The sequence below is a fragment of the Heterodontus francisci genome, unplaced genomic scaffold (assembly GCF_036365525.1).
Source record: "Heterodontus francisci isolate sHetFra1 unplaced genomic scaffold, sHetFra1.hap1 HAP1_SCAFFOLD_69, whole genome shotgun sequence".
Lineage (NCBI taxonomy): Eukaryota > Metazoa > Chordata > Chondrichthyes > Heterodontiformes > Heterodontidae > Heterodontus > Heterodontus francisci.
In genome coordinates this window covers 8,649,982-8,722,070 of record NW_027140851.1, presented here as the reverse complement: position 1 = coordinate 8,722,070, position 72,089 = coordinate 8,649,982, and positions in this window count along the sequence as shown.

Below are 72,089 nucleotides of genomic sequence, written 5' to 3'. Positions count from 1 at the left end.
AAAGAACAATGGGGCAGGTCTGTGATCAGCTGGAGGGCAGAATTGATACAAAGACAAAAAATATGGCGAATGGGACAAATAAAAAGGAAAGGATTAAAAAGTGGGTGGTTTAAATGTTTACAGCACATTAGAGAACGAGGGTGGAACCTGGAAAATCTGGCAAAGACGAGCCTGGAAAAGTGAAACAGAATGGTGGGTAAACCCAGCAGCTGTGTATTAATAGAGAATCCCTACACCACCTCCACTCTGACTGACTCTGGTGTAACCATCCCCCAGTAACAGCACAGGCTGTCCGAGAAAGTGTTTGTTATCTGAATATTTTAATCTCAGTGTTGAATCCGAGATGCGATAAAACACCAATCCGAAATTGAGCTGCAATGGAAGAGGATAGGGGGTCAGCTATATGGAGGTCAGAGTGGAGGAGGATGTAGAATTAAAGTGATAAGTGACTGGAAGGTCAGGATAACGCTTGCAGACTGAACGGAGGAGTCATGCAATGCAATCCCCCAATCTGCATTTGCTCCTGTCCCACTGTCCAGCAGATTTCACCATGCGTACTGAATACTATTACTAAATGGTAAATAGTACAGCAAATTGTTTCACCGGGAAGGATTGTTTGGGGCTTGGATACCTCTCCTGCCCTTGCATGGGAAGGTGACAGGGAAAATTATCTGATATTGGGTATAATTGAGGAGTGGACCAGGGTGCAGGGAACAGTTTAGTGCTGGACTTAACCGGATATGGTGGAAATGTTGGAGGATGGTGTGTTCATTGTGGAGGCGAGTGGGGTGGAAAGTAAGGACAAGGGGAACATTATGATAGTTTTGACGGGGAGTGGAGTGAGTGAAGGCAGTAACACGGAAAATAGGATAGATATGATGAAAGGTCCTGTTAACCACAGTGGAGGGTAATCCTTGGTTCACGAATAATGACGACATTTCTGAAGCACTGGTGTGAAAGGTAACATCATTGGAACAGATGGGATAGAGATGGAGAAACTGGGAGAATGGCACAGAGTCTTTCTAGGAAGTGGGGTGAGAGGAAAGGTAATCAAGGTAGCTGTGGGAATTAGTGGGATTATGGTAGATATTCGCGGATAGCCAATCCAGGAAATAGAGGCAGTATGGTCGAGGAAGGAAAGGGAAGTATCAGAGACGGCCATGAGAAGCCCAGGGATGGATGGGATTGAGAGAAAAAGTTGATGAAATTTACCAGTTCAAGGCAAAAGAAGTAAAAGCCAGCAGCAGTCAGCAAACTGTCGGGAAAAATGTGAAGGAAGGGAACAACGAATGGCCCCCGTATTCTAAGCAACTGAAGAACAGTTTAACCCATACAGTCTTCCAGAGACATTATTTGAGTTTGTAATATTTCATTGTTTACACCCGAGGTCCATACACCTATAATTTACAGCAGGGTTCCTGCACAGGTGTCAGGATCACAAAACGGGGTTGGTTTTGATTCCCAGGCCTGAGTCACTGACAACGAGTGGAATTCCAGTGGAAATGGTGAGCGAATGACACAAAACCAATCAATTTCAAATGGGACCCTCGGAATCTACCAGCACAAGATGGTGGAAGGAAACTAGGTGGGAATCGGGCTCATTGTGCTGGAGCCTGTTCACCTCCCGAAGTCGGGTTTTGTTGTGTGGGCTTGGATAATCGAGGGAGAATCATTCCCCAAAGAACCTGACATCAGGATTGCAGGTTCTGATTCTCCTGGGAGCTGGATAGGCCAACTGATGCCTTCACGCCCAGAGGCCAACTGAGGTCCTTGCGTGACCTATTGTCGATGCTACAGCTTCGCAGGACTGGAACTAATATCCTCACAGGGAGATTGGACAGCGCTGCTGGGGAGGGTTTAAACAATCTTGTCAGTGGGATGGGAACCGGAGGCATAGCTCAAATTGGAATGATGTAGAGCTTAAAACAGGAGGTAGAAAAGTAGACAGCAACATTAGCAGTTAGGCAAAATAAAGGCAAGCCTCAACTAGGTTTAGAATGCAGAATAATATTAATAAGACAAGGTTAAGAGCACTCTACCTGAATGCACTCTACATTGGAAACAAGGTAGGTTATTTAAAGGCACAGATAGAGGTAAATGGGTATGATCTAATTGTCATTGCAGAAACGTGGCGAGAGGGTGACCAAGACCGGGAACTGAAGATTCAAAGAGATTCAACATTTGGAAAGGAAAGGAAAGCAGGAAAATGAGGAGGTTTGGCGTCGATAATAAGGGATAGGATTAGTATATTAGTAAGGGATGGTCTCAGATCGTAAGAACAAAATTCGGTGTTTGGGTGGAGCTACGAAACAGCAAGGGGCAGGAAACATTGGTAAGAGTTGCTTATAGGCCAACAAGCAGTAGTGACAGTGTGGGGTATGGCATTAATCAGGAGATTAGAAACATGTAGCATGGGTAATACAGTGATTATGGGTGACTTCAGTCTGCAGATAGACAGGGTTAATCTAATGAACAATAATGCTGTGGAAGACGAGTCGTTGGAGTCTTAGGAATGGTTTTCCAGAGCAATATGTTGAGGAACAGACTCGAGAACAGGTTATTTTAGATCTAGTATTAGATAACGAGAAAGGGCTAATTAATAATCTTGTTGGAAAAGATGCTTTCGGGATGAGTGACCATATATGATAGAATTTTACGTTATGTTTGAAAGTGAGGTAGTTCAACCTGAAGCCAGGGTGTTAATTTTTAACAAAGGTATGAGGTATGAGGGGCAAATTGGCTGCGGTGGATTGTGAAAATACATTCAAAGGTCTGACAATGCAGACGCAATGGATAGTCTTCAGAGAAATATTTCATAGTTTATAGCAACTGTACATTCCTTCATGGTACAAAAAACCCAAAAGTAAAGGCAGTCAACAGTGGCTAACAAAGGAAGTTAAGGGTTGTATACGATTAAACTAAAATGCCTATAAAGTTGCCAGAAATAGTAGTAAACTAGTGGAATGGGAAGATTTGAGAATACATTAAAGCAGGACCAAAAACTGATAAAGAGAGAGAGAACAGAATATGAATGTAATAATCAAAAAACAGACAAAATAATGCACTTCAAAAGCCTCTATGTCCATAAAAAGGAAATGTTTGGCTCAGTCAAATGTGGGTCCATTACAGGCAGTGTCAGTAAAATTTATAATTGGTACAAAGTCATTGCAGAGAAGCTATTTGATTTCTTCGTGCCTTTCTTCACTGAGGAAGATACAAGGAATCTCCCAAAATTAGAGATCCAAGGGACTTGGGAGAAAGAGGAGATGACAGAAATTAGTGTGAGGATGAAGGCTGTATTGGAGAAATGAATGGGGCTGAGGGTTCCCGCAGATTTGAAGGTAGCAAATGTCACACCACTATTTTCGAAGGGAGGGAGAGAGAAAACAGGGAACTACAGACCTGTTAGCCGTACACCAGTAGTAGGGAAAATATAAAGATCTATTCTCCAGGATGTGATAAATGGACACTTCAATAATAATGATCTGATTGGGCATAGTCAACATGGTTTCATGAATGGGAAATCATGTTTGACGAACCTGTTGGAGCTTTTTGAGCATTTTACCAGCAGAATTGAGAAAGGGGAGTCGGTGGACCTGTTATACTTGGATTTTCCAAAGGCTTTTGAAAACGTCACCCACAGCAGATTGATATCAAAATTAAAGCACGTGGGAGAGGAGGCAATATACTGATATGGATTAAGGATAGGTTAACAGGCTGAAAACAGAGAGTAGGAATAAACGTGTCATTGGCATTGGCAGGCTGCAAATAATGAGGTACCACAGGGATCAGTACTCGGGCCCCAGCTGTTCACAATAAATATTAATGATTTGAATGTGGGGGCCAAATGTAATATTTTCAAGTTGGCGGATGACACAAAACTAGGTGTGAATGTGCTTTGTGAGGAATATGCAAATTGGCTTCAAGGGGATTTGATCAGACCTCCTCAGTCGGCAGGAAAGTGGCAGATAGAATATAATGTGGAACATCGTGAAGTTATCCATTTTGGCAGGAGCAACAGATGTGCAGAGTATATCTTAAATAGCAAGAGATTAGAGAGTGTAGACATAGAAAGGGACCTCCATATCATTGTCAATAAGTCACTGAAAGGTAACATGCAGGTGCAGCACGCAATTAAGAAGGCTAATGGTATATGAGCCTTTATCACAAGAGGATTTGAGTGCAGGAATAGTGAAGTCTTGCTTCAATTATATGGAACCTTGGTTAGACCGCACCAATTTTGGTCAATTGTGCAATTTTGGTCCCCTTACCCTAGGAAGGATCTTATTGCCATAGAGGGAGTGCAACGAAGGTTCACTAAACTTGTTCCCGGGATGGCGGGACTGTCCTATGAATAGGGATTGGGGAAACTGGGCCAATATTCTCCCGAATTTCGAAGAATGAGAGGTGATCTCATTCAAACCTAAAAAATACATAAAGGGACAGACAGGGTAGTTGCAAGCAAGATGTTTCCCCTGGGTGGAGAGTCTAGAAAGTTATTTCAAAATAAGAAGGAAATCATTAAGGAGAGCGATGAGGAGAAATCCCTTTACTCAGAGGGTTGTGAATCTTTGGAATTCCCTACCTCAGAGGACTGTGAAAGCTTAGTCATTGAGGTGAGGTGATAATATGCGGGCTTTCACCTGACGTTTCAGGCCGACGCCGGGAATCCTGCTTCCTGCACAGGACCGAGCACATCGCGTCTGTCACAAATGATCCCATCCACTGAGTTTAAGGACAGCTCGTATTTACTGGACTTTGGAGCAGAGAGAACAAACTAACATGGACAAACACGTAAATGGATTTCTGGAACACATCTGCGAGCTCAGAAGATATGAAGTCTCATGTATTTTGAGACAGTCAGGGCAACATTCTCCAGTGAATGAGGATTCAGAGTCTGAAGAAGGGGATGAGAGGTCTCTGGGGGGAAGAAATAACTGTCCAATAATAGTGAGTAAATTCCAATAAAATAAATCTCACAACATTTAAGGTAGAAAGTGGTAAATATTTGATAAAGTAATCAAAGTGTGGGAAAAGTCTTTGGTTCGTATTCATTGCGTCCACACATACTAAAAGATGGGGAAAAAGCACAAGAGTCATTATTATAAGTTCATTAATAATCATCAGGTAAGGAAATAGCCTCCCAGGACAGACGGGCAGTTAATGTGGTTGTTGTATTTTACACGTAAGGCAGAACATGTCTAAATGACTATATTTCAGTTAGCATCAGCGGCAGAGAAGATACTGGAATCCCTTTTCTGAGAAGCAACGGATAAACACCTGGAAACACAGAATATAATGAAGAGTATTCAGCACATATTCTAAAATGAAAGTCATACTGGACCAGCCTTATTGGATTTTTAAATAATGTCAGAAAGTTTAGATACATGTAATACAGTTGATATAATGGCCATTAAGTTTCCAAAGGTCTTCAATAAGGGACCATGTATCAGACTGATGACTAATCTCAAAGCAAGTGAATTTAGCGGAAAAGTAGCAGAATGAACAACAATCTGACTCCAAAAACAGAAAACAAGGAATAAGGGTTAAGGGTATTTTGTCAGATTGGCAGAAGTTGGGAAGTGTTTTCTACAAAGGTCAGCGCTGCGAATACTGTCCTTCACCACTGAAATAAACCATATGGATGTGGGAAGTAGAAGCACAATTTCACAATTTGCAGCCAAGTCTAAATTCAGAGTACAGTTAATACCGAGTGAGAATGCAATCAAATACCTGAAAACATTATTAATAATACTTGATAAAGTTGCACAAAGGGCATTTAAATGCCAAATTATTTTGAGGAGTGCTAAGTGTGAGCTGCTGAACTTTGTTCTGATAAATAAGCATCCCAAATAACGCTTGGACAACAAGAGTTTGAGTGGGGTCAAAGGGGAAAAGGGGACAGATTCTCAAATGATTTCAAGTAGCAAAACTTGTTAACGGGCCCGTAAAATACAAAACAATCACAGGAGTTCAATTCCAGAGGATTGGAATTGAAAAAAAACGAAGAGCTGATCTTATACTAAAATATAACCATGGTTTGACAAAACTTGGCATACTGTGTTTAGTTCTAGTCTCCATGTAACAAAAAGGATACTGATGCACTCGAGATGGTGCAATTATTTTTAACAGGATGATGCCGGAGCTGAGAGAAGCGCACTGTTCATTTCACCATTCATAATTTACTAAGTTATTATTTACCTCCCTTGATCTGATCTCTGTATTATGAAAACCGGATATGTATGTTCATTAGCTATCGGAGTCTCCTCACAGGGAAACAACTCACTGAGCCAAGGGCAGAGATTGGTACAGGTTACATGTGGTGAGATTCTGAACCTGAGATATAAACTGATCCTTTTAAATCTTAATCTGTTACAGCAGTGGACGATTCAACAAACACTGCCGAATATTTATCCTGTGCCATTAATAGGTAATTGGTTTCAGCACACGTGACCCACAGCTTCGCAGGACTATGTGGGGTGAAGGGATTAATCAGCAATAAAATAAATAGTGTTAACAGTAACTATATTCAGCTGAGGAATAAGTCATTATTACAGTTTTAGAATACTGTATCAGTGCTGTCCTGCGGTTTAATTGTCGGTAAGTAGTTAGCATCTGTTTCAGTTGGAACAGTTCAAAAGGGAATAGAAAATATCAAAAAGAACAAAGAACAAAGAACAGTACAGCACAGGAACCGGCCATTCGGCCCTCCAAGCCTGTGCCGATCTTGATGCTTGTCTAAACTAAAACCTTCTGCACTTCCGGGGACCGTATCCCTCCATTCCCATCCTATTCATGGATTTGTCAAGATGCCTCTTAAACGTCGCTATCGTACCTGCTTCCACCACCTCCCCCAGCAGCAAGTTCCAGGCACTCACCACCCTCTGTGTAAACAACTTGCCTTGCACTTCCCCTCTAAACTTTTCCCCTCGCACCTTAAACCTATGTCCCTTAGTAAATGACTCATCCACCCTGGGAAAAACCTTCTGACTATCCACTCTGTCCATGCCGCTCATAACTTTGTAAACCTCTATCATGTCGCCCCTCCACCTCCGTCATATATTTCTATATCAATACATTTAAATTTATACACTTATACGCATATTACAAGACCTCAGTAAACATCTTCCGCTTGGCAATCAGTTCGTCAGACCCAAAGGCATCTCAATAGAGAGATCTATCATCTGAAGCAAAGATTTCAAAATAGAAACTGATTGGACAATTGCAGTCATTACAGTAAAACATGCTCACTGGGATCAGGTGTTCCACTCCAGTTCATGACCAACACTCCGCATAATTCCGCAATGACAGATAATCCAAATAGTACATGACCACTGGAGTCAGATGTTTCGCTCCAGTTAGTGATCCGCACTCAGTACAATTCTACAGTGACAGATAGTCCCAATAATACCTTCTTTTAAAGATTTGGCTTCAGTGATATCTAAGTTAACATTACGCGATTTTCCACTCAATGCAATAACTTCATAATTCAACGAGCCTGTCAGTTACAATCAGAGGTTTATCATCAGTTAAGGGAATACAATAAAACCGCAGTGATAATGTAAGATATTTGACGTAAGAAAATGATATCAGTGATCGGCTGTCTGTATATCGCTGCCCACTAGATCACCAAGTAACATTTTTTATCAGAGAAGAAATAGAGACCAGCTCACACACAGTTTTACACAACATCAATGGCTATAATCACTTACCAGGAACACCAATGATGGCAAGGATCAGGTAATATATTTTCCTGATACTGATCAGTGTTTCAAGCATTTTCTGTATGAAATGATCTGGCCCTTTGTATTGCAGGCAATCTCTCTATATTAAACTCTGAGGTGATACATTCCCAGCGCCTATAATTTATACCCTGTGGGATCTCCACGGGGAAATTGAAATTGCAACTTTTTTTAAAATTTGAACAAACATATTACAACATCGAGTACAGTCCCTACTGTAATAAAATACATACGTTTCTGAAGTTGAACTGGAAAACTGCTAAGACTGGACTATTCTAATCACATGAATTAACTCATGGAAATTAGAAGCCTTATTGTCCTAGCAATGAGGTTGTTCTTTCAAACATCATCCATCATATCTCTAGTCACATGTTGTTTCAGTGATGTCCTTCACTCGACTGTGACCATTCAGCAATTTAACTCCCAATGTGTGGATGTTTCCCTCAGGGCTGCTCTACTGCACTGTGGATTGTGGCTGTCCCCTTTAAATTTGGTCATTCAGTGATTAAATCTCAAGTGTGGATGATCTCTCTCAAGGCTGCTCTTCTTCATTGTGGGATATGGCTGCTTCTTTAACTGTGGACTTTCAATTAGTGATTTGAAAGAGTTATTTGTGACTATACATTGCAGAATTGAACGAATGCAGCAAATCATCCTTCATTACCAATATCCTTTTCCTTTTTCCTATCCTTCCTAAATGATGAATACCCTTGAAATTTCAGTTCCCAGCTTTGGTTAGCTGTAGTCACGTGTCCGTTAAAGATCATCCTTGTTTACTAATGTTCCATCAATTCATCGATTCTACCTTAATGCGAATGCTACATGCAGTCGATAGAGTGCGTTACATTTGGCCTTTTTTAACTTGTTTCCCCGTATGTTGACCCGATTTGATGCTGGCCTTTGTTTCTGCTGCTGCTTTCCACTTTCGCTTACTTCCTTTGTTACTACCATAACGAGCTTTGGTTTTCTACTATCTGAAATCCCTCTTAGTTTCCCATCCTCTGCCAAGCTAGTTTCAAACCTCGCCAGCATCACTAGCAAATCATCCTGCGAGGATATTGGTCTCGGTCCAGCTAAGGTATAATCCATCCTTCTTGTCGAGTTTCCACCTGCCCAGAACGAGTACTGATGCCTCAAGAACCTAAAGTCCTCCCACTTGCACCATCTTTCCATCCACGCCGTCAGTTGCTCTGCACTTCTATTTCTGTACTCACTAGCATGTAGCACTGGGAGTAATCATGAACTGACTCCTTTTGAAGTCTTGCTTTTTAATCTCTTTCCTATCTCTCTAAAATCTGTTTCCAGGTCTTCATTCCTCTTCCTACCTGTGGAGATGTGGTCCATGAGCTCTGGCTGTTCACCCACTCTGCAGTTGCACAGTGATATCCTTGACCCTGTCACCAGGAAGGCAACATACCATCCTGGAGTCACGACTATGATCGCAGACATGCCTGTCTGTTCCCCTAATTATTGAATCCCCTAACACTTTCACTTTTCCACTCCTCTTCCTCCTGTCCTGTGCAGCTGAGCTGTCCGTGGTTTCACGGACTTAACTGTGGTTGCACAACCATGAGGAACCATCATCTTCACCTGTATGCAAAGAGGAAAATCTATTACTGAGTGAGCTCGACTCAGCGGAAACCTGGACAACCTGCCTGGTCCTTCAAGTCTCTCTGGTGGTCACCCATCCCCTCTATGCCTGCACTCTCGTCACCTACAGTGTGAACACATCTCTAAACATGCTATCTAAATAGTTCTCAGCCTCACGGATATGGCACAGTGACTCCTGCCATCGCACAAGTTCAAAACCCAGGAGATCAGCTTTCTGTAGCTGGTGACACTCCCTGAACATGTGATCGTCCATGCATCTGGAAGCGTCCAGAAACTATGTTCCCCATTTTAAACATCCAGCATGCTATGCCACTGTGGGAGCCATCACACCCTCATGACAGGGGCACCAGCAGGTGGAGATGGTGAGAGAGGGACAGTAACTGCAGTGAGGCAGGGACACCAGTAGATGGAGATGGTGAGCGAGGGACAGTAACTGCAGTGAGCCAGGGACACCAGCAGATGGAGATTGTGAGAGGGGGGACAGTAACTGCAGTGAGACAGGGACACCAGCAGATGGAGATGGAGAGAGAGGAAAGTAACTGCAGTGAGACAGGGACAACAGCAGATGGCGATGGTGAGTAATTGCTGATGGGCGATTCAGTGTTGCTGAGAGTCTGAAAGTTTCAAAATATTTGAGAAGTTTACTTTCTGTAAACTTGAGATGCTGAATAGCATAATTTCAATATAACTGTTGTTAAATGGCTCTTTTCCTACTATTTAAAAACTTGTAACATTAAACTGGTTCCTATTTGGAAAATTATTTTGATTGATTAAAGATAATGCATAAACAAAACAACAGGATCAAAGAAAACTCAACAATCATTTACAAATAAAAAACTGTCTGAATAAGTTGTGTTGTATTCTTCATCGCTAACATTATGACATCTCCCTCCTTCTCCCACTTCTCTCTCTATGCTGGTATCTTCTTTACTATAACTCAGAGTAATTGAAGTTTTGATCCGATTGTCTTTTGCAGTTGCTATCGAATCTGCTTTCAGAAACCTGTCAGACAGTGAATTCCAGACCAGAACAGCTCCCTGCCTATTTGTTTCACCCTCTGCTAGTGCAAACAGTCTCTCCTCATGTCTCCAAACTGAGGGAAAAAATTTGAATACAATTTCTCTCTCCAAGACAGCAGCTGCAGAGAAGCTGGACGCCTCTAAATGTGGACAAGTGATGAACAAAAATCATCTCTGAATCCCCCAAAAGAGCAGAGGAAAGAAACAGTCAATAAGGGCAGTGGATGTTATCTATCTGGACTTTAGTAAGGCCTTTTACAAGGTCCCGCATGGCAGACTGGTACAAAACGTGAAGTCACACGGGATCAGAGGTGAGCTGGCAAGATGGATACAGAACTGGCTTGGTCATAGAAGGCAGAGGGTATCAGTGTATGGGTGTTTTTGTGAATGGAGGGATGTGAATAGTGGTGTTCCACAGGGATCAGTGCTGGGACCTTTGCTGTTTGTAGTATATATAAATGATTTGGAGGAAAATGTAGCTGGTCTGATTAGTAAGTTTGTGGATGAAACAAATGTTGGTGGAGTTGCGGATAATGATGGGGATTGTCAGAGGATACAGCAGGATATAGATCGGTTGGAGACATAGGCGGAGAAATGGCAGATGGAGTTTAATCCGGACAAATGTGAGATAATGCATTTTGGAAGGGCGAATGCAGGTGGGAGGTATACAGTAAATGGCAGAACCCTTAGGAGTATTGACAGGCAGAGAGATCTGGACGTACAGGTCCACAGGTCACTGAAAGTGGCAACGCAGAGAAATAAGGTAGTCAAGAAGGCATGCGGCAAACTTGCCTTCATCGGTCGGGGCAGAAGGTATAAAAATTGGCAAGTCATGTTGCAGCTGTACAGAAGCTTAGTTAGGCCACACTTAGAATATTGCGTGCTATTCTGGTCGCCACACTACCGGAAGGACGTGGAGGCTTTGGAGAGGGTACAAAGGAGGTTTACCAGGATGTTGCCTGGTCTGGAGGGCATTAGCTATGAGGAGAGGTTGGAAAAACTCGGATTGTTTTCACTGGAACGACAGAGGTGGAGGGGCGACATAATAGAGGTTTACAAAGTTATGAGCGGCATGGACAGAGTGGATAGTCAGAAGCTTTTTCCCAGGGTGGAAGAGTCAGTTACTAGGGGACATAGGTTTAAGGTGCGAGGGGCAAACTTTAGACGGGATGTGCGAGGCACGTTTTTTACACAGAGGGTGGTGAGTTCCTGGAACTTGCTGCCAGGGCAGGTGGTGGAAGCAGATATGATAGCAACGTTTAAGAGACGTCTTGACAAATACATGATTAGGAAGGGAAGAGAAGGATAAGGGCCCCGGAAGTGCAGAAGGTTTTAGTTTAGGCAGGCATCAAGATCGGCGCAGGCTTGGAGGGCCGAATGGCCTGTTCCTGTGCTGTACTGTTCTTTGTTCTTTGACTGAGGCAGGTGAGTCTTGAGGCTGAGCCGGGCACAGTGAGTGACCCGGTTTAATCGGGCACTCCAGGGACAATTTAAACGGAGCTTTACTCTATATCTAACCCGTGCTGTCACTTCTCTGAGAGTTTTCGATGGGACATTGGAGACGAGGAGAGTTATTCTTTACCCATTTTAAACATGGAGAGGTTATTTCTTCAAGTGCATATCCAAGAGATTGTTTTAAATGTGATGAGGTTTTCTGCCTCTACCACCCTTTCAGGCATTGAGTTCCAGACACCCACCAGCCGCTGAGTGAAAAAAAACTACTGATGTGATTTGTTTAGTTACGTTTGATGTCAATGTTTCCCCAGGATGTTGATGCTGGGGGATTCAGCGATGGGATAATGCTTTGAATGCTAAGGGGAGGTGGTCTTGTTGCAGATGGTCACTGCCTAGTACTTGTGTGACGTGAATGTTATTTGCCACTGGTCGGCCCAAGCCTGAATGTTGTCCGGTTCTTGTCCATGTGGCTCTGGATTGCTTCATTATCTGAGGAAAGATACAGTGGATGCTGGAAATCTGGAAACCATCGAACTGAATCACTAACTATGTTTCTCTCTCCACAGACGCTGCCTGACCTGCTCAGTATTTCCAGCATTTTCTGCTGGAATTTCATTATCTGAGGAGGTGCGAATGGAACTGAACACTGCAATCATCAGTGAACATCCCCACTTCTGACCTTCCGATGGAGGGCAGGTCATTGAGGAAGCAGCTAAAGATGGTTTGGCCTAGTACACTACCCTGAGGAACTCCTGTTCTGATGTCCTGGGACTGAGATGACTGACCTCCAACAACCACAACCATCTTCCTTTGTGCTCAGTATGAGTCCAACCAGCGGATTCCCACTGACTTCAATTTTACTCGGGCTCCTCGATGCCACACTCGGTCAAACGCTGCCTTGAGGTTAAGGTCGATCTTTCTTCCCAGCAGCAGACAGGAGTGACTCGTTCCCTTTGACCCTTTGTGTACTGAACATGCTCTGCTTCTTCGCAGCCTGATGCAGGAAAGTACACGGCCGATTAATGTAGCCCATCAAACACTCCGAGAGCAGGTTCAGCACATCTTAGGAACAGAGTGCAGTTCCTTCAACATTTTCTCTCTGTCTTCCTCTCTCTGTCTCTCCCTCCTGCTATCTCTGGCACTTGGAGAGAAACAGAGGGAGAGAGGGTTAGATATGCAGACAGAGAGAGTGCTGCAGAGAGGAACAAGGTTGGAGAGAGAAGGATTGTTGGGGTGGATTGAAAAGGAGATTGTAAGATATATCAATTTGATGTAATACTTCACTGCTGTGTGTACAAACATGTAAGAGATAGGTATGGAGAGAGAAACATCAGGAGAGATCCAGAGAGAATACCCTCCATTTTAAACATCCAGCAAGCTATTCCACTGTCGGAGCCACCCTCATGACATTGGTTGTCGACATTTTGAAATCTATGCCCCCGCTTATGGATCTCTGTGCTAAGGGAAATAGGTCCTTCCTATCCACTCTATAGAGGCCCCTCATAATTTTATACACCTCAACTCAATCTTTCCTCAGCCTCCTCTGTTCCAAAGAAAACTACCCCAGCTTGTCCAATCATTCCTTTGGATTTCTTTGCAATTTTGGAACTCTCTTCTGCAAACAGGAATTCATGACGGCTTAATTGTTAATTATTAAATCTGTGATTGATCGATTCTTGTTAACAAAAGTTATTAAGAGATAAGGGTCAAAGGTGAGATATATGGTGTTAGTTAGATCACAGATCAGCCCTGATCTCACTGAACGCTGGAACAGGGTTGAGGGTTTAAATTGCCTCCTCCTCTTCCTATGTCCGATGTTAAATATACTTCTTCCACTCTCAGTCACCGTATCTGTCTGACTGTCTCTCTATCTCTGTCTCTCTCTGTTTCGGGCAGTGTCGAGCGAGATTCACTTTGTATCCACCCCATGATGGTCCTGCCCTGGGAGTCGTCTCTGCTTCTGCTGCGTTTCACCCGGTCTCAGTTTGAACTGCACAAGACCATTTCTCTGTTTATAATACAATAGGCCCTGTCTTTACTCTGTATCTAACGCGATGCTGCTCCTGCCCTGGGACTGTGTGATGGGACAGTGCAGAGGGAAGTTTACTCTGTGTCTAACCCCACACTGTGCTTGGCTTGGGAATGTTGAATGGGATAATGTCGATAGAGCTTTACTCTGTATCCCTGGAATTTAGAAGATTAAATGGTGATTTGATCAAAATTTTCAGAATAATAAGGGAAACTGATAGGGTCGAAAGAGAGAAACTACTCCCACTGGCTGCAGAGTCTAGAACATGTGGGCATAGTCTAAAATCTAAACATAGTCTAAAGCCATTCAGGAGTGAAATGAAGAAACACTTCAGCACACCAGGGGTGGTATCAGTTTGGAACTCTCTTCAACAAACCGCAATTGATGCTGAGACACTTGTTAATTTTTAGCTCTGAGATTGATAGATTTTTACTAACTGGAGTTGGAAAGGGTGCAGAAAAGATTCACAAGGATGTTGCCGGGTTTGGAGGGCTTTAGTTGTAAAGCGAGATTGGATAGGCTGGGTCTGTTTTCCCTGGAGCAGAGGAGGCTGAGAGGGGACATGACAGAGGTACATAAAATTATGAGAGAGATAGGGTAGATAGCCAGAGTCTGTTTCCCATGGTAGGGGAGACTAAAACGAGAGGCCATAGATTTAAGGTGAGAGGGAGGTGGTTTAAAGGGAATCAAAGGGATAAGTTCATCATACAAAGAATAGTGGGTATCTGGAATGAGCTGCCTGAGGGGGTGGTGGAGGCAGGAACAGTACCAACATTTAAGAGGCATCTGGACAGGTACTTGAATGAGCAAAGCATAGAGGGATGTTGAATTAATGCAGGCAGGTGGGATTAGTATAGATAGGCAATATCGTCAGCATGGACGCGGTCGGCCAAAGGGCCTGTTTCTGTGCTGTACGACTCTATGACTCTGTGACTCTAAAACCATTCAGGAGTGAAATAAAGAAACACTTCAACACGCCAGGTGTGGTATCAGTTTGGAACTCTCTTTCACAAACAGCAATTGATGCTGAGACACTTGCTAATTTTTCAAGCTGAGTTTGACAGATTTTTACTAACAAAAGGCATTAAGTGATATGGGGCAAAGACGGGTACATGGAGTTAGATCACAGATCAGCCATGATCTCTTTGAAAGGCAGAACAGGGTTGAGGGCATAAATGGCCTCCTCCTCTACCTTTGTCCTCTGACAGTGTACAGAGAGAGATAGAGAGAGAGAAGAGGAGAGAGATAAACTTGGAGAGAGTAGCAAAGAGGGGAACTAATGATTGAGTGAGTAAGAGAGAGGGGAAAACGGAAATGGAGAGAGATTTCCAGTAAGAGTAGCTCTCCACTTCTCTCTCCAGGCCGATCTCTCCCTTTCTCATTGTTACACTCTCTCCATCTATATTTCTCCCTCTCGCCTGATATTACACACTCTATGCCGATTTCTTGTACCTCTGTGTACACAGGATTACATCAAACTATGACTATATTTGACATTTGCTCTTTCGATGTAACTAAACAACGTGACTATTTCCAAAATTATCTCTGTGTCTGTGAACAGCGGCACCTTGGAGTGAATGTTCACTGATCCCTGAGGCTGACAGGACAGGTGGATCAGCTAGGTAGGAAGGCAGACTTTCATTTCCCGACCAGCGGAAATAATCTCTCAGTGTCGACCCTATTCAGTCCCTTTAGAATCTGATATGTTTCAATGTGATCACCTCTCGTTCTTCTAAATTCGGGAGAATACAGGTCCAATTTAATCAGCCTCTCATCATAGGACAATGGCAGAGAAACTGAACAAATACTTTGTGTCTGTCTTCACAGAGGAAAATACAAAAACCTGCCAGAAATAATGGAGAATCAAGGAACTCATGTAAATGAGGAACTGCAAGGTATAAACATAAGTTAAAAAAACAAATACTAGGCAAATGAATGGGTCAGTGGGGTACTGCAAAGAGAGAGAGATAGAGGGAGGGGAGAGAGACAGAGAGGAGAGACATAGACGGAGAGCGATGGAGAGAAAGAAAGAGGGAGAGAGAGAGACAAAGAGTGAGGGAGACAAAGGGAGAGACAGAGACAGAGAGACAGAAACAGTTGGATAGGGACATACAGCAACACATGGAGGCAGAAAGAGGGGGAGAGAGATACAGAGGGAGAGAGACAGACAGAGAGGGAGAGAGAGAGAGACAGAGAGAGAGAGACAAAGACAGACAGCCAGAGAGAAAGAGTCAGAGAGGCAGAGATGGTGTGAGAGAGAGACAAACAGAGTCATGCACAAAGGGAGAGAAAGAGAGATCGGGAGAAACAGAGTAAAAGAAGGAGAGAGAGACATAGACAGAGAGTCAGAGAGAGAGAGAGACAGAGAGGGAGCAAAAGAGAGAGAGACAGAGAGGCAAAGAGAGAAGGAGAGACAGAGAGAGAGGGAGAGATGGTGTGAGAGAGACACAGAGTCATGGACAGAGTCAAAGAAAGAGAGAGAGAGAAACAGAGAGAGAGGGAGAGAGACACAGAGAGGGAGGGAGAGAGAACACCAAGAGAGGAAAAGAGAGAGCGAGACAAAGAAGGGAATGTGAGAGAGATGGAGATACCAGGGAGAATTAAAGAAGGAAAGGACTGGAGGACTGCTGACGTTGTACCATTGATTAAAAAGCGAGAAAGGGGTAGACTGAGTAATTACAGGCCACTCAGCCTAACCTCAGTGGAAGGCAAATGATTGGGATAAATTCTGATAAACAGTAGTAATGGTCATTTAGAAAGGTGCAGATTAATCAAGCACAGTCAGCATGGATTTGGCAAGTGAAGATCGTGTCAGACTAGCTTGAGTGAATTTTTTGTAGGGGTAACTGGGAGGGTCGATGAGGGGAGCAGCTCATCACCACCTTCTCAGGGAAATTAGACAATAAATGCTGGTCTTGTCAGTGATGCCCAGATTCCAGGAATGAATTTAATACAGTGTCAGCACCTGTACAGATACAGTACACAATGGGTACAAGGGAATGATTCACTCCTGTCTAGTACTGTGTGTCTCAGTGTCTCCATCGCTGTGTCTCTGTCAAGTTTAAAGCACTAGCAGTATATTAGTGAGGAATCAGCCTCTGTAACAAATGTCCCAGTGCTGTGGTAACATAAAATGGCCACCGTGGACAAACCTAAAATGGCTAACTGATGTTTGTGGATATCCACAGATGTTCTGAGAGAGGAGGGAGAAAGAGACAGACAGACGGAAAGAGAGACAAAAAAGGAGACACAGACTGAGGGAGTGACTCAGACACAGAGAGTGACAGCAGGATATTTGTCGGAGGACATTGTAAGAGGAGGAGGCAATTTGGCCCCTCAACCCTGTTCTGTTATTCAACAAGATAATGGCTGATCTGTCATCTAACTCCATATCCCCGTCTTCGCCCCATATCTCTTCATACCTTTAACAAAAAAATCTAACGATCTCAGATTTAAAAAATTAACAACTGGCTCAGCATCAATTGCCGTTTTTGAAGAGAGTTCCAAACTGATACCACACATGGTGTGTTGAAGTGTTTCTTCATTTCAGTCCTGAAAGGTTTTCAGACTACATTTAGATTTTTAGACTATGCCCCCAAGTTCCTGACTCCGCAGCCAGTGGGAATAGTTTCTCTCTGTCTACCCTATCAGTTTCCCTTATTATTCTCAAAACGTTTATCAAATCACCCCATAACCTTCTAAATTCCAGAGATAGACAGTAAAGCTCCAGCTAAACACCTGGTGTGTTGAAGTGTTTCTTCATTTCACACCTGAATGGTTTTAGACCATGTACACTTTATACACAGAGAGGGAGCTCCCTCCACTTTATACAGAAAGAGGGAGCTCCCGTCACATCATACATAGAGAGGGAGCTCTCTCCATTTTATACTATGAGAGGGAGCTCCATCCACTTTATACATAGAGAGGGTGTCGCTCCAATGTATACATAGAGAGTGTTCTCCCTCCACTTTATACATAGAGAGGGAGCTCCCTCCAGTTTATACATTGAGAGGGAGCTCCCTACAGTTTATATATAGAGATGGAGCTCCCTACACTTTATACACGAAGCGAAAGCTGCCTCTATTTTACACATAGAGAGGATGCTCCATCCACTTTATACATAGAGAGGGATCTCCCTCCACTTTCTACATAGAGAGGGATCTCCTTCCACTTTATGCATAGAGAGGAAGCTCCTTCCACTTCATATATAGAGAGGGATCTCCCTCCACTTTATACATAGAGAGGAAGCACCCTCCGCTTTATATATAGAGAGGGAGCTCACTCTACTTTATACATAAAGAGGGAGCTCCCTCTCTTTTATACATAGAGAGGGTGCTCCCAACACTTTATACATAGAGAGGGTGCTCCCTCCACTTTATGCATAGAGAGGGAGCTCCCTCCACTTTATACATAGAGAGGGAGATCCCTCCACTTTATAAAGCTGTCATGGTGGGATTTGAGCCCTTGTCCCCAGATCGTCAGGTTGGGCCTCTGGATTACTTGACGAGTGATATTATCACTCTGCGACAGCCTCCCCAATGGACGTGAACAGTCTCTGCTCCCTAATATCACCCACAGTAGTTTCTAGGCTGTAGCCCTGGACATGGTCTCGAATCTGATCCCCAAAATTCACATTTTAACTGGGAAAAGGCAAGAACAGAGTGAAACGGGTTTGCTTTTGTCCCTGGATTCACTGTCCACTCGAGACAGATCAGTTACATTGACAATCAACAGGAGTGAACAAGGTCAATACAATAATATGGAAAATGTAAATGATGCCACTTATAATTGTAGCATCTATCCCGAATGAGTACCGATTTCAGGTTTATCCCGAGAGAGATCTTACTAAGGAAATGTCATTGACATTGAAATGATTGTGTTTTATCCAACACATTATTTACATCAGAGTCAAAGCTGCTGATGTAATGTGTTTGTTCTGGAGAATGTAACGAATAACAATGATCAGGGGTATAACCGTGTTAGTGGAGACTTATCGCCTGTATAAATCAGCACCCATTGGAATGGATCATCTCAGAGTGCCTGCTGGAGCTGTAGATTCCAGGCTAACAGAAGTGTCTGCTTCTCACAGAAATGGGATATCCAGTAATCGATCAGATAGAAGACATTTATTATCCTGCACTTGCAGCAATTGGAGTTCCTGGCAAGCCAGTATCTCAGCTGTTAATAAGAGCAAAATACTGCGGATGCTGGAAATCTGAAATAAAAACAAGAAATGCTGGAACCACTCAGCAGGTCTGGCAGCATCTGTGAAAAGAGAAGCAGAGTTAACGTTTCGGGTCAGTGACCCTTTTCAGTGACTCTTTTTCACAGATGCTGCCAGACCTGCTGAGTGGTTCCAGCATTTCTTGTTTTTATCTCAGCTGTAAATGGTGTAAATCGATGTTAAATGTGCTGCCGTACACAGCAATATTTCTCACTGTGAGTGTTACACAACCGCCTGTTATGTTCTAGCAATTTACTGATGGAATCTCCTCATTGTCTACTTTTTCTTTGTCTTGTAGGAGTTGTATTATGAATTGAGTCGTATTGTTTTAAGTAACTGGCATTGTTACTAGATTATTCTGGGTGTCTCGAATCAGTTTGGATCAAGAATCAGACCATTCACAGCTTTTAACTGGTCCTGGAATACTTCTTTGATTTTTTTTTCAGAGATTGATAATGAGAAATCTCCCGGTCTCAGAGTTGCAATATCCTCCCTCCCCAATAACATGGCTCAGTATAACGAGGATTTCAATGTATTTATTGTTAACACTGTTATCAAATATTATATCATTCAGTGTGTGTGTGACGATGCTTCAGATGTCTGGCTACTGAACTGAGTTTGTTGCTGACACTTTCACATCTCCTTCTCTGCTTCACTTTGGACCCTTCACTGTCACTGGGCTGCATGTAAAATAGAAAGTAAAGATGTGATGTTTTAACAGTTTACACTCTATCAGTTGGAATCAAGAGTCTTTCCATTTATCTGTAGATTATCAGATGCAGCGCTGATGTTGGTCTTTTATTAATTAAACTGTCCCACATTCTAACGGATTACTTTATAATTCCAGGGGAAGGAATTTCAATGATTGTGAGGTTTGTCTGGAAGAAGCTTTCGATCCTGTTTATTCCATGCACTGTAGATGAAGTGAAGAGTGCAGGTGAACAGGTGTAGACGCGGGTGATCTGTAGATACATTAAATTATTCACAGAGGTTTCAGCATTGAACAAACTGACTCTGAGAATGGAATCATTGAACCTGGGGCGGGTGATCAGAAGACAGGCACAGAATGTTAGGAATAAATCATATGTGAATAGTAGCATTAAGTAACAGTTTGCAGGGTGTGAGTGCTCCAAACAGATAGGGAAGGAGAAAATGAGCAGGGAGAATGAAACCGAGGGAAAGAGGTAAGCAGAAGTAAAGATAAAGAAGCGGCAGTGTGAATAATTCACTGTCATAAAGTGCTGGAATGTCCAGAACAATTAGTGAGAGAAACTGGGAGTTGAAGTTGTCTGTTGTCAGATTGTGTTCATTTTCCTGCTGGACTTGATCCTCTGTGTTGATTTCTGTCAGATCCTCATTTTGCTTTGGAGAAAGTTCCTATTCCTTACTTAGTGACTGAATGAACAGAATAGAATCAGTTTTTTACTGATGGAAATTCATCATTTAAAAACTGCATTTTATAATCTCTGTGACTGCTGAATTCAATAAAGAGTGAGGCTGATATCAGAAGGATATTTCAATGTATATTTAATCGCCTGTACAAACTAAATATATTGACTATATTGTATAAACAATGAACTGTTCTCCAACACCAATAACCACAGGGATTATTGTTTGAATGTGTTAATTGAGTTGTATTCCTGGGATCGATAGATCACATTTCCTCCAAAACTCTGCTGCAGTCTCTCCCTGTGAATCTCAGCCTCTCCTCTCACTGTATTGAATCCTCAGTCTCCTCATCCATTGCTTCAGTTTATCCACTTTCCCAAACCATCTGCTCCAGTCTCCCCTCCAGCTCCAACATAACCTTTTCCTTCTTTATCTCCCCATCTCACTCAATGGCTACACCTCCAGCTGCCTCGTCCAACCTGAACGGAATACAGGAACATAGGAGCAGGAGGAGGCCATTCAGCCGTTCGAGCCTGCTCCGCCATTTTAGATCATGGCTGATACTCAAACTCAGCACTGCATTTTTCAGTCTTTTCCCATTTCTTAATAGTCTCTGTCGGTTCCATTCACCCAGAGTAACAAACCAGCTACACATCCCACTGCCCCCAAACCTTTCCAACCAACAGTCTGGAGACAAATTCCCAATTAACAAATTGGATTCCATCTCTGTAAAAGCCCTTCTCATTTCCCCACTGGCACTGCATCCTCACTCAATACTTCCAGTAGATCCGCTGCTGACTTTATTCACTTTCTGTATCAATTTCCCAATTCATTATTAATAATTGGGTTTTCAAACATTTCACTGTGTCAAAGCACTGCCCAGGTCAATGAATCAGTTTTAATTGCTCGATGCAGCAATGAAGCAGGAAATTTCAGCCCAGATCCTGTCAAACTGCTGTTTTGTCTCCAGGAATGATCAGTAATTTCTCTGCTTCCTTTTCTCCCTCTTCCAGTTAACCTGGTGGCGATTGTGATCCTGTCCCGTGGAAAGTGCGGTCTCTCCAAATGTATCACTGTCTACCTGGTGGGAATGGCAATGTCTGATCTCCTTGTCGTTATCACTGATCCCATATTGTACAGGATTGTTTTAATTTACTTCCCAGATTCATTCCTGACCATTACTCCTGTGTGTTCCCCCATTAAGGTTCTGCTTAATGCAGCCACAGTTGTTTCTGCCTGGCTCACAGTCACTTTCACCTTTGATCGATTTGTGGCCATTTGTTGTGAGAAGCTGAAAATAAAACAATGCAGCGAGAAAACGGCGGCTGTGGTTGTAGGAACAGTGAGAGTGCTCGGCTGTTTAGAGTCTCTCCCCTGGTACTTTACACTGCAACAAGATTACATTATTGATAATGTTCCCATGGGTTGTGTTCCTAAACTGATCTTCTTTACTTCCCCCATATGGGGGGCATTTCAATTCTTTAACCGCATTTTAACCCCTTGTGTCCCGATCTTTCTGATGTTGCTACTCAATGTTCTGACTGTCAGACGGATTTTATTCTCCAGTAAAATCCGCAGGGGATTCCGACGCCACAGCAATGGAGAGAATCACAAGGACCCAGAGATGGAGAATCGCAGGAAATCAATTATTTTACTCTTCAGTATATCCAGCAGTTTTATACTGTTATGGGCGATCTGGGTTGCGGATTACATTTATAGGCGCATTGCAGATATTCACTATTTTTCCCCCCAACACTGACCCTGCCTATATCACAAATCGCACATCAAAGATGCTGCAGCTTCTCAGTTCCTGCACCAACACATGTATTTACACTGTGACCCAGACGAAATTCAGACAGGAGCTGAAGAAGGCGGTGAAATACCCTCTCAATCTCATTGTTAAATTTGTGAAATCATAGAAACAGCAGAAGGGTTTCAAACACTGGAACTAAATCTCATTCCGCCTCCACCCCCCCCCCCCCGCCCGATCTGCCACCCTCCCCTCCCTCCCGCCACCCCCCCCCCTCCCACGACCGCCTTTGTGAATATTTGACCGGCGCCAACTTTGGACCTGGCAGCTGCCTGAACGTGGCAGACCTGGATGTTTCAGCGGAACAGGCTGAATTTGCGCATGTACCAGTACAGCGCCACCTGGTGTTTGCGTTGGCAACAAAGTCACCCTGTTGTCAAAGCTGCGAATCGCAGTGATTGTGAGGAGGTGAGAGGGGGCAGAAACTGCAGTGAGACAGGGACACCAGCAGATGGAGATGGTGAGAGGGGGCAGTAATTGCAGTGAGACAGGGACACCAGCAGATGGCGATGGTGAGAGGCGGCAGTAATTGCAGTGAGACAGGGACACCAGCAGATGGAGATGGTGATAGGAGGCAGAAACTGCAGTGAGACAGGGACACCAGCAGATGGAGATGGTGAGTGAAGGCAGTAACTGCAGTAAGACAGGGACACCAGCAGATGGAGATGATGAGGAGTGGGGGGGGGGGGTGGTGGTGGAGGGTCAGTAAGTGCAAGAATATTGCGTGCAATTCTGGTCACCACACTACCAGATGGACGTGGCGGCTCTGGGGAGGCTACAGAAGAGGTTTACCAAGATGTTGCCTGGTCTGGAGGGCATTAGCTATGAGGAGAGGTTGGATAAACTCAGATTGTCTTCACTGGAATGACAGAGGTGGAGGGGTGACATGATGGAGGTTTACAAAGTTATGAGCAGCATGGACAGGGTGGATAGTCAGAAGCTTTTTCCAAATGTTGGAAGAGTCAGTTACTAGGGGACATAGGTTTAAGGTGAGAGGGGCAGAGATAAGAGAGGATATGCGAGGCAAGTTCTTAACACAGAGGGTGGTGAGTGCCTGGAACTAGCTGCCGGAGGAGATGGTGGAAGCATGTACGAAAATAACGTTTAAGAGGCATCTTGACAAATACATGAATAGGATGTGAATAGAGGGAAACGGTCCCCGAAAGTGCAGATGATTTTGTTTAGGCAGGCATCAAGATCGGCGCAGGCCTGGAGAGCCGAATGGCCTGTTCCTGTGCTGCACTGTTCTTTGTTCTTTGTTCTTTGCAGTAAGACAGGGACACCAGCAAATGGAGATGGTGACGAGGGTCAGCAACCGCAGTGAGACAGGGACACCAGCAGATGGCGATGGTGAGAGGGGGCAGTAACTGCAGTGAGACAGGCACATCAGCAGGTGGAGTTGGTGAGAGGGGGCAGTAACTGCAGTGAGACAGGGACACCAGCAGGTGGAGATGGTGAGAGGGGTCCGTAACTGCAGTGAGACAGGGACACCAGCAGATGGAGATGGAGACGGGGTCATTAACTGCAGTGGGACAGGGACAGCAGCAGATGGAGATGGTGAGAGAGGGCAGTAGCTGCAGTGAGACAGGGACACCAGCAGATGGCGATGGTGAGGGGGGTGGTGTCAGTAACTGCAGTGAAACAGGGACACCAGCAGATGCGGATGGTGAGGGGTGTCTGTAACTGTAGTGAGACAGGGACACCAGCAGATGGAGATGGTGAAAGAGGGCATTAATTGCAGTGAGACAGGGACACCAGCAGATTGGGATGGTCACGGTGCTCAGAAACTTCAGTGAGACAGGGACACCAGGAGATGGCGAAGGTGAGTGTGGTCAGTAACTGCAGTGAGACAGTGACACCAGCAGATGGAGATGGTGAGAAGGGGCAGTAACTGCAGTGAGACAGGGACACCAGCGGATGGAGATGGTGAGGAGGGTCAGTAACTGCAGTGAGAGAGGGACACCAGCAGATGGAGATGGTGAGGGGTGTCAGTAACTGCAGTCACACAGGACACCAGTCGATGGCGATGGTGAGAGGGGTCAGTAATTGTAGTGTGACAGGGAGATTCTGTGTTACTGAGTTTGAATGTTTCCACAAGTCTGAGGAATTTACGTTCTGAAAACTTGAGATGCTTCATAAAGAATTTCAATACAATTTTTCTGAAATGTTTACTAACTTTGCGAACACTTGCAACATCACACTCGTTCATGTTTGGAAAATTATTTTTGCGATTAAAGGTAATGCATAAATAAAACAACAGCATCAAATAAAACTCAGTCATACATTTTCAAATAAAAACTCGCTGAATATGTTGTGTTGGGTGCTGCATCAGTAACGTTATGACATCTCTCTGTCTCTCACCTGTGTTTCTATGCTAGTATCTTTTCTAGAGGTGAATAGTGGAAGATCTTTCATGCAATGTGTGTTACATGGCCATTTTGCAGCTTTGTGAAGCCTTGTAACATTAAAGTTGCAAATGCTAAGAAAGTTTTTTCCCCCAATGATTACAGGGTAGTGCATAAATACAGCAGCATCAAATAAAGTAGAAACAATCATTGACAAATATAACTGTAAATATTCGTCAGAACTGTTGTGTTAAATGTCACCAGTTGTAAAGGTTCTCTTGGCTGCATCATTAACCCGGCTTTAGTTTCAGGCTTTGTCACACAGTGGAATTGAAAATCCGCATAAAAATTGCCTGTTTACATTGCAGTCAAACCGGCCTCTCCAGCAGAAACTCTTTGCCAGAATTTAAAGGTAACTGCAGTGAGACATTTATAGTCATTTTCTGAATTTTCTGTAAACTGTAGGTGAAAAGTGAAAGACATTTAATACAATTTGCGTCAAATGGACATTATCAAAACCGGCCCCTCCAGGTTTTAAATTACAGTAGCTTTTCGGCACTGCTAATGAGGTTTTTGGGGGAGGGAGAGAGAGAGACAGACAGACAGGTTTCTGTCTGGAATGGTCCATTTTGGAAATGGCTGGAATATCCCTCTCTCCCCCATTCCCTCTTAACACAGAGACTTCACACCTTGGACTGTCCCATACCTGGAAAGGACTGTCCAGATGGAGGATGCTGAGAGTTAGTTGGATGAGCTGTATTTTGGTTGGACTGGCTGTTTCGAGTGACAGGTTCTGAGATATATTAGGACAACATCAGATTCTATTTTTTCTTTCCAGGTGGCAGGATTGTGAAGGCGAACGTGTTAGAATCCAACGATGGAGCGCACACCATGTGGGATGGTGAGTATCACATCTGTATTGTCTCTCTCTGCCTTTCTCCCTCCTTCTGACTCAATCTCTCTCTCTCTCTCTCTCTCTCTCTCTCTCTCTCTCTCTCTCTGTCTTTCTCTCTCGCGCATTTCTCTCTCAATCTCTTTCTCTCTCTCAAATTTGTTCTCTCTCAAACTCGTTCTCTCTCAATCTCCCTCTCTCTTTATGTTTCTCTCTCTCTATGTTTCTCTCTGTGTGATTCTCGATATCTTTCTCTCTCACCTTCTTTCTCTCTTTCAATCTCTCTCTCAATCCCTTTCTCTCTCTCAATCTCTCTCTCTCATTCCCTCTCTCTCAACCCTGCTCTCTCAGTCCCACTCTCAGTCCTTCTCGTTCAGTCCCATTCACTCAGTCCCACTCTCGCATTCCCTCTCTCTCAGTCCCTCTCTCAATCCTACTCTCTCAATCCCTCCCTCTCTCTCAATCCCTCTCTCTCAATCCCTCTCACTCAGTCCCACTCTTTCAGTCCCACTCTGTCACTCCCTCTCTCTCAAACCCTCTCTCTCAATCGCTTTCTCAGTCCCTCTCTCCCAAACCTCTCTTTCAATCGCTCTCTCAATCCCTCACTCTCAATCCCTCTCTCTCAATCCCCCTCTCTCAATCCCTCTCTCTCAGTCCCTCTCTCTCAACTGCGCTCTCAATCCCTTTCTCTAAATCCCTCTCCCTCAATCCCTCTCTGTCAATCCCTCTCTCTCAAACCTTTTCTGACTTTTCTCTATTTCTCTGACCTTTTTCTTGCTTTTCTGTATTTCTCCGAAATCTTTTGCCGTTTTCTCTGCTTTTTCACCCTGAGACAATTTCACTCTTTCTGGATTTCTTCCCCCACGGCAAAAAACTTCCCTCCTCAAAAAAGGCACCCCGCTCCCAAAAGATTCCACCTCAAAATTCCCCCCATCAGAAGATTCCCCCCACACACAATGTTGTTCCACCTGCAAATTTCCACGTGTTTACACTGGAGAAGCCCCCCCCATTTTAAACCTGGAGTACTTCTCCCCTCTATCTCCCTTTCCCCTCTATCTCCCTGTTCCCCGCTATCTATCTCTCCCCCTCTATCTCAGTCTCCACCCTCTATCCATCTCTCCCCCTCTATCTCTCACTCCCCCTCTATCTCTCTTTCACACTCTATCTGCCTCTATCCCTCTATCTCCCTCTCCCCATCTATCTCCCTCTGCCCCTCTGTCTCCATCTCCCCCTATCTCCCTCTCCCCCTCTAGCTCCCTCTCCCCCTCTATATCATCTCCCCCTCTATTTCTCTCTCCCGCTCTATCTGTCCCTACCCCCCAATCTCCCACTTCTCCTCTATCTCTCCCTTCCCCCTCTATATCTCTCTCCCCCCTCTATCTCTATCCCCCCTCAATCTCTCTCCCCCTCTATCCCTCTCTCCCGTCTTAATCCCACTCCCACTCTCTCTCCCTCTCCCCCTCTATCTCGCCATCCCACTCTATCTCGCTCTCCCACTCTATCTCATCTCTCCCCATCTATCTCATCTCTTCCACTCTATCTCTCTCTCCCCACGCTATTTCTCTCTCCCCCCTCTATCTATCTCTCCCCCTCTCTCTCCCTCACCCGCTCCTTCTCCCTCTCCCCTCTATCTCCCTCTCCCCCTCTATCTCCCTCTACCCTCTATCTCCCTCTTCCCCTTTATCTCCCTCTTCCACTATATCTCCCACTTATCCTGTTTCTCTCTCTTCCCCCTCTATCTCTCGCTCCCCCCTCTATCTCTCTCTTCCCCCTCTATCTCTCTCTCCCGCTCTATCTCTCTCTCCATCTCTATCTCCCTCTCCCGCTCTCTCTCCCTCTCCCCATCTATCTCCCTCTCCCCCTCTATCTCCCTCTTCCCCTATATCTCCCTCTTCCCCTGTTTCTCTCTCCCCCCTCTATCCCTCTCTCCCGTTCTGTCTTTCACACCCCCTCTATCTCTCACTCCCCCCTCTATCTCTCTCTCCCCCTCTATTTCTCTCTACCCCTCTGTCTCTCTCTCCCCCTCTATCTCGCTCCCTCCCTCTCTCTCCGTCTCCCCCTCTATCTCCCTCTCCCCCTCTCTCCTTCTCTCCCCTCTATCTCCCTGTCCCCCTCTATCTCCCTCGAGTCCTCCATCTCCCTCCCCCTATCTCTCGCTCCCCCTCTACCAACTGCTCTTCCCCCTCTATGTCTCTCTCCCCCTTTATCTCCCTCTCCTCTATCTCTCTCTCTTTCCCCCCTACAACTCTCTCTCCCCCATCTCTCTCTCTCGTTGTCTTTCGCTATCACTGTCTCTGTCTCTCTCTCTCACTGCCGCTCCCTCTCTCTCTGTTTCTCTCTCTGTGTCTCTATCTCTCTCTCTCTCTATCTCTCTCTCTCTCTCTCTGTTACTCTCTCTCTCTCTCTGTGCCTCTGTCCATGACTTTATTTGTGTCTCTCTCACACCATCTCTGCCTCTCTCACTCTCTGTATCTCTCTCCCTCACTGTCTCTGCATCTCCCTCTCAAGTTCTCTGTCTCCCTCTCTATTTCTGCCTCTTCCTCTCTGTCTCCCTCTCCGTCCCTTCATCTGTCTTTCCCTCTCTGTCACTCCCTCTCTCCCCTCTCTCTCTGTCTCGCTCTCTGTCCCTCCATTTGTTTTTCCTCCCGTTCATTCCCACTCTCTCCTTCTATCTCTGTCTCTCTCTTTGTCCCTCCATCTGTCGTTCCTTCTCTGTCACTCCCTCTCTCTCCTCTTTCTGTCTCTCTCTCTGTCCCTCTATCTGTATTTCCCTTTCTATCACTCGCTGTCTCTCTCCCTGTATCTCACTCCCTCCCTCTCTCTCCCCCTGTATCTTCCTCTCTCTCCCCCCTCTATCTCCATCCCTCCCTCTCCCTGTATCTCCCACCCTCCCCCTCTCTCCCACCCTCCGTTTCTCTCCCTGCATCTCCCTTCATCTCTGTCCCTGTATCTCCCTCACTCTCAGTGCCCCAATATTTTCTATGTAGAGGGGGAGCTTCCTCCATTTTCTATGTAGAGTGGGAGCACCCTCCACTTTATACATACAAGTGCGTCTCCCTCTACGTTATATGTACAGGGGGATCTCCCACGATTTTATGCACAGAAGGGAATCTCCCTCCATTTTATACATAGAAGGGGATCTCTCGCCACTTTATATTTAGAGGGGGATTTCCCTCCATTTTAAATGTAGAGGGGGAGCTCCCTCCATTTGTCCTATCGACAGGGATAGCCCCTCTACTGCTCTCTATCTCTCTCTTCCCTTAACCCTGCCACACACTCTCTCTCATTCCTGCTTAAAGACGTTGCTTAAAGCTAACCTCTTTGACCAAGCATTTGGTCATCAGCCTTAATCTCTCCTCATGTGGGTTTGGTGTCAGGTTTTGTTTTATAATGCACCCTGTGTTGCAGCTTTGGGAGTTCTTATTCCTCACCTTCTCCTTCACTCCGTCTCTCTCCAGGTGTGGTCTCACCAAACCCTGTACTATTACAGCAAGACTTCCTCACTATTGTACTCTAACCCCCTTGCAATATAGGCCAGCACTCCATTTGCTGTACCTCTCTCCACAGGTACTGCCTGACCTGCTCAGTATATCCAGCATTTTCTGCTGGGATCTCAGCTGAAGTTGGTTGGGCTGAGGACAATACCCTGATAAACTCCTGCAGTGAAGGCCTGGGACTGAGATGATTGACTTCCAACAACCACAACCATCTTCCTTTGTGCTCGGTATGATTCAAACCAGTGGAGAGTTTTCCCGCTGATTCCCAACGACTTCAATTTTGCTTGGTCTCCTCGATGCCTCTGTCAAACACTGCCTTGATGTTAAGGTCAGTCTCTCTTCCCAGTCGCAGGCAGGAGTGAATCATTCCCTTTGACCTGTTATGTACTGAACAATTTCTGCTTCTTCACAGTCTGATACAGGACTGTACACGGCCGAATAATGTAGTCCATCAAACACTACGAGAGCGGGTTCATCACAGCGTAGGAACAGAGTACTGTTCCTTCAACATTCTCTCTCTGTCTTCCTCTCTCTGTCCCTCCCTCCCTCTCTGCTACGAGGAGAGAGACAGAGGGAGAGAGGGTTAGATATGATGTCATAGAGAGGGCTGTGGAGCGGGACAAATTTGGAGTCGGAGAGATTGTTGAGCTGGATGAAAATGATATTGTAAGATATATTAGTTTGATGTAATCCTTCACTGCTGTGTACAGAAACATATAAGAGATAGGTATAGAGAGATAAAAACATCGTGAGAGGGAGAAATGTAAATGAAGTTGAGGCCCTGGCGGACACTTTTGATGATCTAAAAGGAATAGCCTCCATTCTAAACATCCAGAAAGCTATTCCACTGCGGGAGCCATCACACCCTCATGATATTGGTTCTGGAAATTTCTGGAAACTGGTTAATTATTAATCCTGTGATTGATAGATTCTTGTTAACCAAAGGGGTTAAAAGATAAGGGGCAAAGACAGGATATATGGTGTAAGTTAGATCACAGATCAGCCATGATCTCATTGAATTCCGGAACAGAGCTGTGGGGTTAAATTGCATCCTCCTCTTCAACTCTCCCCTGTTAAATATCCTTCTTTCTCTGTCAATCACCCTATCAATCTATGTCTCTCTGTTTCTCTCTTTCTGTCTCTATCTCTGTTTCGGACAGTGTAGAGTGAGATTCACTCTGTATCCACCCTCGGATGTGTGATGGGACAGCGTAGAGGGAAATTTACACTGTGTCAAATCCAACATTGTCCTTGACTCAGGAACGTTTAATGGGACTGTGTCGCTGGAGCTTTACTGTCTATCTCTGGAATTTAGAAGGTTATGGGGTGATTTGATGCATGTTTTCAAGACAATAAGGGAAACTGAAAGGGTGGAGAGAGAGTAACAATTGTCTCTGGCTGTGGAGTCAGGAACTTGGGGGCATAGTCAAAAAATCTAAACGTAGTCTAAAACCATTCAGGAGTGAAATGAACACTTTAACACACTAGGCATGGTAGCAGTTTGGAACTCTCTTCCACAAACGGCGATTGATGCTGAGGCACTTGATAATTGTTAAATATGAGTTTGATAGATTTTTGTTAACCAAAGGTATTAAGGAGCAAAGATAGGTACATGAAGTTAGAACACAGATCAGCCATGAGCTCACTGAATGGCAGAACAGGGTTGAGGGGCCAATTGGCCTCCTCCTCTTCCTCTCTCCAACGACAAATATCTCTGTGTCTCAGTCTATGTCTCCCTCTTTGTCTCTCTTTCTGTATGCCTTTCTCTTTCTCCTCTCCCGAACATCTGCGGAAATCCACAAACATTTGTCAGCCGTTTTAGGCTGGTTCTCGGTGGCCATTTTATGTTAACACAACACTGAGACATTTATTTCGCAGACTTTCTTCTCACCAATGTAAGGTCAGTGCTTTAAATGTGACAGAGACACAGACGTGGAGACACTGACACACACAGTACCAGAATGGAATCAATCATTCCCTTATACCCAATAATTTCCCTCCACTATGATTAGGCTGGGTGGCCTGTAATTATTCAGTCTATTACTGTCTCCCTTGTTAATCCACAGTGCAACATGCGCCGTCCTCCAGTCCTCTGGCAGCACGACTGTAACGAGAGAGGATTGGATAATGATGGTCAGAGGCTCTGCTATTTCCTAACTTGTACCTCTTAACAATCTGAGCCTGGTCAGTTATCAGGTTTCAAAGATGCGAAACCCCTTAATATTTCCACTCTCACTGCTTATCCCATTCAATATTTCAAACTCCTCCTCATTGACTACAATGTCTGCGTCGTCCCCTCTATTGTGAAGATAGTTACTATGTATTCATTAAGACCCATGCCCGCATCTTCCGTCTCCACAGATAGGAAAAAGGAGAAGAGATGGTGGTACAGTGATATTGCCCAGGGGTTTGGATTCGGACCACTGATCTTTTTGATATATATTAATGACTTGGACTTGGGTTTACAGGGCATTACCTCAACATTGTGCCATCAGCAATGTAATAAACAGGGAAGGGAATAGTAGTAGACTTCAGGAGGAAGGTGGCAGTCTGGTGAAATGGTCAGACACATGGCAGGTTAACTTCAATGCTGAGAAATGTAAAATGATGCATTTGGCAAGGCAGGCTGAGGAGAAGCGATATAAACTAAATGGTACAGTGTAAAAATGGGTGCAGAGACAGAGAGATCTGGGATTTCATTTGTGTCACTTTTTATATCTTAAAGATTCAATTTGGGGCTTGTAATCTTGTCAGTTGAATTTAGCTTCTTCCTGAAAAGTGTTAGCAAACGTGTTGGGAAATGTGCCAAAAGCTGTTTCCATTCAGACATCCCTGCTTTGTGGAAGAGTGAGCTATCTTTGCAGAGACAGGAAATAGGGGTGTTTGAATGGACCTTCAGGTTTTGGTTGATGCAATGAGGTGAGAATTTGAATTGTGTCTTTGCAGGTACACAGAATTGAAGGTATTAAAGAACACCACATGAAGCAGTTTACCAATGTCTGACAACCTTCAAAGACTTCAGACACATGGAAGAAGAGGAGAAGGGAACAACATACAAAACCTGAGACAGTTAGACAACAGCAGTAGGAAAATTAATCTCATTTTATGGGTTTTAATTTGAAGGCCTGAGCTGATGACTGAAAAAGCAGGAGTTCAAATCCCACACTGGGTTGTTGTGAATTTGAATTCTTTTTTTTCTTCAAAAAAATATATCTGGAATTAAAAAGCCTGTAGGATGGAATGATTCACTACTGTCTCCCAGTGCAAAGCCCATGTGTGTCTCAGTTTTGCTGTATGTATGAACAATTTAGGATGATGGGTTAGAATGCCGCATACCCAAGTTTACCAATGACACAAAAATAGGCAGCAGTGTAGCTGGAAGCATCAAATTATAAAGAGATATTAATATCTGAAGTGAATGGGCAAAAGTGTGGTAGATAGATTTTAATGTCAGCAAAGAAGACTAGAACAGAGTACTTTACAAATGGTGAAAAGATAGAAACACTGGTTGCCCAAACAGACTTGGGGGGTGGGGGGGGGGTGTCCATGTCCAATTGAGTGCAGTGTAGATTTATCAGAATGATAACGACTCCAAGGGTTAAATTACGATGTGATATTGTGCAAACTAGGGATCTATTCAGTGGAGTTTAGGAGGATCAAGGCAATTTGTTCAGAACTGTTAAGATATTAAGGGGAACTGATGGGGTAGTTTGGGAGAAACTATTTTGGCAGTTTGGGAACAAAGGAAGAGGAATAGGCCATTCAGCCTATCGAGCCTGCTCTGCCGTTCACATCTATCATGGCTGATCGCCGACTTTACTGTCTTTTTCCCAGACTGAGCTTCCACTGCCCACTGGGAGAGAGAATTCCAAACATTCACAACCCTCTGAGCAAAGAAATGTCTCCTCATCACTGTCCTAAGTGGCTTCCCCCTTATTTTGAAATTCTGTCCCCTCTTTCTAGTCTCCCAAACCAAAGGAGACATCTTACCTGCATCTAACCTGTCTATCCCTTTAAGTATTTTGTATGTTTCAATGAGATCATCTCTCATTCTTCTAAACTCCAATGAGTATCGGCCCAACCTGTTCAGCCATTCCTCATAGGACAACCCCTTCATCCCAGGAATCAGCCGAGTGAACCTTCTCTGAACTGGTTCCAATGCATCCATGCCTGATCATTTATCCACTTTCAAAGATGCCAAACACCTTAATATTTCCCTTCACTCTGTTTATCCCATCCAGTATTTCACACTCCTCCTCTTTAACTACAATGTCTGCATCGTTCCCCCTCTTTGCTCTCCGAATTTGCTTTTTAATTTCACCCCTGAGCTTTCTCCACTCCTCTGTGCTTTCTGTGGTATTGAGCTCTCGGTATCTGGTATAAGCTTCCCTCTTGTGCCTTATCGTACCCGATTTGATCCTTGGCATCCAAGGGGCTCTAGATTTGGGAGTCCCACCCTGTTTTTCTTTGTGTGAACATCTTTGATGTCAAAACTCAGTAAATCTCACTGCTCTGACACTGATTGACCTTCAAGTAGCTGTTTCCAGACCACTTTGCTAAAATCCCCCATCCATGGAACCACCATCCCCTCTGCTCCCTCCAATGGACCCTCACATCCTTCCTAAACTGTGGTCACCAGAATTGGATGCAGTATTCTGGTCGTGGCCTAACCAGAGGCTAATAAACAATCAGCATAACTTACATGCTTTTGTATTCAAAACCTCTATTTATGAAGCCCAAGATTCCAGATGTTTTGCTGACTACTTTCTCAGTATGTCCTGCCACTTTCAAAGATGCATGCACATGCATCCCCAGGTCCCTCTGTCCCTGCACACTCCCGAGAACAGGGCCATTAAGTCCATATTGCCTCTCCATCTCCCTTCTGCCAAAATACACCACCTCACATTTCTCTGTATTAAATTCCTTCTGACACTTGTCTGCCCAACCCGCTCAGCTATCTATGCCCTGTTGTACTCGATTGGTGTCGTCCTCACTGTTTGCATCTCCTCCAAGTTTGGGATCATGGGCAAATATTGAAATTTGACAAAAAGCACTGACTCTTTGGGAACACTGCTGTCTACCTTCTCCAGTCTGAAAAACAACCATTTACCACAAAGAACAAAGAACAAAGAACAGTACAGCACAGCAACAGGCCATTCGGCCCTCCACGCCTGCGCCGCTCTTGATGCCTGCCGGAACTAACACCTTCTTCACTTTGGGGGCCCATATCCTTCTATTTCCTTCCAACTCATATATTTGTCAAGATGTCTCTGAAACATCGCTATCGTATCTACTTCCACCACCTCCCGTGGCAGCAAGTTCCATGCACTCACCACCCTCTGTGTGAACAATTTGCCTCGCACATCCCCTCTAAACTTTGCCCCACGCACCTTAATCCTATGTCCCCTAGTAACTGACTCTTCCACCCTGGGAAAAAGCTTCTGACTATCCACACTGTTCCTGCCGCTCATAACTTTGTAAACCTCTATCATGTCGCCCCTCCACCTCCGTCGTTCCAGTGAAAACAATCCGAGTTTGCCCAACCTCTCCTCATAGCTAATGCCCTCCAAACCAGGCAACATCCTGGGAAGCCTCCTCTGTACCCTCTCCAAAGCCTCCAAGTCCTGTGGCGAACAGAATTGCACGCAATATTCCAAGTGTGGCCTAACTAAGGTTCTGTACAGCTGCAACATGACTTGCCAATTGTAATACTCTATGCCCGACCGATGAAGGCAAGCATGCCATTTGCGTTGTTGACTACCTTATCCACCTGCGTTGCCACTTTCAGTGACCTCTGGACCTGTATGCCCAGATCTCTCTGCCTGTCAATACTCCTAAGGGTTCTGCCATTTACTGTATACCTCCCACCTGCATTTGACCTTCCAAACGGCATTACCTCACATTTGTCCGGATGAAACTCCATCTGCCATTTCTCTGCCCAAGTCTCCAACCGATCTGTATCCTGCTGTATCCTCTGACAATCCTCATCATTATGCGCAACTCCACCAACCTTTGTGCCATCCGCAAACTTACTAATCAGACCAGCTACATTTTCCTCCAAATCATTTATATATGCTACAAACAGCAAAGGTCACAGCACCTATCCCTGCAGAACACCACTAGTGACATCCCTCCATTCAGAAAAGCAGCCATCCATGTCACCCGCTGTCTTCTGTGACTGAGCCAGTTCTGTATGCATCTTGCTAGCTCACCTCTGATCCCGTGTGACTTCACCTTTTGCACCAGTCTGCCATGCGGGACCTTGTCAAATGCTTTACTAAAGTCCAAATAGACAACATCCACTGCCCTTCCCTCATCAATTATCTTCGTCACTTGCTCAAAAACTCAATCAAATTAGTAATACACGACCTCCCCTTCACAAAACCATGCTGTCTGTCGCTAATAAGTTCGTTTGTTTCCAAATGGGAGTAAATCCTGTCCCGAAGAATCCTCCCTAATAGTTTCCCTACCACTGACGTAAGGCTCACCGGCCTATAATTTCCTGTATTATCCTTACCACCCTTCTTAAACAAAATCAACAACATTGGCTATTCTCCAGTCCTCTTGGACCTCACCTGTAGCCAATGAGGATGCAAAGATTTCTGTCAAGGCCTCTTGCCTCCCTCAGTATTTCTTCCCTTCCCTCCCTCAGTATTCTGGGTTAGATACCATCAGACACTCGGGACATATCTATCTTAATGCTTTGCAAGACACCCAACACCTGCTCCTTTTTGATAATGAGATGACTGAGACTATCTGCACTCTCTTCCCTAGGCTCATCATCGATCAAGTCCTTCTCCTTGGTGAATACTGATGCAAAGTATTCATTTAGCACCTCACCCATTTCCTCTGGCTCCATGCATAGATTCCCATCTCTGTCCTTGAGTGGGCCAACCCTTTCCCTGGCACCCTCTTGCTCTTTATATATGTATAAAAAGCCTTGGGATTTTCCTTAATCCTGTTTGCCAATTACTTTTCATGACCCCTTTTAGCCCTCCTAACTCCTTGCTAAGTTCCTTCCTACTGTCTTTATATTCCTCAAGTGCTTCATCTGTTCCTAGCCTTCCAGCCCTTACAAATGCTTCCTTTTTCTTTTTGTCTCGGCTCACAATATCCCGTGTTATCCAAGCTTCCCGAAACTTGCCAAACTTGTCTTTCTTGCTCGCTGTTTTCTGTCTTTTCACAAATTTTTGATCCAAGCTGACACAGCCCCTCCTATTCCATGAACCTCAGTTTTATTAACCAGATTTTTCTGTGCTACTTTGTCAAATGCTTTCTTAAAATCCATATTAAATCCATTGCATTCTATTCATCAATCTTCTCTGTTACTTCATCAAATCCGTGCTGGCTTTCCCTAATGAACTCAAACCTATCCAAGTGCCTGTTGATTTCTTTTCACTTTCAGTGATTTCTCCAATTGTCCTTTTGAAAGCTGCTATTAGACATTGCATTTCAAATCTGAAGCACTTGTGCAAAAAAAACCCTTTTCCTCATGTCGCCAATATTTTTTTTTGCCAATCACCTTCAACCTGTGCTCTCTGGTTATCAATCCTTCATCCATTTGAAACACTTTCTCTTTATTTCCTCCATGTAAAGCTTTCATGATTTTAAACACCTCAATCAAATGTCTTTTTAATCTTCTCTGCTCTTAGGAGAACAAGCCCAGCTTCTGCATTCTATCAGTGTAACTCTAAAAATCTCATCCAGGAACCGTTCGAGTAAATCGCATCGATACATTCACCAAAGCCTCCATGTCCTTCCTAAACTGTGGTCCGAGAATTGGACACAATACTGCAGGCGAGGTCAAACTATTATTGTATTAAGGTTAAGCATCACTTCCTGACTTTTATACTCTATACCTGTTTATAAAGCTCAGGATTCCATCTGATTAAACCATCAGCAAAGCGGGCCATTCTACCAGAACAGTTGTCCAGTTCCCGTAGGCATGAATCCGTGAGTCGTTCCAAGGCTGGCGGGAGATTAGAATTAGAACATTAGAAAATTACAGCGCAATGCAGGCCCTTCGGCCCTCGAAGTTGCGCCGACCTGTGAAACCATCTGACCTACACTATTCCATTTTCATCCATATGTCTATCCAATGACCACTTAAATGCCCTGAAAGTTGGCGAGTCTGCTACTGTTGCAGGCAGGGCGTTCCACGCCCCAACTACTCTCTGAGTAAAGAAACTACCTCTGACATCTGCCCTACATCTAAAACTCCTCAACTTAAAGCTATGTCCCCTTGTGTTTGCCATCACCATCCGAGGAAAAAGACTCTCACTATCCACCCTATCCAACCCACTGATTATCTTATGTGTCTGTATTATGTCACCTCTCCTCCTCCTTCTCTCCAACGAAAACAACCTCAAGTCCCTCAGCCTTTCCTCGTAAGACCTTCCCTCCATACCAGGCAACATCCTAGTAAATCTCCTCTGCACCCTTTCCACGGCATCCACATCCTTCCGATAATGCGGTGACCAGAACTGCACGCAATACTTCAGGTGCGGTCTCACCAGAGTTTGTACAGCTGCAGCATGACCTCGTGGCTCCGAAACTCGATCACCCTACGAATAAAAGCTAACACACCATATGCCTTCTTAACAGCCCTATTAACCTGGGTAGCAACCTTCAGGGTATTATGCACCTGGACACCAAGATCTCTCTGTTCATCTACACTACCAAGAATCTTCCCATTAGCCCAGTACTCTGTATTCCTGTTACTCCTTGAAAAGTGAATCACCTCGCACTTTTCCGCATTAAACTCAATTTGCCATCTCTCAGCCCATCTCTGCAGCCTAGCTATGTCCCTCTGTACCCTAAAAGATCCTTCGGCACCATCCACAACTCCACCGACCTTAGTGTCATCCGCAAATTTACTAACCCACCCTTCTACACCCTCTTCCAGGTCATTTATAAAAATGACAAACAGCAGTGGCCCCAAAACAGATCCTTGCGGTACACCACTAGTAACTAAATTCCAGGATGAACATTTGCCATCAACCAGCACCCTCTGTCCTCTTTCAGCTAGCCAATTTCTGATCCAAAGCTCTAAATCACCTTCAACCCCATACTTCCGTATTTTCTGCAATAGCCTACCGTGGGGAACCTTATCAAATGCCTTACTGAAATTCATATACACCACATCCACTGCTTTACCCTCATCCACCTGTTTGGTCACCTTCTCGAAAAACTCAATAAGGTTTGTGAGGCACGACCGACCCGTCACAAAACCGTGCTGACTATCGCTAATGAACTTATTCTTTTCAAGATGATTATAAATCCTGTCTCTCATAACTTTTTCCAACATTTTACCCACAACCGAAGTAAGGCTCACAGGTCTATCAATACCAGGGCTGTCTCTGCTCCCCTTCTTGAACAAGCGGACAACATTTGCTATCCGCCAGTCTTCCGGCACTATTCCTGTCGACAATGACGACAAAAAGATCAAGGACAAAGGCTCTGCAATCTCCTCCCTAGCTTCCCAGAGAATCCTCGGATAAATCCCATCTGGCCCAGGGGACTTATCTATTTTCACACTTTCCAAAATTGATAACACCTCCTCCTTGTGAACCTCAATCACATCTCGCCTAGTAGCCTGAATCGCAGTATTCTCAACAACATTTTCTTTCTCTACTGTAAATACAACGCAAAATATTCATTTAACACTTCCCCTATCTCCTCTGATTCCACACACAACTTCCCACTACTATCCTTGATTGGCCCTAATCTAACTCTAGTCATTCTTTTATTCCTGATATACCTATAGAAAGCCTTGAGGTTTTCCCTGATCCTATCCACCAATGACTTCTCGTGCCCTCTCCTTGCTCTTCTTAGCTCTCCCTTTAGATCCTTCCTGGCTAGCTTGTAGCTCTCAAGCGCCCTAACTGAGCCTTCACGTATCATCCTAACATAAGCCGCCTTCTTCCTCTTGACAAGCTCTTCAACTTCTTTAGTAAACCACGGCTCCCTCGCTCGACAACTTCCTCCCTGCCTCACAGGTACATACCTATCAAGGACACGCAGTATCTGCCCCTTGAATAAGCTCCACATTTCAATTGTTCCCATCCCCTGCAGTTGACTTCCCCATCCTCCGCATCCTAAATCTTGCCTAATCGCATCATAATTTCCTTTCCCCCAGCTATAATTCTTGCCCTGCGCTATATACCTGTCCCTGCCCATCGCTAAGGTAAACCTAACCGAATTGTGGTCACTATCACCAAAGTGCTCACCTACATCTAAATCGAACACCTGGCCGGGTTCATTACCCAGTACCAAATCCAATGTGGCATCGCCCCTGGTTGGCCTGTCTACATACTGTGTCAGAAAACCCTCCTGCACACATTGGACAAAAACTGACCCATCTAAAGTACTCGAACTATCGCATTTCCAGTCAATATTTGGAAAGTTAAAGTCCCCCATAACAACTACCCTGTTACTCTCGCCCCTGTCGAGAATCCTATCCTTTCCTCTACATCTCTGGAACTATTCGGAGGTCTATAAAAGACTCCCAACAGGGTGACCTCACCTCTCCTGTTTCTAACCTCGGCCCATACTACCTCAGTAGACGAGTCCTCAAATGTCCTTTCTGTCGCTGTAATACTCTCCTTGATTAACAATGCCACCCCCCCTCCTCTTTTACCATCTTTTCTGTTCTTACTGAAACATCTAAATCCCGGAACCTGCAACATCCATTCCTGCCCCTGCTCTACCCATGTCTCCGAAATGGCCACTACATCGAGATCCCAGGTACCAACCCATGCTGCAAGCTCACCCACCTTATTCCGGATGCTCCTGGCGTTGAAGTGGACACACTTAAAACCAGGTTCTTGCTCGCCAGTGCCCTCTTGCGTCCTTGTAACCTTATCCCTGACCTCACTCCGCTCAACATCCTGTACACTGGCACTACAATTTAGGATCCCATTTCCCTGCTGAATTAGTTTAAAACCTTCCGAAGAGCACTAGCAAATCTCCCCCCCAGGATATTGGTACCCCTCTGGTTCAGGTGAAGACCATCCTGTTTGTAGAGGTCCCACCTACCCCAGAAAGAGCCCCAATTATCCAGGAAACCAAAACCCTCCCTCTTGCACCATCCCTGCAGCCACGTGTTCAACTCCTCTCTCTCCCTATTCCTCGCTTCGCTGTCACGTGGCACGGGCAACAACCCAGAGATAACAACTCTGTTTGTTCTCGCTCCAAGCTTCCACCCTAGCTCCCTGAATTTCTGTCTTAAATCCCCATCTCTCTTCCTACCTATGTCGTTGGTGCCTATGTGGACCATGGCTTGGGGCTGCTCCCCCTCCCCCTTAAGGATCCCAAAAACACGATCCGAGACATCACGAACCCTGGCACCTGGGAGGCAACATACCAACCGTGAGTCTCTCTCGTTCCCACAGCACCTCCTATCTGTTCCCCTAACTATGGAGTCCCCAATGACTAATGCTTTGCTCCTCTCCCCCCTTCCCTTCTGAGCAACAGGGACAGACTCTGTGCCAGATACCTGTACCCCATTGCTACCCATGGTAAGTCGTCCCCCGCAACAGTATCCAAAACGGTATAGCTGTTGTTGAGGGAAACGGCCACAGGGGATCCCTGCACTGCCTGCTGGTTCCCTCTCCTTCCCCTAACGGTAACCCATCTACCTACATCTTTTACCTGAGGTGTGACTACCTCCCCATAACTCCTCTCAATAATCCCCTCCGCCTCCCGAATGATCCGAAGTTCATCCAGCTCCAGCTCCAGTTCCCTAACGCGGTTCTCGAGGAGCTGGAGTTGGGTGCACTTCCCGCAGATGCAGTCAGCAGGGACACTCTTGGCGACCCTTACCTCCCACATTCTGCAGGAGGAACATACAACTGCCATAACTTCCATTCCCTCTATTCTAAATTCCCTACAAATCTACTGAAAAACCAAAAAAAATGTCAAAACTTGTTCGGTTAACAATCCAACGGACAGCACTTCTTAAATAAAAAGCTTACCTTATCAACACAACAGAGTCCTTTTTTTTGGTTAGAGGAGGAGGGTGGGTGGGAGGCACTACACGTGTGGTGTCTCGGGTACAGCCGCCACCCAAATATATCGTTTTTACTTACCCAGCAGTCCCCTGGTCCTCTGAAAACAAAAGGGAATTAACTTTTAAACTTACACTGAAATTGACTTCCCAGCTGGAAGCTCGATCTCGCACCTTCGCTACTGTCAAGCTGCAGTCACCAAAACTAAAAGAAAGAGATTATAAACCACCCAAATATATCGTTTTTACTTACCCAGCAGTCCCCTGGTCCTCCGAAAACAAAAGGGAATTAACTTTTAAACTTACACTGAAATTGACTTCCCAGCTGCAAGCTCACTCTCGCACCTTCGCTACTGTCAAGCTGCAGTCACCAAAAACTGAAATTGACTTCCCAGCTGTAAGCTCGCTCTCGTACCTTCGCTACTGTCAAGCTGCAGTCACCAAAAACTGAAATTGACTTCCCAGCTGGAAGCTCGCTCTCGCACCTTCGCTACTTTCAAGTTGCAGTCACCAAAACTAAAAGATGTCAGAGAGAACCCCAAGCTGGTCACTTGTTGCAAACAGAAAACCACAAATGCATTGGCAGGGATATTAATAAAGGCCTTCGGAAGACAGGAGGAGGCCATTCTGCCCCTCGAGCCTGTCCCGTCCATTCACTCAAGACATGGCTGTTTTGCTCCTTATCCACAACGAACTGTTTCGGCTCCGTACAATTAATACCCTTTCCTAGCAAATCTCTACCGGCAATCAGGAATTAATGTCACTGCTGGTTTACACTGGGAATTCCTTCCCTACACCTCTCCGTCACTCTATCTCTCATTCCTGCTTAAAGACGTTCCTTAAAGCTAACCTCTTTGACCAAGCTTTTGGTCATCAGCCTTAATCTCAACTTCTGTGGGTTTGGTGTCAGATTTTGTTTTGTAATGCACCCTGCGTAGCGCCTTTTGGACTTTTTATTCCTCACCTTCTCCTTCACTCCGTCTCTCTCTCTCTCTTTCTCCCCCTCCCCCGCTCTCTCTCTTTCACCCCCCACTCTCGTCTCTCCCTGCCTCTCTCACTCTTTATCCGCCCCACCCCCTCTCTCTCTTTCTTTCTCCCCCTCACCCCTGACTTTCCCGCTCTCTCTCTCTCTTCCCCCCCACCCTCCCTCTCTTTTTCTCTCTTTCTCCCCCTCACACATCCCCCGTCTCTCTCTCTATCTCTTTCTCCCCCTCACCCCCCTGTCTCTCTCTCTCTCCCTCTCTTTCACCCCCCCCCCACACGATGATGGAAGATGCAGTCGACACTGCTACCACGCCCCACTTAAACAGCAATAACATGCTCACTGGTGCTCAGTTTTGGTTCCACCCCAGCCACTCAGCTCCTGACCTCATTGTGCCCATACCCTGACCTTCCAACTTATCACCATGAAGCAGCAAACTGACAGAAAACAGTGAGCAGAGAGACGGTGCTATAATATCTGAAAATTATGGAAATATTCAGCAGGTAAGGCATCCTCTGTGGAGTAAGAAACAGCGGGAAAGAGAGCAAGGCAGGAGTAGAGCTTTAAAAAGCTTTCCGAAAGGATAGTCGGAGAACAGAGAGAGAGAGACAGAGGGAGAGAAAGAGAGAAAGAGCATGGCGTGAGTGGATCTTTAAAAAACGTGCCAAAAGGACTGTTGTAGGCCAAAGATAGAGAGAAAGAGAGCACGGCAGAACCAAAGCAGGGAAACATCGAAAGTAATGTTGGAGTGACAACACAGTCGACAGAGAGAGCAGGGAGACTGAGTGCCGCCGGGATGAGTATACAGGTATGTTGTTAATTTTTCAGAATCTGAATCAAACAAAAATAAAATAAGACCTGATCATTTCAATATTATATAAACCAGAAGCTAATGCTGATTTTATAATGGTTATAATACAGAGTGAGAGAAAGACCAGCAGGGAGTGAATTCGTTCATTTGCACAGCTTAATACATATTCTGCATCAAGTATTATCAGGGTATATCAGTATTTATAAAATATACTATTGTCGTAAAGTTTATTAGAATTGTCAAGCTTTATTAACATTGGCAAGGTCTATTACCAGTAGGAAGATCTACAAATCGGTGTCATCAGGAAAAGTATAATATTAGAACAAGTAAGTAGCTGGTGAGTATTTTGAACAAATCAGTATCTGGTGAGTATTTTTTTGAGTATGGATTATTTTAACTAGTGAACTGTATTGATTCTTAGTCGGGTTTATCAGAACCAGTAAGGCTCTGCAATCTCCTCCATAGCTTCCCAGAGAATCCTCGGATAAATCCCATCTGGCCCAGGGGACTTATCTATTTTCACACTTTCCAAACTTGCTAACACCTCCTCCTTGTGAACCTCAATCCCATCTAGCCTAGTAGCCTGCATCTCAGTTGTCCAGGCCTAGCTGCCGTAGAGCAAGGTACTGAGGACACAGGCTTGATACACTCGGACTTTTGTATTCCGTGTCAGTGCGCCATTTTCCCACACTCTCTTTGCCAGTCTGGACATAGCAGTGGACGCCTTTCCCATGCGCCTGTTGATTTCTGCATCGAGAGACAGGTTACTGGTGATAGTTGGGCCTAGGTAGGTGAACTATTGAACCACTTACAGAGCGTGGTCGCCGATATTGATGGATGGAGCATTTCTGACGTCCTGTCCTTGATGTTCGTTTTCTTGAGGCTGATGGTTAGGCCAAATTCATTGCAGGCAGCCGCAAACCTGTCGATGAATCTCTGCAGACACTCTTCCGTGTGGGATGTTAATGCATCATCGTCAGAAAAGAGGAGTTCCCTGATGAGGACCTTCCGTACTTTGGTCTTCGCCCTAAGACGGGCAAGGTTGAACAACGTGCCATTTGATCTTGTGTGGATGAAAATTCCTTGTTCTGAAGACTTGAACGCATGTGGGAGCATCAGGGAGAAGAAGTTCCCAAACAGTGTAGGTGCAAGAACACAGCCCTGTTTCACGTCACTCAGGATAGGAAAGGGGTCTGATGAGACGCAGCTATGCTGAATTGTGCCTTTCATATTGTCATAAAATGAGGTGATGATACTTAGTAGCTTTGGTGGACATCCAATCTTTGCTGGTAGTCTGAAGAGACCACGTCTGCTGACGAGGTCAAAGGCTTTGGTGAGATCAATGAAAGCAACGTAGAGGGGCATCTGTTGTTCATAACATTTCTTCTGTAGCTGACGAAGGGAGAACAGCATGTCAATGGTGAATCTCTATGCTCGAAAGCCGCACTGTGCCGCAGGGTAGACACGCTCAACCAGCTTCTGGAGTCTGTTTAAAATGACTCGAGCAAAGACTTTCCCCACTATGCTGAGCAAGGAGATACCACAGATTGTTGCAGTAACCGCGGTCACCCTTGTTCTTATCGAGGGTGATGATATTGGCATCGCACATGTCTTGTGGTACTGCTGCCTCGTCCCAGCACAGGCAAATCAGTTCATGGAGTGCTGAGAGTGTAGCAGGCTTGGGACTCTTGAATATTTCAGGGTTAATGCCGTCATTCCCAGGGGCTTTTCCACTGGCTAGAAAATCAATGGCATCATTGAGTTCCGATTTTGTTGGCTGTATGTCCAGCTTATCCATGACTGGCAGAGACTGGGCTGCATTGAGGGCAGTCTCAGTGACAACATTTTCCCTGGAGTACAGTTCTAGGTAGTGTTCCACCCAGCAGTCCATTTGCTTGTGTTGGTCAGTGATCGTTTCCCCTGATTTATCTTTGAGGGGGGAGGGGGGCGATCTTATTGATGGTTGGCCTAAAGGCCCTCTTAATGTCATCATACATTCCTCTGATGTTTCTGGTGTCGGAGGCCAGCTGAATACGACTGCATCGGTGTTGCCAGTAGTCATTTGAGCAGCGCCTGGCTGTTCTTTGTACAGATATTCTGGCTGCTTTAACTGCTACGGATGTTAACTCGCTGGGGGCTTTCTTGTACTTCAACAGTGCAATGTGCTTAGCGGCAATGACAGGTCCTAGCTCTTCAAAATGAGATTGAAAACAGTCTGCATTCCGCTTCACACGTTTGCCACAGGTAGTTATAGCTGAGTCATCGATGGCGTCTCTGATGTGGGCCCACTCGGTCTCTGCATCCCCTGTAGGAGTGTTTTGAAGGGCTTTTCAAAGTGAATTTAGAAGCTTATGTTACAGCTGTGGATAAGAAATTCTGTTCGTGTTGATGCACTGGTGACCCTTCTGCTTGGAGTGATTCAGCTTCTCTGGTTTGAATCTATCCTTGCTGCACACCAGGGAGTGGTCTGTGTCGCAGTCCGCACTGTGGAAGCTGCGTGTGATTTGGACACTGTTTATTGAGGCTCGCCTTGTGACGATAAGGTCCAGCTGGTGCCAAAGACGTGATCTTGGGTGCCTCCAAGAAACCTGGTGACAGGGTTTAGTATGAAAGAACGAGTTGGTGATGCAGAGGTTGTGATAGGTACACAACCCCAGCAGTATCTGTCCATTTTCATTCATCCTTCCAATGCCATAGCGCCCAAGGCAGGAGGGCCATGAGTCATGGTCGGCCCCTACCCTGGCATTAGAGTCCCCCAACAGGAACAAATGTTCGCTGTTGGGGATGCTACCAATGATATTATGGAGTTCCGAATAGAATTGGTCTTTAGCTTCAGGTGAGGATCAGAGTGTTGGAGCATAGATGCTGAGTAGGTGCACTAGACCAGAGGTGGTGAGCAGTCGGATGGACAGTATGCGTTCTGAGCCATTTGAAGGTGGCTCTATCATGCTGAGCAAAGAGTTTCTGATGGCAAAGCCCACTACATGCTTTCTTGGTTCTTCAGGTTCCCTACCCTGCTAGAAGAAGGTTTGTCTTGCTGTATTAGAAATCCACTCACAGGGAGGCGTGTTTCCTGAAATCATCATCATAGAGAGATACAGCACTGAAACAGGCCCTTCAGCCTACCATAGTCTGTGCTGGCCAACAATCCACCCTTTTACACTAATCCTACATTTAACTCCATAATCTCAACTAAATCCCCACCTTCCCTCAATTCTCCGACCACCTAACTACACGATTGGCAATTTACAATGGCCAATTTACCTATCAATCTGCAAGGCTTTGGCTGTGGGAGGAAACCCACGTGGTCACAGGTAGAACTTGCAAACTCCACACAGACAGTACCCAGAACTGAACACGGGTCACTGGAGCTGTGAGGCTGTGGTGCTAACCACTGCCCCACTGTGCCGCAATGGATTGAGTGTTAGGGACCAAAAAGGGGAATTTGTGTATGGAGGTGGGCGATGTGTGCATGATTCTTCACGAATAATTTGTGTCTGTTTTCACCAAAGAGGCAGCTTAAGGACTGGACACAGCAAGCCGTGGCTAATGGTTATTTTTTCACACTGGAGAATGATAAACAGCAGTGTTCCTCAATGGTCAGTGCTGTGACTACTGCAGCTTTTGATAATATTTATAATGACTTGGATATTGGAATAAAGAATAAATCTTCAAAATTCACCCATGACATCAAACCTAGAGGAGATGAAAACAGCGAGGATGATACCAATCAACTGCAACAGGACATAGATAGGTGAGCAGAATGGGCAGACAAGTGGCAGATGGAATTTAATACAGGGAAATGAGATTTGAATAATTGTAGCAGAAGGGATAGGGAGATACAATAACATAAGAAATATGAGCAGGAGTAGAACATTGGGCCCCTCGAGTCTGCTCCGCCGTTCACTAACATCATGGCTGATCTTGTACCTCAATTCCACCTTCCCGACCACTCCCCATATCCCTTGATTCGCTGAGTGACCAAACCTCTGTCTATCCCAGCCTTAAATATATTCAATGATGGAGAGTCCACAATCCTCTGGGTGAAGAAACTTCTCCTCATCTCAGTCTGAAATGAATGGCCTCTTATCCTGAGACTGTGCCCCCGTGTTTTAGATTCCTCAGCCACGGGAAACAAACCTGACATTCTATCCCATCATCTTAACTCGTTAATAAATACAGCAAATCTGAGACAAACACGGGATTTACAGTTGCAGAAGGGCGTAGATCATTCCATCCTGGTGGTTTCTTAATTCCAGATTTATGTTTTATTTCTTTAGAAAAAAAACAGAATTCAATTCAAGGAGGAGGGGTTTGAAATATTGGATGGTATAAACATATTGAGAGAAAATATTAGAGTGTTGAGCATCTTTGAAAGTTGTGAATTGTCCGGGCTCAGATGGTTAAGACGTGCAAGGAAGGCAGATGAAATATAATACAGGGAACTGTGAGGTGATTTATTTTGGTGGAAGGGATAGGGAGAGGCAATATTGACTTAATGGCATTGTTATAGTGAGTGTGCAGGGACAGTGGGACCTGGGAATACATGTGCATACATCTTTGATGGTGGCAGGACATATTGAGAAAGTAGTCAGCAAAGCATATGGGATCTTGGGCTTCATAAATAGAGCTGTTGAGTACAAAAGCAGGGAAGTTATGCTAAACCTTTATAAAGCTCTGGTCAGGCCTCGACTAGAATATAGGGAGAGACTGGACAAACCACTGACTCTGTAAGAGCTGACAAAGACCGTCAGGACCTTTGTGATGGCTTACTGGTTGAGTTGTATTCAGCTCTATGGGACTGGGTCGGCCCAGACCTGCTGGAAGTATACGAGAGTATGCTTCTGGCCGGCAGCATGTCAGAATCCATGAGGAAAGGCATTCTCACCCTCATCTACAAGCGGAAGGGGGAGAGGGCGGAAATCAGAAATTGGCGGCCAATCTCACTGCTTGATGCTGACGACAAGATTATGTCAAAAGTCATAGCCACTCGACTCAAGTCTGCTCTGGAGTTGGTGATTCACCCTGATCAGACCTGTACTATACCCGGCAGGAAGATCTCTGCCAGTCTCCAGGCTTTAGAAGCTTCAGGCGGGATAGACGGGGATGTAAAAGTAGTGGGGGAGTTGCATTACTGGTTAAGGAGAATATCACAGCTGTACTGCGGGAGGACACCTCAGAGAGTTCATGCAGCAAGGCAATATGGGTGGAGCTCAGGAATAGGAAGGGTGCAGTCACAATGTTGGGGGTTTGCTACAGGCCTCCCAACAGCCAGCGGGAGTTAGAGGAGCAGATATGTAGACAGATTTTGGAAAGATGTAAAGGTAACAGGGTTGTATTGGTGGGTGATTTTAACTTCCCCAATATTGACTGGGACTCACTTCGTGCTAGGGGCTTGGTTGGGGCACAATTTGTGAGGAGCATCCAGGAGGGCTTCTTGAAACAGGATGTAGATTGTCCAACTAGGGATGGGGCCATTCTGGACCTGGTATTGGGGAATGAGCCCGGCCAGGTGGTCGAAATGTCAGTGAGGGAGCATTTCGGGAGCAGTGACCATAATTCCATAAGCTTTAATGTACTTGTGGATAAGGATAAGAGTAGTCCTCGGGTGAAGGTGCTAAATTGGGGGAAGGCTAATTATAACAATATGAGGCAGGAACTGAAGAATTTAGATTGGGGGCGGCTGTCTGAGGGTAAATCAACATCTGACATGTGGGAGTCTTTCAAACGTCAGCTAATTAGAATCCAGGACCAGCATGTTCCAGTGAGGAAGAAAGACAAGTTTGGCAAGTTTCGGGAAGCTTGGATAACACAGGATATTGTGAGCAGAGTCAAAAAGAAAAAGGAAGTATTTGTAAGGGCTGGAAGGCTAGGAACAGATGAAGCACTTGAGGAATATAAAGACAGTAGGAAGGAACCTAAGCAAGGAGTTAGGAGGGTGAAAAGGGGTCATGAAAAGTCATTGGCAAACAGGATTAAGGAAAATCCCAAGGATTTTTATACATATATAAAGAGCAAGAAGGTAACCAGGGAAAGGGTTGGCCCACTCAAGGATAGAGATGGGAATCTATGCGAGGAGCCAGAGGAAATGGGTGAGGTGCTAAATGAGTACTTTGCATCAGTATTCACCAAGGAGAAGGGCTTGGTGGATGATGAGACTGGGAAAGGGAGTGCAGGTAGTCTCAGTCATCTCATTATCAAAAAGGAGGAGGTGTTGGGTGTCTTGCAAAGCATTAAGGTAGATAAGTCCCCAGGGCCTGATGGGATCGACCCCAGAATACTGAGGGAGGGAAGGGAAGAAATTGCTGGGGCCTTGACATAAATCTTTGCATCCTCATTGGCTACAGGTAAGGTCTCAGAGGACTGGAGAACAACCAATGTTGTTCCTTTGTTTAAGAAGGGTGGTAAGGATAATCCAGGAAGGTATAGGCCGTTGAGCCTTACGTCAGTGGTCGGGAAACTATTAGGGAGGATTCTTCGGGACAGGATTTACTCCCATTTGGAAACAAACGAACATATTAGCGAGAGACAGCATGGTTTTGTGAAGGGGAGGTCGTGTATTACCAGTTTGATTGAGTTTTTTGAGGAAGTGACGAAGATGATTGATGAGGGAAGGGCGGTGGATGTTGTCTATATGGACTTTAGTAAAACTTTTGACAAGGTCCCGCATGGCAGACTGGTGCAAAAGGTGAAGTCACACGGGATCAGTGGTGAGTTGGCAAGATGATAACAGAACTGGCTCAGTCACAGAAGACAGAGTTTAACAGTGGTTGGATGTTTTTCTGAATGGAGGGATGTGACTAGTGGTTTTCCGCAGGGATCAGTGCTGGGACCATTGCTGTTTGTAGTATATATAAATGATTTGGAGGAAAATGTAGCTGGTCTGATTAGTAAGTTTGCGGACGACACAAAGGTTGCTGGAGATGCTGATAATGATGAGGATTGTCAGAGGATACAGCAGGATATAGATCGATTGGAGACTTGGGCGGAGAAATGGCAGATGGAGTTTAATCCGGACAAATGTGAGGTAATACATTTTGGAAGGTCTAATGCAGGTGGGAGGTATACAGTAAATGGCAGAACCCGTAGGAGTATTGACAGGCTGAGAGATCTGGGCGTATAGGTCCACAGGTCACTGAAAGTGGCAACGCAGGTGGATAAGGTAGTCAAGAAGGCATACGGCATGCTTGCCTTCATTGGTCGGGACATAGAGTATAAAAATTGGCAAGTCATGTTGCAGCTGTACAGAACCTTAGTTAGGCCACACTTAGAATATTGCGTGCAATTCTGTTCGTCACACTACCAGAAGGATGTGGAGGCTTTGGAGAGGGTGCAGAGGAGGTTTCCCAGGATGTTGCCTGGTCTGAAGGGCATTAGCTTTGAAGAGAGGTTGGAAAATCACGGACTGTTTTCACTGGAACGACGGAGGTGGAGGGCCGCATGATTGAGGTTTTCAACGTTATGAGCGGCATGGGCAGAGTGGAAAGTCAGAAGCTTTTTCCCAGGGTGGAAGAGTCAGTTACTAGGGGACATAGGTTTAAGGTGCAAGGGGCACAGTTTAGAGGGTATGTGCGAGGCAAGTTTTTTGCACAGAGGGTGGTGAGTGCCTGGAACTTGCTGCCAGGGGAGGTGGTGGAAGCAGAAACGATCGCGACGTTTAAGAGACATCTTGACAAATATATGAATAGGAAGCGAATAGAGGGATATGAGCCCCGGAAGTGCTGAAGATGTTAGTTTAGGCAGGCATCAAGATCGTCGCAGGCTTGGAGGTCCGAATGGCCTGTTCCTGTGCTGTACTGTTCTTTGTTCTTTGTGTCGCACTACTCAGGGATACGATCGCCTATATACGGCACAGGAGGGTGGACACCTGCCTCATCAGCCTGGACCAGGAAAAGGCTTTTGACAGGATATCACACACCTACATGATGGACGTGCTTTCCAAAATGGGGTTTGGGGAGGGAATCTGCAATAGGATCAAACTGCTCTACACAAACATCATTACTGCAGTCTCAATCAATGGGTGGGAATCAGAAAGTCTCCCGATCCAATCTGGAGTCAGACAGGGATGTCCTCTCTCACCTGTCTTGTTTTTTTGCTGTATTGAACCCTTGACTGAGTCTATTAAGAAGGATGCGAGCATGAGAAGGGTGAAAATCCCAGGCAGTGGAGACACCCAATTTAAAACCTCTATGTGCATGGATGACGTCGCCGTCTTCTGCTCGGATCCGCTGCCTGTGCGCAGACTGATGAGCATTTGCGACCAGTTCGAACTGGCCTCGGGAGCCAAAGTTAACCACAGCAAGAGCGAGGCCATGTTCTTTGAGAACTGGACTGACCGATCCTTTGTCCCCTTCACCGTCAGGTCAGACTACCTGAAGGTGTTGGGGATGTGGTTCGGAAGGGCCAGGGCATGCGCCAAAACCTGGAAGCAGTGAGTCGCCAGGGTACACCATATACTGAGCATGTGGGAGCAGCGAACTCTCTCCATTATGGGTAAGAACCTGGTCATCAGTTGCGAGGCACTCCTGTTGCTGTTGCTGTACATGGCGCAGGTCTGGCCCATACCCCACTCCTGCGCTGTGACGGTCACCTGAGCCATTTTCCGCTTCATCTGGGGATCCAAAATGGATCGTGTCCGGATGGACACGATGTTCAAACTTCTTGGTAAGGGCTGGAAAAATGTACCCAAAGTGTCCCTCATCCTGATGACTACCTTCGTGTGCGGCTGCATCAAGCTGTTTGTAGAGCCCCAGTATGCAAACTCCAAGTGTCACCACATGCTGAGGTTCTATCTGTCCCCGGTATTGCAAAGGATGGGTCTAGTCACTTTGCCGTGGAATGCTCCATCCAGTTGGACCGTGTCGTAACACCTATCCTTAGCGGAACAGTTTCTGCGGGAAAACACCTTTGACCACCAATTCATCAGGCAGTGGTCTGCACGGTATGTCCTCAAGCCCCTATGGGAAAAGGAGATGGTGGATCCTGTCGGATGGTTCCCCGAGCACACTGCCAAAGTCGTTTGGCAGAATGCCTCATCACCAGAACTTTCAAACAAACACCAAAACGTAGCTTGGCTGGTGGTGAGAAGGGCCCTCCCCGTCAGATCCTTCCTGCACGCCCGGAGTCTCACCACTTCTGCACGCTGCCCTCGATGTGGCTGTGGTGGGGAAGAAACTGTTGCAAACCTCCTTCTGGAAGGCAGGTGTGGAAAGAGATGCAGTGTTTTTTTGTCGCAGTTCATCCCAAGCAGCTCTGTAACAAAGGAGTCTGTGCTCTACGTACTGTTCCCAGGGACACACACCGAGATAAACATCAACTGATTCTGGAGGACCATCAATTCGGTCAGATATGTTAATGACTTGGATTTGAATGTCGGGGGCATGATTAGTAAGTTTCAAGATGACACCAAAATTGGTGGGATAATGGACAGTGAAGAAGGTTGTTTAAGGATATAACAGGATATAAATCAACTGGGAAAATGGGCAAGGGATTGGCAAATTAAATTTAACGCAGACAAGTGTGAAGTGATGCATTATGGGAAGTTAAACCAGGGCAGGACATATACAGTGAATGCATGGCCCTGGGGAGTGTTGTTGAGCAGAGAATCTGGGGTGCAAGTACATAGTTCCCTGAAAGTGCAACACAGGGAGTAAGGGTGGTGAAGAAGGCATATGGCATGCTTGCCTTCATCGGCCGAGGCACTGAGTACAAGAGTTGGGACGTCATGCTACAGTTGTACAGAACCGTTGGTTAGGCTGCATTTGGGGTACTGTGTGCAGTACTGGTCGCTACACTACAGAAAAGATCTGATGAAGCTACAGAGGGTGCAGAAATGATTCACCAGGATGTTGCCTGGTTTGGAGGGCTTGAGTTATAAAGAGAGATTGGATAGGCTGGGTCTGTTTTGCCTGGAGCGCAGGAGGCTGAGTGGGGACATGATAGAGGTATATAAAATTATGAGAGGCACAGATAGGGTAGATAGCCGGAGTCTGTTTCCCATGGTAGGCGGTGACTGAAACTGGAGGGCATAGATTTAAGGTGAGATGGAGGAAGTTTAAAGGGGATCAAAGGGGTAATCTTTTCACACAAATAATGGTGGGTATCTGGAATGTGCTGCCTGAGGAGGTGGTGGAGGCAGGAACAGTCGCAACATTTAAGAGGCATCTGGACAGTTACTTGAATGAGCAAGGCAAAGAGGGATTTGGAATTAATGCAGGCAGGTGGGATTAGTATAGATAGGTATTAGGGTCAGCATGGACGCAGTGGGCCGAAGAGCCTGTTTGTGTACTGGACAAATCTCTATGACTCTTTGACTCTCTTTGGTCTGCCTGAAACCTGCTGGTCTTCCAGCGCAAAGGGTAGCCCAGGAACGAGTTTTGTAGACTGGCACATACCATGGTCCAGGACTACGTGCTGAGGGACACACTAAAGCTTGGGCAGCCGCTGCAAAGGCTCAATGGGGAAAGACCGCTGTAAGATCTTCCAACCAAGGTGAACCAAGGGGCTGGACCCGTGTGAAATCCCTAGGGCTGATTACACCAAATATGGGTTTGCTGTAAAATGTACAGAACATGTGTAAAGGAAGGGAAGGGTTGTGAGGCAACTCACTCCAGTATTGAAGAACATTGATTTCCTTTGCACCTTTTAAAATGTCACCTAGGTGCCGTTTTGAACTGTGCTGTTATGTAATTATTTTTACAGATTTTTATGAATGAAGTATATTTTGGAGAAAACTTTGACACATTCCCCACTCTGGTTCAGTGTGTGTGTATATGTGTGTTTGTGTGTAAGTATGTGTGTGGGGGGGGGTGTGTGTTTATGTGTGTGGGTATGTGTGTGTGTGTGTGGGTATGTGTGTGTGTGTGTATGTGTGTGTGTGTATGTGTGTGTGTGTGTATGTGTGTGCGTGTGTGTGTGTTTATGTGTGTATGTGTGTGTGTGCCATGTTATGTGTGTGTGTGTGTGTGTGTGTGTGTATGTTTATGTGTGTATGTGTGTGTGTGTCTGTGTATCTCTGTGTGTGTGTATGTGTGTGTCTGTGTATCTGTGTGTGTGTGTGCGCTCCCTCTGTCTCAGTCTGGTTTCTAACTTTGATTTGATTACATTTGAATATTGCTGATTGTCTGTAACTGAGAGAGGAAACCCTGGGCTCTTGCTGTGCTGTTTGTTTAAAAATGCTTTGTACTTTATTGCAATTTGTTTCTCTTTCTTTCCCCCGAGGATATTGTTTTTATTCTGAAAACTGCATCGTGAAAATGAAAAGAGGGAAAATCTTGGACGAGAAATCCCTGGACAGGAGCTTCCTCCAGAGGGGACGGACTGAGCCTTGTCCACAGGCTGCACCCAAAGGGCCGAAGTGAGTTGTGTCCGTTTATTAGCCCGAGGTTTAATTTTCTCTCTGGGGACCTGTGTTAACTATCTCCTGTCGGATTAGGGCCCTGGAAAATTATACAGGTTGAAAGCCTGGGGTTAAAGGAGCAGCCCAGCCTTGCAATTTGACATAGACAAGATAACCCCTGGTGCCTGACAAACAGTCAGCACCCCCCTCTCCACCTCACAATATTAAATTAAACATCCGACAGTTGTATCTGTCGAAAGACTTGTTATAATTCCCGAATAATGCTGGTGTTTTGGTCAGTGCCGTGAACTTGAGGGTTAAATGAAATGTGCAGCAGCCATTTGAATAGAGAGTGAGGTTCTGAGAGTGGATTTCTCTGCCTGTCTGCCTGTCTGTCTCTCTCTCTCCGTCTGTCTCTCTGAATGAGTGTAACAGGAGGGAGAGATGCAGGAGAGTGAGGGAAACAGGGAGGGAATGAGAGGGAGATCGGAGGGGCATAAGGATGTTATAACACTGATGCTTGTGGGATCTTGCTGTGCACAAATGTCCTACAGCATTTCCAACATTGCAACAGTGACGACCACTTTAAAAATTCATTCATTGATCATCAAATGCTTTTGTGAATCAGCAATTAAATGGTCGAAATGCGATGGCTTGGAAAGGCTTGTTCTCATTCCCGAATATTAGGGCGGCACAGTGGCACAGTGGTTAGCACCGCAGCCTCACAGCTCCAGCGACCCGGGTTCAATTCTGGGTACTGCCTGTGTGGAGTTTGCAAGTTCTCCCTGTGTCTGCGTGGGTTTCCTCCCGGTGCTCTGGGTTCCTCCCACATGCCAAAGACTTGCAGGTTGATACGTTAATTGGCCATCATAAATTGCCCCTAGTATAGGTAGGTGGTAGGCAAATATAGGGACAGGTGAGGATGTGGTAGGGATATGGGGGGATTAGTGTAGGATTAGTATAACTGGGTGGTTGATGGTCGGCACAGACTCGGTGGACCAAAGGGCCTGTTTCAGTGCTGTATCTCTAAAAATTGCTGCTGGTTTAGACTGTTGGCTAAATTTGACAGTGAAATGAAACACCTGGGGATCATTTGAACTCAGATTTTCAGGGATGGGAATGTGGATTTCTCTCTCTATGCTTCTACGGGAGAGGGAATGGGTATCACCAGTGTTTGTGTGTTTTTACAATGAGGCAGAAACATATGTAGAGTTAAATACAGAGAAATAGAGGGAGTGATAGAGGGAGACAGCAGGAAATAACAGGTTAAACACAGAGGGAGACACCCAGGCTCTGAGGGGTCTGCAATGTTTAGTCACTGGCCAGCTCTCAGCCCCTGTAGAGAAGCTCCCCCGCCATCCTGCCCCCTCCCCCGCAACGCCATCTCCAGCCCTCGAGGGTGTCTTGATTTTCAGTTAAATTAAATGCTGCGGCAGTGATTAAGTGTTCGCACATTCATCTCAGGTTAAAGAGAGAATTTCACAGTTTCTGGGAATAGAATGGAGCTGATTGCTGCAAATGCCTGTCTGTAAATTGCATCAATGTTGTCAACAATGGGGTTTGGAATGAAAAGTTTGCAGATCATCAGGAATCAGCTCCTTGTCATGTCTCTGCTCAGAGCTGGCTGTGTTTTCTGGATTAACAGGACAATGGGCAGGTACTCAGCTCCGAAAACCCTGTCTCACATTTCCAATCACTTCCCAGTCTCTGGCTCTGTGTCAGGCGATGTGTTTGTAAGATGTGGAGTCACTGAGAGATTGTTTTATGTCACTGAGTGAGAGAAAGAACCCTGGGCTCTTGCTGTGTTTGTTTTACGTTCAAAAATGCTTGGCTTTGTTTGAATCAATTTTATATCTCTTATTCCCAAGGAGAATCTTTTCGGAGTCTGCAGATTTGATGATGCAAAGGGAGAATCTTTAGAAACGTGGAATTCTCAGAAAAGAACATTAACCAGAGAGGAAAATAATAAATGCATGTGTGTTATTGTCGAATTCATTTTAGATACAGAAAAGAAGACTGTATGTTTTCGAGGCTGCAATAAAAATAAAGTGCTGGAAATGCTCAGTATTTCTCGCATGTTTTTTTTAAATATCAGATTTTCAGCATCTGCCGTATTTTTATTGTGTTTTTGGGGGGAAGGGTGCTTTTTACCACAAGGGAGGGGCTGGAGGGGCCTCTGTAGCCAATCCTTTGGGATGCACTGCTCCAGAAATGTCAATGTAGTCCCATAGAGTTCCCTCTCTCCATCTCGTGCTGCAACTTTGTTCCCAATTGAGGTAAAACGGGGGATAAATGCTGAACAGGCGGCCGATTTACAACTGTCCCCCAACCCGACCACGGATTACACTATTGGTCCCAAGCAAGTCCAGCGCAGTGCTTTTCTGCCTCTCTGTTTATCTGCTACCCGACTGTCTCTTCCTGTCATCTTGTGGCTCAATGGGGGAAGTGACAGATCAGCCATGATCTAGTATTGGTGGGACAGGCTCAAAGGGTCGAATGGCCTCCTCTTGTACCTGTGCCAAAAAGTGTGTGTGTGGCTGTGTGTGTCAGTCTGATTTCCTGATGCTGCGGGGGGTGATGGAGAGAAAAGGTGAAACACCTTTCTGCAGTGCGGAGGTGTCTGGGACTGGGATCTTGCTGTTTGTTAATTGCTCAGAATGCCTTTAGCCTCTGTGGGTACTTGCTGTCTGCCCGGCCCTGTGTTTGGCCGGACACGTGTTCAAGTTGACAGGGGTCTGAGAGCCATTTGATAGAATTCCAGCGGCTTGTCGGACCGGAATTAAAATGAATTAAAGACTGTCTGGAGATGGAGCCGCACACAGGAAAGTGATGGAGGTTGCAGTACACAGGGGTCTGTTCACTGGGGAGATGAAACAGAGTGCGAATTAGTAGAGGGGGCTTTTAGAGGACAGTGGGGTATTTAGAAAGGGGAGCGTGTTTACAGTGGGGGCAGGGGGAGGATTATAAGGCGACATTCATAGAGGAAATTACGCCATGTATAAAATGGGAGGGGAGATTCTTCAGGTTTAAAATGGGAGGTGATATTCTTCAGATTTAAAATGGGAGGGGGCTTCCCCAGGTTTAAAATGGGAGGTGGATTCTCCAGGTTTAAAATGGAATAGAGATTCTCCAGGTTTAAAATGGGATGGAGATTCTCCAGGTTTAAAATGGGAGGGGGATTCTCCAGGTTAAAAATGGGATGGAGATTCTCCAGGTTTAAAATGGGAGGCGAGATTCTTCAGTTTTAAAATGGGAGGGGTATTTCTCCAGGTTTAAAATGGGAGAGGGGCTTCTCCAAGTTTTTAAATGGGTGGGGGGCTTCTCCAGGTTTACAATGGGAGGGGAGATTATCCAGGTTTAAAATGGTAGGGGGCTTCTCCGGGTTTAAAATAGGAGGGGAGATACTCCATGTTTAAAATGTGAGGGGAGATTCTCCAGGTTTAAAATGGGAGAGGGGGTTCTGCTGGTTTAAAATGGGAGGGGAGATACTCCAGGTTTAATGTGGGAGGGGAGTTTCTCCAGGTTTAAAAAGGGAGAGGGGGTTCTCCAGGTTTAAAATGGGAGAGGAGGTTCTCCAGGCTTAAAATGGGAGGGGAGATTCTCCAGGTTTAAGATGGGATGGAGATTCTCCAGGTTTAAAATGGGAGGGGGATTCTCCAGGTTAAAAATGGGATGGAGATTCACCAGGTTTAAAATGGGAGGCGAGATTCTTCAGTTTTAAAATGGGAGGGGTGTTTCTCCAGGTTTAAAATGGGAGAGGGGCTTCTCCAAGTTTTTAAATGTGTGGGGGGCTTCTCCAGGTTTACAATGGGAGGGGAGATTATCCAGTTTTAAAATGGTAGGGGGGCTTCTCCGGGTTTAAAATAGGAGGGGAGATACTCCATGTTTAAAATGTGAGGGGAGATTCTCCAGGTTTAAAATGGGAGAGGGGGTTCTGCTGGTTTAAAATGGGAGGGGAGATACTCCAGGTTTAATGTGGGAGGGGAGTTTCTCCAGGTTTAAAAAGGGAGAGGGGGTTCTCCAGGTTTAAATTGGGAGAGGAGGTTCTCCAGGTTTAAAATGGGAGGGGAGATTCTGCAGGTTTAATATGGGAGGGGAGTTTCTCCAGGTTTAAAAAGGGAGAGGGGTTCTCCAGGTTTAAAAAGGGAGGGGAGATTCTCCAGGTTTACAATGGGAGGGGAGATTCTCCAGATTTAAAATGGGAGGGGAGTTTCTCCAGGCCTAAAATGGGAGGGGAGTTTCTCCAGGTTTAAAATGTGAGGGGAGATTCTCCAGATTTAAAATGGGAGGGGTGTCTCTCCAGGTTTAAAATGGGAGGGGAGATTCTTCAGGTTTAAAATGGGAGAGGGGCTTCTCCAGGTTTAAAATGGGAGAGGGGCTTCTCCAGGTTTAAAATGGGAGGGGAGTTTCTCCAGGTTTAAAATGGGAGGGGAGTTTCTCCAGGTTTAAAATGGGAGAGAGACTTTTCCAGGTTTAAAGTGGTAGAGGGGGTTCTGCTGGTTTAAAATGGAAGGGGAGATTCTATAGGTTTAAAATGGGAGAGGGGTTCTCCAGGTTTAAAAAGGGAGGGGAGATTCTCCAGGTTTACAATGGGAGGGGAGATTCTCCAGATTTAAAATGGGAGGGGAGTTTCTCCAGGCCTAAAATGGGAGGGGAGTTTCTCCAGGTTTAAAATGTGAGGGGAGATTCTCCAGATTTAAAATGGGAGGGGTGTCTCTCCAGGTTTAAAATGGGAGGGGAGATTCTTCAGGTTTAAAATGGGAGAGGGGCTTCTCCAGGTTTAAAATGGGAGAGGGGCTTCTCCAGGTTTAAAATGGGAGGGGAGTTTCTCCAGGTTTAAAATGGGAGGGGAGTTTCTCCAGGTTTAAAATGGGAGAGAGACTTTTCCAGGTTTAAAGTGGTAGAGGGGGTTCTGCTGGTTTAAAATGGAAGGGGAGATTCTATAGGTTTAAAATGGGAGAGGGACTTCTCCAGGTTTAAAATGGGAGGGGGACTTCTCCAGGTTTAAAGTGGGAGACTGGGTTCTGCTGGTTTAAAATGGGAGGGGAAATTCTCCAGGTTTAATATGGGAGGGGAGATTCTCCAGGTTTAAAATGGGAGGCGAGATTCTTCAGTTTTAAAATGGGAGGGGTATTTCTCCAGGTTTAAAATGGGAGAGGGGCTTCTCCAAGTTTTTAAATGGGTGGGGGGCTTCTCCAGGTTTACAATGGGAGGGGAGATTATCCAGGTTTAAAATGGTAGGGGGGCTTCTCCGGGTTTAAAATAGGAGGGGAGATACTCCATGTTTAAAATGTGAGGGGAGATTCTCCAGGTTTAAAATGGGAGAGGGGGTTCTGCTGGTTTAAAATGAGAGGGGAGATACTCCAGGTTTAATGTGGGAGGGGAGTTTCTCCAGGTTTAAAAAGGGAGAGGGGGTTCTCCAGGTTTAAAATGGGAGAGGAGGTTCTCCAGGTTTAAAATGGGAGGGGAGATTCTCCAGGTTTAAAATGGGATGGAGATTCTCCATGTTTAAAATGGGAGGGGGATTCTCCAGGTTAAAAATGGGATGGAGATTCTCCAGGTTTAAAATGGGAGGCGAGATTCTTCAGTTTTAAAATGGGAGGGGTGTTTCTCCAGGTTTAAAATGGGAGAGGGGCTTCTCCAAGTTTTTAAATGGGTGGGGGGCTTCTCCAGGTTTACAATGGGACGGGAGATTATCCAGTTTTAAAATGGTAGGGGGGCTTCTCCGGGTTTAAAATAGGAGGGGAGATACTCCATGTTTAAAATGTGAGGGGAGATTCTCCAGGTTTAAAATGGGAGAGGGGGTTCTGCTGGTTTAAAATGGGAGGGGAGATACTCCAGGTTTAATGTGGGAGGGGAGTTTCTCCAGGTTTAAAAAGGGAGAGGGGGTTCTCCAGGTTTAAAATGGGAGAGGAGGATCTCCAGGTTTAAAATGGGAGGGGAGATTCTGCAGGTTTAATATGGGAGGGGAGTTTCTCCAGGTTTAAAAAGGGAGAGGGGGGTTCTCCAGGTTTAAAAAGGGAGGGGAGATTCTCCAGGTTTACAATGGGAGGGGAGATTGTCCAGATTTAAAATGGGAGGGGAGTTTCTCCAGGCCTAAAATGGGAGGGGAGTTTCTCCAGGTTTAAAATGTGAGGGGAGATTCTCCAGATTTAAAATGGGAGGGGTGTCTCTCCAGGTTTAAAATGGGAGGGGAGATTCTTCAGGTTTAAAATGGGAGAGGGGCTTCTCCAGGTTTAAAATGGGAGAGGGGCTTCTCCAGGTTTAAAATGGGAGGGGCGTTTCTCCAGGTTTAAAATGGGAGGGGAGTTTCTCCAGGTTTGAAATGGGAGTGGGACTTCTCCAGGTTTGAAGTGGGAGAGGTGGTTCTGCTGGTTTAAAATGGGAGGGGAGATTCTCCAGGTTTAATATGGGAGGGGAGATTCTCCAGGTTTAAAATGGGAGAGAGACTTTTCCAGGTTTAAAGTGGTAGAGGGGGTTCTGCTGGTTTAAAATGGGAGGGGAGATTCTATAGGTTTAAAATGGGAGAGGGACTTCTCCAGGTTTAAAATGGGAGGGGGACTTCTCCAGGTTTAAAGTGGGAGACTGGGTTCTGCTGGTTTAAAATGGGAGGGGAAATTCTCCAGGTTTAATATGGGAGGGGAGTTTCTCCAGGTTTAAAAAGGGAGAGGGGGTTCTCCAGGTTTAAAGTGGGAGAGGGGCTTCTCCAGGTTTAAAATGGGAGGGGAGATTCTCCAGGTTTAAAATGGGAGGGGGATTCTTCAGGTTTAAAAAGGGAGAGGGTGTTTTCCAGGTTTAAAATGGGAGAGGGGCTTCACCAGGTTTAAAATGGGAGGGGAGATTCTCCAGGTTTAAAATGGGAGGGGAGATTCTCCAGGTTTAAAATGGGAGGGGAGTTTCTTCAAATTTAAAATGGGAGGGGAGTTTCTCCAAGTTTAAAATCGGAGGGGAGTTTCTCCAGGTTTAAAATGGGAGGGGGATTCTCCAGGTTTAAAATGGGAGGGGGGATTCTCCAGGTGTAAAATGGGAGGGGAGATACTTCAGATTTAAAATGGGAGGGGTATTCCCCAGGTTTAGAATGGGAGTGGGGCTTCTCCAGGATTAAAATGGAGGGGATTTCTCCAGGTTTAAAATGGGAGCGGGACTTCTCCAGGTTTAAAATGGGATGAGGATTTCTCCAGTTTTAAAATGGGAGGGGGGTTCTTCAGGTTTAAAATGGGAGGGTTATTCTCCAGGATTAAAATGGGAGGGGAGTTTCTCCAGGTTTAAAATGGGATGTGGAGTGTCATTTAGGACTGAAGTGAATAAAAATTACTTCACTCAGAGGGATGTGAATCTTTGGAATTCTCTACCCCAGAGGCTTGTGAATGCTCCATCATTCAATACACTTCAGGCTTGAATGGACATATTTTTGGTTTCTCAGGGAATCAAGGCATATGTAGAGCAGGCGGGAAAGTGGAGTTGAATCTGAAGATCAGCCATGATGGTATTGAATGGCGGAGTAGGCTCGATGGGCCATATTGTTGACTCCTGCACCTATTTCTCATCTTATTGTGTTTTCCCTTTGTCTCTTCCTCTCTCTCTCTGACTCTACCTCTCTCTGTGTCGTTCTTTCTCTCCCTGTCGCTCCTTCTCTCTCAATCGCTCTGTCTCTTTATTTCTCTACCCCTCTCCCTCTCTGTTTGTCTGTCTCTCTCGCTCTCTCTCTCTGTGAGTCTCTGTCTGTGCCTTTGTCTGTGTGTGTGCCTGTGTTTGTGCGTCTGTCTGTTTTTGTGTGCTTGTCTTTGTGTGAACTTGTGTGCCCAGCCAGATACATCCACATCCCATGAATGAATAAAAACAAAACAAAACAAAAAATCTTTACGCTCATCTACACATCTAGTCACCACCTCGAAAAATTCAATCAATTCCGTTAGGCACGATCTCCCCCTGACAAAGCCATGCTGACTATCCCTGATGAATCCCTGTCTCTCCAAGTGGACAGCAATCTTGTCCCTCAGAATTTTTCCAATAGTTTCCCAACCACTGATGTTAGACTCACCGGCCTGTAATTACATGGTTTATCCCTGCTACCCTTCTTGAATAACCGTACCACAGTCGCTGACTTCCAGTTCTCTGGTACCTCTCCTGTGGCCAGAGAGGATATGAAAGTTTGTGTCAGAGCCCCTGCTAACTCCTCCCGTGCCTCACATAACAGCCTGGGATATATATCATCTGGGTCTGGTGATTTATCCACCTTTAAGCCCACTTAAACCACTAATACCTACTCCCATTCAATGCTAATAGGTACGCATATATCACAATCCCCCTCCCTGATCTCGACACCAACATCATCCTTCTCCATAGTGAACACCTATATCCTCCGGTTTCCACACACAGATAGCCACCTTGTTCCCTAATGGGCCCTATTCTTTCCCCTTTATCCTCTTGTCCTTAATATACTTATAAAACGCCTTCGGATTTTCCTTTCCCTTGCCCACCCGTGTTTTAATGTCCCCTTTTCGGTCTCCTAATTACTTTTTTTAAGTACCCCTCTACACATTCTATACTCCTCTAGTGCCTCCGCTGATTTCAACATTCTGAATCTGCCATAAGCCTCCTTTTTTTCCCTGATCCAATCATCTATATTCCATGACATCCAGAGTTGTCTGGACGTGTTGCTCCGACCCTTCACCTTTCCGGGTACATGTTGGCTCTGAACCCTCACTATTTCCTCCTTGAATAACTCCCATTGGTCTGATGTAGACTTTCCTGCAAGTAGCTGCTCCCAGTCCACGATGGCCAGATGCTGTTTTACCATAATGAAATCGAGGGGAGTAACTGGACTGAGCCAGGGACGCCATCCGATGGAGATGGTGAGAGGGTGCAGTAACTGCAGTGAGTCAGGGACACCAGCAGATGGAGGTGGTGAGAGGGGGCAGTAAGGAAGTAAGGGCGGTGACATATGGACACCAGCAGATGGAGATTGTGAGGGTGTGGGGCCAGTAACTTCAGTGTGTCAGGGACACCAGCAGATGGAAATGGTGAGAGGGTGAAGTAACTGCAGTGTGGCAGGGACACCAGCAGATGGAGATAGTGAGAGTGGGGAGTAACTGCAGTGAGGCATGGACCCCAGTCGATACAGAAGGTGAGAAGGAGCAGTAACTCCAGTGAGTCAGGAACACCAGCAGATGGAGATGGTGAGAGGGTGAAGTAACTGCAGTGAGGCAAGGACACCAGTAGATACAGAAGGTGAGAAGGAGCAGTAACTCCAGTGAGGCAGGGACACCAGTAAATGGAGATAGTGAGAGGGCGGCAGGAACAGCAGTGAGAAAGGCACACCAGCAGATGGAGAGGTGAGGGTGGGGCTAGTAACTGCAGTGAGACAGGGATACCAGCAGATGGAGATGGTGAGAGGGACAGAAACTGCAGTGAGACAGGGACACCAGCAGATGAAGATGGTGAGAGAGGACAGGAACTGCAGTGAGACAGTTACACAAGCAGATGGAGATGGTGAGAGGAGGACAGTAACTTCAGTGAGAAAGGGAAACCAGCAGATGGAGATAGTGAGAACGGGACAGTGACTGCAGTGAGACAGGGACACCAGCAGATGGCGATGGTGAGAGGGGACAGTAAATGCAGTGATACAGGGGCATCAGCAGATAGAGGTGGTGAGAGGGGGCAGAAACTGCAGTGAGACAGGGACACCAGCAGATGGAGATGGTGAGAGGGGTAGAAACTGCAGTGAGAAACGGTCACCAGCAGATGGTGATGTTGAGAGGGGGACAGTAATTGCAGCGAGACAGGGACACCAACAGATGGAGATGGTGAGAGGGGATGTAACTGCAGTGAGACAGAGACACCAGCAGATGGAGATGGCGAGAGGGGGCAGTAACTGCAGTGAGATAGGGAGAGCTGCAGATGGAGATGGTGAGTGGGGACAGTAACTGCAGTGAGACAGAGGCACCAGCAGATAGAGATGGTGAGATGGAAAGTAACTGCAGTGAGATAGGAACACCAGCAGATGGAGATGGGATGAGAGTACTCTAACTGCAGTGAGAAAAGGACACCTGCAGATGGAGATGGTGAGAGGGGGGCAGTAACTGCAGTGAGACAGGGTCACCAGCAGATGGAGATGGTGAGCGGGGAGGCAGTAACTGCAGTGTGACATGGAAACCAGCAGATGGAGATGGTGAGATGGGGACAGTAACTGCAGTGAGATAGGGACACCAGCAGATGGAGATGGTGAGGGTGGACATAAACTGCAGTGGGACATGACACCAGCAGATGAAGATGGTGAGAGGGGGCACTAACTGCAGTAAGACAGGGACACCAGCTGATGGAGATGATGCGAGGGGGGCAGTAATTGCAGTAAGACAGGGACACCAGGAGATGCAGATGGTGAGAGGGGGGCAGTACCTGCAGTGAGACAGGGACACCAGCAGATGAAGGTGGTACGGGGGGCATTAACTGCAGTAAGAGAGGGACACCAGCAGATGGAGATGGTGTGACGGGGCATTAACTGCAGTGAGACAGGGAGACCAGCAGATGGAGATGTTGAGAGGGGGCAGTAACTGCAGTGTATAATCTGAGAATCAGATTTAAAATGAATATAAAATGAACTTTCTGTACTGTGGGCAGTGCAGGTAGGGAATATGAATATGATTTAGTTCCAGGTTTTGAAACCCTCAACTCTTTCTATGATTTCACTAATTTAACAATGATAGTGAGAGGGTATTTCACCGCCTTCTTCAGCTCCTGTCTGAATTTAGTCTGAGTCACAGTGTAAATAAACGTGTTGGTGCAGGAACTGAGAATCTGCAGCATTCTTGATGTGTGATCTGTGATATAGACAGGGTCAGTGTAGGAGGAATAATACTGAATATCTGCAATTCGTGCATAAATGATAAACACAACCAGTGTCACCCACAACAATATAAAACTGCCGGATATACTGAAGAGTAAAATAATTGATTTTCTCCTATTCTCCATCTCTGGGTCCTTGTGATTCTCTCCATTGCTGTGACCCCGGAATCCCCTGCGGACTTTACTTGAGAATAAAATCCGTCTGACAGTCAGAACATTGAGCAGAAAAATCAGAAAGACCGGGACACAAGGGGTTAAAATGTAGTTCAACAATTCAAATGCTCCCCACGTGGGAGAAGTATAGAAGCTCAGTTTATAAACACAACCCATTGGAACATTATCAATAAAGTAATCTTGTTTATATGCAAAGTACCAGGGGAGAGACTGTAAACAGCCCAGCACACTCAGTGTTCCTGCAACCACAACCGCTGTTTTCTCGCTGCAATATTTGGTTTTCAGCTTCTCACAACAAATGGCCACAAATCGATCAAAGGTGAAAGTCACTGTGAGCCAGACAGAAATAACTGTGGCTGCATTAAACAGAACGTTAATGAGAGAACACATAGGAGTAATTCTCAGGAATGAACGTGGGAAATAAATTAAAACAATCCTGTTCAATATGGGACTACTGATAACGACCAGGAGATCAGACACTGCCATTCCCACCAGGTAGACAGTGATACATTTGGAGAGACTGCACTTTCCTCTGGACAGGATCACAATCGCCACCACGTTAACTGGAAGAGAGAGAAAAGGAAGCAGAGAAATTACTGATCAGACCTGGAGATAAAGCAGCAGTTTGACAGGATCTGGGCTGAAATTTCCAGCTTTGATGCTGCATCGAGCAGTGAAAACTGATTCACTGACACGGGCAGTGCTTTGTCACAGTGAAATGTTTGAACACACAATTATTAATAATGAATTGGGAAATTGAAACAGAAAGTGAATAAAGTCAGCACCGGATCTACTGTAAGTACTGAGTGAGGATGCAGTACCGGTTGGGAAATGAGAAGGGGTTTTACCTTTCTCCTGTTGCAATCTCTCAATGCAACTGTCTCTGTTAACTCAATACTTTTCTTATAAGAGCAGAGATTCATTAACGAATAAAACCGTTCTTTTAAATTGTCATACAATTGGTATGAATTGCCAGTGTGCAAAGGGATTCATCTCAGGAATGGTTGGTATCGCTCAGACCAGCTTGTTCCCATTATATTGTTCAGTCAAAATTCATGGCTGTTGCATCCGGCTGATCGGTTGGAAAACAAAGCAAAGGAGCGTTGGTTTTGGCTTTCAACTGATCGAAATTGAGCTGCGTTCTGCAGGACGGAATCTGGAGGATTAATTTGAGTCATATGCACAGTGACGTGCAACTTTGCAAGGCCTTATTTGGAAATGTAGTGTGGTACTTACAACATTGTTGAAACTGTTGCTGCATCTTTTTGCCTCTGCTTTCCAACGTGTCGGAGTTTGGAAGAAAAAGCCAACCGTAACGTCAGACGAGAGCTGCAAGGTGATTGCTTGGTGAGTAGCAGCTTTTAATGCATTTAAATATCTTAAAAAGAGGAAAGTCTTTTTGTTGAAAAAAACCCTCTAGTGATAAGGTGAGTCCTACTAAAGTGTGTTTTTTTAAAAATTCAGTGTAACTTTATAAGGACTTTAGATTAAAGTGGGTAGAACAAGGCCCCTAGTGTAATTAGTATTTTTTAATTAAGGGAGTAACTAATTAATCTAAGGGTAAGTCATGACAGGAGAGCTCAGCCCCATGATCTGCTCCTCCTGCACTATGTGGGAAATCCGGGACGCTTCCAGTGTCCCTGACGACCATGTGTGAAGGAAGTGTATCCATCTGCAGCTACTGGCTACCCGCATTACGGAGCTAGAGCTGCGGGTGGATTCACTGTGGAGCATCCGTGATGCTGAGGACGTCATGGATAGCACTTTTAGTGAGGTGGTCACACCGCAGGTAATGGCTGCACAGGCAGAAAAGAGATGGGTGACCACCAGACGGAATAGTAGGTACAGGCAGGTTGTGCAGGAATCCCCTGTGGCCAATTCCCTCTCAAACGGATATACCGCTTTGGATACTGTTGAGGGGATGACCTCCCAGGGGAAAACAGCAACAGCCAAGTTCGTGGCACCACGGAGGGCTCTGCTGCACAGCAGGGGAGGAAAGGGGGTGTAAGAGCTATTGTGATAGGGGATTCTATCGTAAGGCGTGCAGATAGACATGTCTGTGGCCACAAACGAAACTCCAGGATGGTATGTTGCCTCCCTGGTGCTAGGGTCAAGGATGTCTCGGAGTGGCTGCAGGACATTCTGAAAGGGGAGGGTGAGCAGCCAGAGGTCGTGGTCCATATTGGTACTAATGACATAGGCAGGAACAGAGATGAGGTCCTGCAAAGTGAATATAGGGAGTTCGACAGTAGGTTAAAAAGCAGGACTTCTAGGGTTGTAATCTCAGGATTACTCCCTGTGCCACCAGCTAGTGAGGGTAGGAATAGGAGGATTAGGTAAATGAATGCATGGCTGAAGAACTCGTGTAGGCGGGAGGGCTTCAGCTACTTGGACCATTGGGATCACGTCTGGTGCAGAGGTGACCTGTACAAGAAGGATTTGTTGCATCTGAACTGGAAGGGGACCAATATCTTTGTGGGGAGGTTTACTATTACTACTCGGGAGGGTTTAAACTAGTCTGGCAAGGAGGTGGGACACAAAGTAGTAGTGTCTCCGATGAGATAGTTGAGACAAATGTAAAGGTTAAAGCGAGCAAGTCCAGTAGGCAGGCTGGGCAGGGGAAGGACATGGAGCGTGGAAGATCTGGTAGCCTAAACTGAATTTACTTTAATACAAGAAGCCTTACAGGTAAGGCAGATGAACTCAGAGCATGGATTGGTAAATGGTATTGTGATATTATAGCTTTTAGGGAAACATGGTTGAGGGATGGGCAGGACTGGCAGCTCAATGTTCCGGGGTGGTAGAGGTGGAGGTAAGAGAGGAGGGGGAGTTGCACTATTGATTAGGGAGGATATCATGGCAATACTTAGAGAGGATATCCTGGCGGGGAATATCCAACGAGGCCACATGGGTAGAACGTAGAAATAAGAAAGGGATGATCACTTTGAAAGGATTATACTATAGGCCCACCAATAGTCAGAGGGAATTGGAGGAGTATTTATGGAGGGAAATCACAGATAGGTGTGGGAGTTATAGGGTTGTAATAGTAGGTACTTTTAACTTCCCTAATATTGATTGGGACTGCCTTAGTGCTGAGGGATCAGATGGGAAGAATTTGTTAAGTGTGTCCAGGATCGCTTTCTGAAGCAGTATGTGGATGGCCCTACTAGACAAGGGGCTACACTTGACCTCCTGTTAGGAAATGAGGATGGGCAGGCAGTTGCTGTTGTCTGTGGGGGAGCACTTTGGGACCAGTGACCCATAACTCTATTAGCTACAAGATAGTTTTGGAAAAGGATAGGACTGTTCCTCGAATTGAGGGCCTGAATTGGGGGAAGACTAATTCCAATGGCATCAGACAGGAACTCTCAAAAATTGAAGGGGAGAGGCTGTTTACAGGTAAAGGGACGTCTGGCAAGTGGGAGGCTTTTAAAAGTGTGATAGGAAGGGTTCAGGGCCGGCATGTTCCTGTTAGATTGAAGGTCAAGGTTGGCAGGTTTAGGGAACCTTGGTTGACAAGGGATATTGAGGGCCTGGTCAGGACAAAGAAGGAGGCATATGTCAGGTATAGGCAGCTGGGATCAAGCGAGTACCTCGAGGAGTATAAGGGATGCAGGAGGACATTTAAGAAGGAAGTTAGGAGGGCAAAAATGAGCCATGATATATCCCTGGCAGATACGATAAAGGAGAATCCTAAAAGATTCTATAAGTATATTAAGAGTAAAAGGGTAGCTGGGGAAAGAGTAGGTCCAATTAAGGAACAGTGTGCTAATCTGTGTGTGGAGCCACGGGAAATGGGCAAGGTCTTAAATGAATATTTCTCGTCTTTATTTACATTGGAGAAGGTCATGGAAACTAATGAGTTCAAGGGAGGGAGCAGCGATATCCTGGAGCATATCAACATTACAAAGGAGGAGGTGTTCGAGGTTTTCAAGCACATTAAAGTGGATAAATCCCCAGGGCCTGACCATGTATATACTAGGATGCTATGGGAAGCAAGGGAGGAGATTGCTGGGGCCCTGGCAGAGACTTTTGTATCATTGTTAGCCACTGGTGAGGTACTGGAAGACTGGAGGATAGCTAATGTTGTGCCTTTATTGAAGGGCAGCAGAGACACGCCAGGGAACAACAGGCTGGTGAGCATTACATCACTGGTAGGAATGTTATTGGAAGGGATTCTGAGAGACTGGATTTATATTAATCTGGAAAGGCATGGTCTGATTAGGGATCGTCAGCATAGTTTTGTGCGTGGGAAATCATGTCTCACGAATTTGATTGAGTTTTCGAGGAGGTGACCAAGAGGATTGATGAGGGCAGGGCGATGGGCGTTGCATAATGGACTTTAGCATGGCCTTTGACAAGGTCCCGCATGGTAGGCTGGTCCAGAAGTTTCAAACACATGGGATCCAGGGTGAGCTAGCAAATTGGACACAAAATTGGCTTGCTAATAGGAGGCCGAGGGTGGTTGTGGAGGGTTGTTTTCCAGATTGTAGGCCGGTGACCAGTGGTGTGCTGCAGGGATCGGTGCTGGGCGCTCTGTTGCTTGTCCTATATATTAATGACTTCAATGTGAATTCAGGGGGCATGATTAATAAGTTTGCAGATGACACCAAAATTGGTGGTATCGTGGACAGTGAAGAAGGTTGTCTAAGGTTACAACAGGATATAGATCACCTGGGAAAGTGGGCAAGGGAGTGGCAAATGGAATTTAACGCAGAAAAGTGCGAAGTGATGCATTTTTGGAAGTTAAACAAGGGCAGGACATATACAGTGAATGGCAGGGCCCTGGGGATTGTTCTTGTGCAGAGAGAACTTGGCGTGCAAGTACATAGTTCCCTGAAAGTGGCAACACTGGTAGACCAGGTGGTGAAGATGGCGTATGGCATGCTTGCCTTCATCGGCCCAGACACTGAGTACAAGAGTTGGGACGTCATATTGCAGTTGTACAGAACGTTGCTTAGGCCGCATTTGGAGTACTGTGTGCAGTTCTGGTCGCCGCACTGCAGGAAAGATGTGATTAAGCTAGAGAGGGTGCAGCAAAGATTCACAAGGATTTGGAGGGCTTAAGTTATAAAGAGAGATTGGATAGGCTGGGTCTGTTTTCCCTGGAGCGAAGGAGGCTGAGAGCGGATGTGACAGAGGTATATAAAATTATGAGAGGCAGAGATAGGGTAGACAGCCAGAGTCTGTTTCCCATGGTAGGGGTGACTAAACCTAGAGGGAATAGATTTAAGGTGAGAGGGAGGAGGGTTAAAGGGGATCAAAAGGGTAACTTTTTCACACAAAGAATAGTGGGTATCGGGAATGAGCTGCCTGAGGATGTGGTGGAGGCAGGAAAAGCAGCGACATTTAAGAGGCATCTGGACAGGTACTTGAATGAGCAAGGCATTGAGGGATATGGAATTAATGCAGGCAGGTGGGATTAGTATAGATAGGCATTATGGTCGGCATGGACGCGCTGGGCCGAAGGACCTGTTTCTATGTTGTACGACTTTATGACTATGACTTTACAGAGATGGCATACAACGGGTTAAATGGAATTTGTCTCCAGACTGTTGGTCGGGAATCTTTGGGGACAGCGGAATGTGCGGCTGCTTTGTTGCTCTGGGTTCAGGGAGCCAACAGGTGCTGTTACCAAATGAAAAAAGGCTGAAAACTGCACCACTGAGTTTGAGTGCTCATATCAGCCATGATCAAGAATAGCAGAACAGGCTCGAAGGGCTGAATGGCCTACTCCTGCTCCTATGTTCCTATATTCCTATCAGGTTGGACGAGGCAACCTGAGGCAGAGCCAATGCGTGACATTGGGAGGGAGAGAAGGAATAGGACATGTTGGAGTTGGAGGAGAGACAGGAGCAGATGGTTTGGGAAAGTGGATAAACTAACACAATGGATGAGGAGACTGAGGATTCAATACAGTGAGAGGAGAGGCTGAGAGTCACAGGGAGAGACTGCAGCAGTGTGTTAGAGGAAATCTAATCTGTAGATCCCAGTAAAACAACTCAATTAATACATTCAAACAATAACACCTGCGGTTATTGGTGTTGGAGAGCAGTTCATTGGTTATACAATGTCGTCAATACGTTTAGTTTTCACAGGCAATCTATTATATGTCAAAACAAATTTATGATATTAGCCTTGGTCTTTATTGAATTTAGCAGTCACAGAGATTTTAAAGCGCAGTACTTAAATAATGAATTACCATCAGTGAAGTACTGATTCGATTCTGTTTATTCAGTCAGTAAGTAAGGAATAGGAACTTTCGACAGAACAAAATGAGGAGCTGACAGAAATCAACACAGAGGATCAAGACCGACAGGAAAATGAGCACAATCTGACAACAGACAACTTCAACTCCCAGTTTCTCTCACTAATTCATTCGGATATTCCAGCACTTTATGATGGTGAATTATTCACACCGCTGTTTCTTTCTCTTTCTCTTTCATTCTGGTTGTCTTTTGTCCCTCGATTTCATTCTCCCTGCTCCTTTTCTCTTCCCGTCTCTCAGTCGCCCTTTCTATCTCTCTGGAGGACTCACACCCTGCAAACTGTTACTTAATCCCACTGTTCTCATATGATTTATTCCTAACATTCTGCGCCTATGTTCTGTTCATCAGCCCCGTATTCAATGATTCTATTCTCAGAGTCAGTTTGTTCAATGGTGAAACCTCTGTGAATAATTTAATGTATCTACAGAGCACCCAAGTCTCCATTTGTTCACCTTATCTACAATGCATGGAATAAGCAGGATCGAAGGCTTCTTCCAGGCAAACCTCACAATCATTGAAATTCCTTCTCCTGGAATTAGAAGTAAACCGTTAGAATGTGGGATTGTTTAATTAATAAAACACCAACATCAGCGCTGCAGCTGATAATCTACAGATAAATGGAAAGATTCTTGATTCCAACAGATAGAGTG